Raw genomic sequence first — 71,637 nt, forward strand, 5'->3', positions numbered from 1 at the left:
CTAGAGATACACAATACTTCTGTCACGCTGGACAATTCCTTATAAACGCTTCCAAAACTCTGGATTATCCTATGAATTTTCCAAAATATTGTGTCATTGTTTGCAGAATAAGACACAAAATCCAGGTTGCCTTCAGTTAACTGGGGAGAAAGTACTGGGATCTCATGCTAATTATTATAAACTGAACAAATGATATCATGCGTGCACTTTTATAGGGAAATTCATAGGGAAATGCTTATGTAGTCAAAATATCTGTTCTAAATGTTTGGTGTATCTGGTTCACATCCAGCCTGTTTTAATTAATTAATTAAAGTTCACTGGGGCTCTCCTAAGTTCTTCCCAGGAGTGGCTCTCACACTCAGGGGGCTCTGGATGTCTGGGGCCTGGATCTCCTTCATGTCTGCTTCATGACCTGGGGGACGGGGCTATGGCTCCCCACACGCCCCCCAGCAGATCATTACATGGAGAAACCTTTTGAATACAAGCGCGCTTATCCACCCAGGTGTGCACACCGGTGTACACACACACAGGTGCTCACAGACACAAACTTCACCTTTCTTGGCTGCTACCTCAAAGCACATTGTGCGCTGTCGGTCTTGCGTGCTGCCCAACAACATTCAATATTTAGTATTTACTGTTATTTACACTTAGCTAGATTATTGCGATGGTGTTGTGTTTATTATGTTGCTCTCTTTCTTGCTTGTTTTCTCTTCTTTTTTTCTCAGCAGGTGATCCAGCTGATTTTTTTCTTCCCCTCCCCTCTTTTTATTCCTCCGCTTTCTTTCTTTCTTTCTTTCTTTCTTTCTTTCTTTCTTTCTTTCTTTCTTTCTTTCTTTCTTTCTTTCTTTCTTTCTTTCTTTCTTTCTTTCTTTCTTTCAGCCTCCTTCCCCAGTCATGTCTGTCCCATCTGTAACTACTGAAAATAAAATAAATAAATAATAATAACAAAGGTCAACCAATTGGACCAATATGGCAAGGCTGTGATGATCCACTTGGTAAAGTAAATCTGTTGGGCATCTTTCTTTGCCTTCAGATAATAATTCTGATGGCTAAAGAACAAAACGGGACAGGCACCAAAAAAAAAAAAAAAGATTAATACTTAATCTGTGCAATGCAGCAGAAGAGACATTCGATTTTTTTTAAAGTCACATTTTAAGCTATATTTTTGCCAAAAACAGTTTTTTGAACTGGGGAAACATTTGCAGATATTCTTTACAGTATGCCCCATCCTCTTCTTCTTCAGTTCATTAAAAAAAAAAAAACACACCCACACATATAAAGAGTGTTTTCTAGAGGGAACTGTAAAATACCTTTTAAGAAAATAGCTTTTGGCCATCAGGCTTTGCTTATCGAGCAGCACTTACCTGGAATATCAACAACTCTCAAATCATTTTCTAAATCCAAAACACTGGTTACTGAATAATCAAACATGTCATAATCTCAAGTTGTGTAAACTAGTGTTTTGGCTACTTGTGTACCCTTTTGTATTGGTGTGCATGTGACTTTGTGTCCCAGCCACGGGACTTGGGCACCTTGCACGCACCTTGAGTCGACCATAAACTCCTCTGTATGGCAAAGTGAGGCCATTCATCTGAGAGATAAAGCATGTTTCAAATGGGGTCATGCAACAGGACAACAATCCCAAGCACAGCAGCAAATTCACAACAGAATGACTGACAAAGAAAAGAATCAAGATGCTGCAATGCCCAGCTGATGTCCAGACCTAAGACTGACTGAAATGCTGTGGAACTTAAGAGAGCTACGCACAAACAAATGCCCACAAATGTCAGTGAACTGAAGCAACATTGTAAAGCAGAATGGGCCCAACTTCCTCCATAAAGATATGAGAGACTGATAAAGTCATAAAGAAAACAATTACTCTAAGTTATTACTGCTAAAGGTGATTCTATAAGCTGCTGTGTCATTGAGGAAACACAGTGAAAAACATGTCGTTTTCACATGACTCCATGAATGCGCTATTTATTAGTCATATACAAATGCCAGCCTGCCAGCAACATGCTCCTGAAAGTTAGCCTGTACTGCTAAATCTTGCACAGTTACATGATTTAACCAAGAGTTAATGTTAACTAATGTGCACCGTCTCCTTTAATGCAAAATGAACAGAAACATAAACCATGTTTAAAACACACTGCCATTGTAAAATTCACGACAATACTTCAGCATACCACTGTGAATGAACCTCAGTCTGCAGTGACCTCAGGTGTTCAGTGAACCATGTTTACCTCTTTCAAGGGTATGACCTGCAGCTTGACTTCAGAGACACAGCCAGAGATGTGCTCTGTGGGAAAATGAGCTGGGCTCTGGTCAGGTGCTCGTCTGAGTTAGCCAAGGTCATTTCCTGAAATGCATCCACTCGTCGATACAGAGTCAGCCAGGGGGTCGATATGTTCCCATTGCACAGCACCCCCGCCAGTACGGTGGATGAAAGAGATCTGCACCCGTACCTAGTGCGTCATCCCTAATCTTAGACATACAGTCAGCAAATGCAATAAAAACAGCAGCAATTCAACGTAATACAATCCAAGATCAATCCTACTTTAAACACAATCTTTGCTGAGTTTGTTATGGTCAGTTTTAAAATAAACCTGTGATCTTGTTTGTGGTTTATTATAACTTGCATATTAAATACAGGTAGTAGATTATATATTACACCTTGCAATGTATTACAAAACACCTAGTTACATACAAAAAGGAAGCACAGGTTTAACTATTAACTATTAGGGTGACCCAAGTACTTCTGATCATGAAAAAGATCTGTTGTGGTGGCTGCATTGTGCTGTTGCCTTCCTTTCAAGTTGTACACCTGCTGTAGCTCCATACATTTGTATCCCGATCGCTGCATGTTGTAATGATCACACAGTCCTGACTCTTCAAAACATGGCCATTTTTACTGGCAGACTTAAACAACCGGGCTTGGACTTGGGCCTCTTTCTTTTTCAAAAACTTTAAAGCCTTTTTTGGATCAAAAATAAGATTATTGTGAAAGCTCGCACACACAAGCACACATACCTATAGATCAGCTCAGCGCTGCAGGGTGAGTGAAGCTGCGCCATGACTGATATGATTTATTCATAGCTGGCAGCAGTAACTCAAAAAGCCATTAGGAGGCATTAAAACGGAGACACCTCACATTACTCTTGCATGAATAATAAATGCTTAATAGATGCAATGAGGTGTATGCAGATCAGTGTTTTAGCTTCATTAGAACACTATTTTGCCTACTAAGGAACTAAAAGTATGTTTTGATCAGAGGTGCTTGATTGCAAAAAGACAGTTGATTCATTCTTGAATCTTAAAGAAACTCAAATGAGACCTGCAAGTTAAACTCAGTTTGTTTTGGAATCTTTTTAAATCAGACTTATGTAACCTCAGGATAATTTGTTTGCGAACCTTTAATAGTAGAACTGCAGAAATATTTATGTTGAAATAGGTAAACATCCCCTTAGTTGGATACAGTGTGCATGCAAGTGTGTGTGTGGTTGTGTTAGACATGTTTACTGTTAGCAGGCTGATCTCATATCACCGATGGATTAATTTTCAGTTTCTCAATAATGATCACATAACATAAGGTGATGATAATGGCTGTTTGCATGACTGGGTTTCAAAACGTCGGCACCGCCAAGTCTGTCTGCCTGTGTGTCTTTTCAGTCAGTATATGATGTGTGTGTGTGTGTTTGCTGTAGTGCTTGTGTCATTGCTGGCTCCACACTGACGGCTGATGTCTTAGTGCGTGAGTCAGTCTTAGCCACATTACTCATGTCTGCAGACCTACCTGGCTCCAGTGTGCCGATGCTTTAAAGATGGACAGAGGTGGAGGGGGTGGAGAAGCAGAAGGTGGATGTGACTCTCTCAGACTAAATTCATGCTGTTGTGATTCTAAAAGAGGACAGCAGTTAAATCAGGAGACTGTTTGACCCAAGACTCTGAAACCAATTTGGGATTTTCAAAAAGAAAAAGCTGCACTTGCTGCACAGTTTTGCCTCCGGTACGTTAAACCCAGAGCGACTCGTCTTCAGAGGAGTCAAATCATGCTGTTTTAATGCAGTAAATTTTCCGTGACCACAGTGATGCAGCCCCCCTTCCCCCTTTCTGTTTCTAGCAAATCAGACATGAAGTCATTTTCAGCCAGAAGCAAGTCAACAGAAATAACTTGCATGTGGCTCTGAGGTCATGGGCAGAGAGAGGAGAAATGATAACAGAGCAGCAGCCACAAATACTAAGTGTCAGCAGCAAGCAGTCCACAGAGTGAGAGATTCCGTCTTTGTCTTGGCAACATACAAGTCATGGTGTCTCTGTGATTGTTAAAGCTGTCCTCCCCAAGCAACGGGTCTAATTACGTGCATCAGTGTTTACAGTCAAAATTTTGGGATTTTTGCTCTAAATTCCAAAGCTGTAATCAACAGAAAAGACTCACTACATGTGAAGTATTGTCATCACTGTGTTGTTTACTCTTAACCTAGCTCTAAAAAGTAGGTACATTTTTTTCTCTCAATAAAATAATGTAGTCAGAATGTAAATATTATTTACAAAACCAATAAAATTGTTCAGCCGCAATACCAAAAAAATGTGTTTTCTACCCAACCAAGAAAAGTCACTAAGTTCAAATTGAAAGTATTTGAAAGCAGCTCCCTTTTATCCACACGGCTGACCATAAAAGAGGTCCCATTCATTGTTGTGTGAAAAGACAAAGGCCTGCATTTTAAATCTGATGTAAAAGTCAGCAAAGTGTATACATGTTGAAGCTCAGATTTACCGATTCAGTCAGGATTGCATGAATAACGACAAAAAGGCTTAGGTTCGGTTAAAAACAGTAACTAAAGACTGTTTTAACACAAGCTAAACACAATACCTGCAGGCCACTGTGGGTACAGTATAGTAGAGTTAGTAAAGGCTCAGTTAGGATACTGAACCGGTCTTGCATACTGTGGTCTGTGCTCTGTGAAACTATTTTTGTTTATTTTTGGCTCTCACAGGGATGATGCAGTGTCTGAACTAAGTGGAACCACATCCACCTGAAGCACTGTCTTCTTCTGTGGTGGTCCAGGATGTTGTTTTTGGAGGTGCGGATGCTGAGATATGGGATACACGCTGTGTGCTGCTGACTAGCCTGTGTGTGTATGTGTTTGTGTGTGTGTGTGTTGACATGCTGATGGGGTTTGGAGCAGGGCAGAGTGCTGATGGGGCTGATGTGGTGAAAGAGAGAGAGAGTTGCAGTTTGTTCTACTGAAAGACAGAGACAGATGTCAGCAGCACCAGCTGCTTCAGTCAGCACATTGAGCATACATACACATGCTCATTTACGGTGATGAAGAGTTGCTTTGCTCACACACGTGGTATGTATGGAGAGGAAATGAAGTTAGACTTTCCCTCTCTCATTCTCGTTTCATTTCAGAAAGCAGAAACTGTGGGAAACCTGAGGCCCAACGGGCTGATGTAGATTCAATCTGCTGCTGGCTTCACTAGTGGAACAAAAATATTGATCGCCTCTCACCTTCCTGTCAGGGGACAAAAGTGGAGCTGCTGAGGTTGACTAGCAGCCAGCAGTAGGTGGCAGCAGTCAGTTACACAACACCTGAATGAGTAATCAAGGCCGAGTGTCTGCTTTCTGCTGCTGCTGTGTGCGCATATATGCAAGCCCCTCATCACTCAACCACACTCCAGCTCCACTGTAGATGCAAATTATATTGAACCTGTCTCTGTAGCCTATGAAAATCACCCAGGTGGATGCATGATTGTTACCATGACCCATTTCTGTAAGCACTTTTACTCTTATTCATATCAAAAGCTCCAGACAGCGCAGTGTGTCCTCACAGCCTTTCTTTTTCCAGTGATTTGCCTGTCTAGACACCCCCTCTTGTCTTGCTGTAACACTGCAGGCTGTAATACACAGGTGGCCATGACAACACTAACTGCATTAGGCTGGATTACCTGAGGCCTGCTGAGCCTCTGAGCCAACCAGGGATTCCTCCTCACCACAGGCCTCACACACAGACGCACACAGCCTGTTGCTCAAGAAACTAATGATCTCCCTGTGTTCATTTATTTAGCTCATTTCACTGTGGTGAGTTGTAACTCATGTAGAAATGAAGGCCCGCTCATGACTGCCCTCAAGACTGCATGAGGGGAACAGCAGAAAGGGACGCTGGACACATATGTTTGTACCAAGGCTGCTGCTGGCCTGGCATAGACCAGAGGGGAACTACCACAGTCTGCCTGGCCTCCCAGTCCAAAGAGCTCCACTTTTCGCCTGCTTGCGTGAGAGATGGATAGGGATGAGAGAGAGGTTAGGGAGAGGGAGTCAGACAGAGAGAAATAGTAGGACGAGCAGGCTGCCAGACTACAGGGTTATATAAGGACAAGAGTTTTCCATGGGAAAAAAAGGGGGGCAAGAAATGCTGTTTGGAGTCAGCCATCCTAAGTGACGCGTGGAAAAGTGCGGAATGCTTTGCTGACGTAACTTTCGAGCAGGGAAAGAGCCTAATGAGTATGTGGCGGAGATTAAAGTGTGCAAAAGAAAAAGCACATAAAAAAGAAGGAGAGGAAGAGAAAGCGGGCATGTTCTGTGAAAATATGTGCGTGCGTGAGTCCACTTTGGATGCGAACGAGTGGAAAAGCGGAAAAAAGAGTGGCGTAGATTGCTGACGTAATGCTTCCAAACTGTTTCCATATAGAAGGCCTGGACCAGGCGCCAGGCAGCCCCTCAGCATACGTCTGGTACCCATCAGCCACTGTGAGAGGGAGGACACACACGCTATCATTCACCCACACATGCATGCTAACACATATGCAGCACATGTTAATGCACATATTGTTCACAGATGTAATGTTTAACTGTCACTACTATTTGCTGTCTGCATAAAACATGTAAAAACGTATCTATGCACACATAGAGGGACAAGGAGCAGACATTAATAAAAGCACGCACAAAACAAAGTAGATCCTTCCATATGACCCACAAGAGGTCTGTGGACATGACTGATGATGATGTAGATTTGCATTAAAGAGTTCAAACTGTGCTCTCTATCCCATCATCATAAAACCAAAGATGGAAAAAGTTGTGGTGAGTTGCGAGAGACTTCAGGAATCCATTTCTACTGTATTACTTCACACTAATATCCTACTTTGAGTGGTTATTTAAACAAAAACAAAAAAAGCACCACTGTTTGTGCTTTACACATAAACTTCCTATCCTGAGATGCTAACCAGAGTGCTCTGATTGTTCTTTGCTATGTGGTTTGACTTTGGTCACAGAGAGTATAAACGGTCCTGGGTTGTCATGTACTGTTTAAACATGATAATCCTGCATATTATGAAAAACACAATTTGACTCACAACTATTTATATAATTGTGATGTAGACTAAAATCACTGGTGCTTACTGTGCAGTCATTATGTCTCTGTCATGACCAGGAGCTTCTGTGTCACCACACAAATCAACACAACTTACAAAACCGGTTGGGTTTGCCCTCATATAAATATATGTGTGTGTGTGTGTGTGTGTGTGTGTGTGTGTGTGTGTGTGTGTGTGTGTGTGTGTGTGTGTGTAAAAACATCTCATGCATGCATAGAGATATCGGTCTAACATCCAAAGAATGCGTACACTCATCAGACACTTTATTGGGTACACCTATTCAACTGTTTGTTACCTCTTGTCATGGCCTGGGTCTAGGGACCCAGGGCTCAGGCATTTTCAGTGTATGTTTATGTTTATGTTTTCCGTGTTGTATTGGTTTGCTCTCCATCTCTCCATGTGTCTCTGTGTGAGCTTCCGGAGGTGTGGGTTCGCTGAGGAGACTGCGAACCCGGAAGTGGTCTACTCGAGAGACGGCCGCACCTGCCGCTCGTCGTCCTCTGCCAGCTGCAGCAGATTACGCTCGTCTAGGAACGGCATTTAGGACTGCAGCTGAGCTGAGGCCGACGCTGGATCCTTGAGTCAGAACTCGTCAGTACTGCCGTGAGCTTTTACGTAACCTCCGAGGAAACCGATCCCCTGCTAACCCTCTGCCTTTTGTGTTACCAGGAATCGGGAGCGGAGTACGCCTCTAAAGTCACGGTGTGGGAATTGGAGTTTTTTGGAGTCGCCACCTTTCACTTCTCACGGACATCTGCACTGTGTGGGATTCAGGGAGAATCACCACGGGACCACAGTGCTGGGATTTTGTATATAGTTGTGTGTTTTTCACCTCCTGTAAATAAATCCACTGTCCTTCACTTAGAGTCTCGCGTTTGGGCCCTGCTTTCACTGTCACTCCACGGTCTGCCATCGCAGCCCGTGACAGAAGGATCCAGCCACTATGGACCCAGCGGACTCACCGCGGAAGCGCAGCTCCCGTTTTGACGGGACCCGACTAGTGCTTGGAGGGCCTCCGTGCTGCCGTTCCTCGCTGGCAGCCTACCCTTCGGCCCACTCGTCTGCTTCCTCTCCGCGGACGCCTCGGTCTCGCAGAGAACGCCCTAGCCGGTCCCGGGAGGATTACTATGAGCCTGACAGCAATCAGCTTACGCCCGCTCAGGCATTCTATAAAATGCTAGGGATTATTCTCGTGCCACCCGACACACCCAGCGCTCCCACATCACTGCAGGAGCAGCCACATCAAAATCCGCCCTCGTCACATTCCGCCAGCTTCATGAACACTACAGCTCGTGTTTCTCCGGTTTGGGAAAATAGAAGTTTTCGTTTTAAGAACGATTATTCTCCCATAGGTTCAGAAGACTGTGCGCCTGACGTTCTTTCAAATCCAGGAATCAAGACTGTTTCGTCTGGAACTCTTTATTCTGGGGCTATGTTTGTTCAGTCAGCTGATCAGCAGCCACCTTCAGTTCGGTTAGCTGATCAGCGGCCACCTTCAGCTCGGTTTACAGCGCCACGTCTGGACCCAGCGGTCTCTGAGGAGAGGCTCAGGGGGGAGGTTATGGACAAGGTTTACCGCATGTGTGAGTTGTGGTGGGAGAAGCCCACGGAGGGGTTACGTCGCGCCGTGGAGAGGCGGCTGCAGGGGATGCTGTTTGAATTCCCCTGGTTGGTGGACTCCCTTAATTCAGTTGTCCTGGACTTCCTGCTTTCCACCCTCCACCTCCACTCTCCTCCTCAGGCTGCTCACCGGCCCGGACAGCTGGTGGATTCACAGCCTGAGACGCCGGCCCCGACGTCTACATGGAAACGACGTTCGCGCCGCCGGCGTTCCTCACCGCAGCCGCCCTCCCGGACATCTCAAGAACCGGCTGTGGTGAGTAATAAGGACACTTTTTCATTTCTCACCCCATCTGCTTTTTTGTTTTCGGTGGATGGTGACGCCGCTGACGCTGCTGCAAGCCGGCCTACAGTACGACTAGCGTCGCCTCATTCAGCAGTCTCCATGCCGCTGGCGGCTTCACCTTCTGTGGATGTAGCGCCGTCGTCATCTCATCCGCATGTAGTCACCCCTCAGCCATCTTCTTCACCGGCTCTGCCTTCACCTTCCCCGCCTGCGTACACCGCATCACCATCTTCGCCTCCGGATCATCCATCTGTGACTGGAGCGCAGCCGGAGGTGCCCGCACGGCCAGCTGTGGGGCCCTTTTAACTTTAAAAAGTTAAAAGAGACCAATAAGACCAATAAAAATCACTTCAATAAAGCGATCTATTTAAAACACAATCCACTTAATCCCACCTTCGTTATTTTCCCTCCCTCCCTCCTCCGGGGCCCAGCGAGCGGGAGCCGGGGCCCAGCGAGCGGGAGCCGGAGCCCAGCGAGCGGGAGCCGGAGCCCGGCATGCCCGAGCAGGAGCTCAGCGAGCCGGAGGAGCCCGCGTCGCCAGCTGTGGAGCTCAGCGAGCCGGAGGAGCTCAGCGAGCGGAAGGAACAACCGGCGCTGCCAGCCGAGGAGGGGCTCTCGCTGCCAGCCGAGGAGGGGCTCTCGCTGCCAGCCGAGGAGGGGCTCTCGCTGCCAGCCGAGGAGGGGCTCTCGCTGCCAGCCGAGGAGGGGCTCTCGCTGCCAGCCGGAGGTCAGCGAACCGGAGGGACCTCCACGTCTAGCGCGGCCTCCACGCCATCCACGTCCAGTGCGTCCACGTCAGCGACCGGCGCGTCATAGACCATGTGCCACGCCTCGCTGTTGCTCACTGGAGCAGCGACGTTGCCATCGGACCCGTGGCAGGCCACCAGAACCGTTCCGCCACCACCGGACCCGTGGCAGGCCGCCGGAGGAGCAGCGCCGCCGCCACCGGACCCGTGGCAGGCCACCGGAACCGTTCCGCCGCGGCTGCCGGACCCGTGGCCGCCCGCCGGAGCTGCTGCGTTTCCATCAAGGGGTTAGAGGTAGGCCACCTGAACTGTTTTGCCGCCACTGTCTAACCCGCGGCGGGTCCCGCTTGTTTTGCCATCCTGCGGGTCGGCCGCCGGAACTGTGTTTGCTGCCACTGGACCGGGGGATTGGACTGTTGAACTGTGTTTTTCTGTTGTTGCTTTGTAGTGGCTGTTTAGCGGAGTGGTTTTGGGGCCCTCCGTCCTGGACCTCCCGCCGCCCGCCCTGGGTTGGTTGTACTGTTGTTTTTGGTTTGTGTTTTTGGGTCGTCGGGAGCCGACCCTTAGAGGGGGGGTACTGTCATGGCCTGGGTCTAGGGACCCAGGGCTCAGGCATTTTCAGTGTATGTTTATGTTTTCCGTGTTGTATTGGTTTGCTCTCCATCTCTCCATGTGTCTCTGTGTGAGCTTCCGGAGGTGTGGGTTCGCTGAGGAGACTGCGAACCCGGAAGTGGTCTACTCGAGAGACGGCCGCACCTGCCGCTCGTCGTCCTCTGCCAGCTGCAGCAGATTACGCTCGTCTAGGAACGGCATTTAGGGCTGCAGCTGAGCTGAGGCCGACGCTGGATCCTTGAGTCAGAACTCGTCAGTACTGCCGTGAGCTTTTACGTAAACTCCGAGGAAACCGATCCCCTGCTAACCCTCTGCCTTTTGTGTTACCAGGAATCGGGAGCGGAGTACGCCTCTAAAGTCACGGTGTGGGAATTGGAGTTTTTTGGAGTCGCCACCTTTCACTTCTCACGGACATCTGCACTGTGTGGGATTCAGGGAGAATCACCACGGGACCACAGTGCTGGGATTTTGTATATAGTTGTGTGTTTTTCACCTCCTGTAAATAAATCCACTGTCCTTCACTTAGAGTCTCGCGTTTGGGCCCTGCTTTCACTGTCACTCCACGGTCTGCCATCGCAGCCCGTGACACCTCTAATATCTATACTTTAAACTTGGTATGGTTGGTGCCAGGCGGCTGGTATACTTTAGTGGTATTTAACTACACAACAATAAGCTTTACAGAGACTGGTCAGAAAAGGAGAAAATATCCAGTGAGGAACAGTTCTCTCTCTCTCTGTGTCAGTCTCTGTGGCAACATTCGGATAGGGGGGTCAGGATTTGGTGTAAATATGAAAACACGGACCCACCCAGCTTTGTATCAACTGTTCAGGCTAGTAGTGGTGTTTGCTTGACCCGTTGACTAGTTTGGGCTCCTTAGTACCAACTGAGCGTCATTTAAACATCACAGCCTACCTGAATATTGTTACTGGCCCCTTTATGACCACAGTGCAGACACCTGCTGACGGCTCCTTCCTGCGTAACACACCATGTCACAAAAGCTCAAATCATCTCAAACCTTCTTCTTGAACATGTCAATGAGTTCACTGTATTCAACAGTGAACTCCTGCACCTTTGGGATGTGGTGGAATGGGATTTGCATTATGGATGTAGAGCCAACAAATCTGCATCAGCTGTGATGACAGTATGGACCGAAATCTCTAAGTACTGTTTCCAGCACCTTGTTGAGTCTGTGCCACGAAGAACTAAGAATTTCTGAGGGCAAACTAGTGCTACAAAGGCATACCTAATAAAGTTTCATATGCACACTTTTATCCGACACCTAGACACACACACACACGCTCACTTTCTATCCACATGCACATTATTTGCATTCTTTCCAGCTGCCTGTCTGGCCTTGACCCTCCCATATATTTGTTTTACTAAACAATCTGCAAAGTAAAGAAGCGCTCAGGGCTATTAAAATATAAATGAAAAATAAATAAATAAAGAAACAGCAGAGAAATTACCACGAAAAAAGGAATTGCTCTGAAAGCAATTTCAGGACATTGCACACTCTCAACAGGAAACCTGCAAAGAAGTGCAGACTACAGCAGAACAGAAAAGAGACTGTAGACAAGGCAGGTTACCCGAGATGCAGATCCGTATATAATACGAGCTGAGGGCACCTTGAAAAACAAACGCACACACATATACGCATCTAGAGGGCGCATATTGTAAAGGGATTATCTGTTGTGATCCAAGTAATAAATATGCACACCAGCGTGGCAAGTAGGATGAAAGTGAGTAAATGGGATTTTACTGTGTATTTCATAGCCACAGTGGTCTTGTCAGGGGGAATTCCCATGATGGCAATAAAAGAGAGACACACTCAGAGAAGAAAAGCAGAGGGACTCAGCTGGAGATGGTGGTAATGTCATTACCTCTGCCTGTCTCTTATTGGACACGCTCATTAAGGCAGCATTGTGCTGAAGGCTAAGGGCCATCTGGTTTTGCATGTTGTTTGTGTGTTTGGAAACGCTGAAAGGATTTGTTCCATCTTCTTCGCTCCTCCTCACCTCACTCATTTCCCCATTAGTTGTTTGGGCTAGACCAGATCAAATCCTGGGGCTTTAGGAGGGATGTCTTGTTTGCAGGAGAGATGTTGTTTGATTGCACAAGGTGGAATTCCACCATGACATCATGAAACCAAAACTGCTTTTGTAGTGAAACCCCCACCGATGGCGCTCGATGAATGCCCCCCATGGATTCGGATGTTTTTTGTAACATACGTGTACACTGTATTCTCTTGGGGCAAATGCCTCTCTTTGTCTTTTTCTTTCTCACACAAACACACCACTACCTCATCTCAGTGTCTCATCCCCTAGAGGTAAGCAATGTTCAAACACATCACATCATTGGTAAACACCGCACCCTTGCCAGTCAGCCTCCCTTACTCGTGTGCTCAAAGAAACAGAGGGATAAGGAAGAGGCTGAGGAGGAGACGAGCCGGAAAAGACCTGTGAACCTGTCGTGTGTGTGCTCTGAGTAAAAAAGAGGAAGCAAAGCCGTAACCAGACAGTGAGTCAATCAGGAAAACGGGGAAGAACAGGGTGATGTTTTTTAGAGGCATAACATGCCCCTTTCCTGTTCTCAGACACACATGTACACTCACCAAGCACTTTATATAGCACTTGTGCCATCCAACACAACAGCTGTTTCAAGGCTTCCACATTTACAGCAGTGACAAAATATTAGGGAATCTTTTTTTACAGCTCAGATTGCAGTTGTGCCACCACTTTTGTGTTTATTGTCAACTGAAGCTGAAAACAAGTTTCGTAAAAGTAGAATTTGTGGCGCAGCTGTTTTGTTTGGTTGCATTAGATTGCACAAGTGTTTCTAGTTAAGGCTCAGGGAGTGCATATAAGGTGTGCTTTAGGTCACCACGTGGTGAAAAAAATCTCTGATGGAGGCACCTAAACGTTACACCTTGGTGTGAATTCATCCGTTAACTACTGGTGAGAAAAACTAAAAAGACATTTATGCAATTAAACAATGTATATCTGTTAATTGTTTTGTACTTCAGTGTGAAATGTTTTACATTCATGCCTATTTCTTACTTGGACAACAAGACTGGCACTGCTCTCATGTCTTTTTAAACCCATAGCTAGCAACCTGCACCTTAGGAACTGGAAACAAAGAAACAGCGAGCTCTGTCCAGCTCTAATAAAATCCCTGTTTTTCCTTTATTTATCTATTACTCCTTATTCTTCAAATGAAACCATGGAATATGCTTAGCTGTGATTTTTTTAAGTGCTGAGGGTGGTTGAGGGTGTTGTCAGGCTATTTGGTTCCCTCTGTTTCCTGTCTGTAAGCTAAACTAAGCTAGCTGGATGTCCTTACAACAGATGACACTTAGCACACGTCCTCTCTTCTTGGCCAGAACAAAGCTTGTTGCTGGGCTGTGAGGGTGCATAAAGTATACTGTACAACCAGTGGCTAACAAATTTATTAGACCATCACCCAATGTTTGTGCTGCAGCTGCCCTAAATTAACAGCAGTGGGAATTACCAAATTCATGTTTTAAATGTTTCTGTAACTAATAATCCACCCATATGTGGATGCGCTTTAATCCAAGGGATATTTCTAAAAATATAATTACTGGCAGCACGGTACAGATATTTACTTTCAATCTAGAACATGACTTTTTTTTAAATGACAAGTGACATAATAAACTTGCTAAGAACTGTAAATATGACTATGTATTAAAAATCCAAAGTTATTTGGATTTGTCAACTTTTGTTTTACCTGGGACTGCTTTGATGTTTTGGTTGTTTTTTTGGATTGTTGTCCTACGTTTGAGCTTTACTATCTGTAAATCCATTACCCTTATTTGGACTCATTAAAAGAATGTGTTTTGTATATGAAAAGCTGTAAATAAAATAATATGTCCCCTCCGTGCAAAACTGCGATTAGTACAAGCTGCTAAATCTGCTGTCAGAGATCGGACATCCAAATACTTTAGGGACTTAAGACATCCTTCCTTCTAAGTTATCTTGAGCCACGTTGTGAGAGTCAACATTTATATAGCAACAGTACCAGATATTTACCCTAAAAAAAGTTGAAAGACCTAGCTCAAATAATTTTCTAGATAATTAAAAAAACGATGCCAAAAAGCCATCTGACACCCCTACTTTCATTCACTGTAATATACTCTTCTTTTTTGAAAGTAGGAACCTGAAATGTTGCTTAATTCTTATTAAGACATGTCTCTTTTCTCTTGTTCTCTTCAAATTAGTCTTTGCATTTAATAATTCACAACCCTACCAGCATATGCAACCATGTGCCACCGGCACTGACGGAGAACAAGAGGAAGAAAAAATCAATGAAACCCTGTTGTGTGGTCAGAGACGAGTTTGTTAAACAGAAAATCAATACTGAGCCTCTGCATCTCTGGATGTCGTAATGTGTTGTTAATCTGTTGGTGGAATTCCCTCCCCAGCCCTGATCGCACACAATGTAAACACACAAAGAAGAAGAAGAAGAAGAAGCAGAGAGGAGTTTGTATTTTGTCATTTCTGTATTTTTGTCTCATTTTCACAAAAACATGAACAGGGGAAGGAAAAGCCTTTCAGTAGAACCTGAGGTATTTTTGCATCAAGCAGCCTAAGGTATCAGGATTTTCTTTTAAAAACTCATCTAAATTCATCAGTGTTCTTAGATGCGTTGCTATTTACACAACAACATAGTAATAATAATAACAATAATAATAATAATTTTAGCAAATGGGACAGCCTGCATCATCCTTGTTACATGTCATAAATAATTCTAACAACAGTTTTTTAAAAAATATAAGGAGGGAGGTGAGGAAAAGAAAGGTTGCTTGAGCCCCGGGGGAAACATAGGAATCTATCTGAACTTACTGTAGTTGCAGCAGCATAAGGTCAAAAGTCAGAGATTGCCAAAGAGTAAAGCTAATCAAGGGTCAAAGGAAAAATAAACACATTTACATCATAAATAAATAACCATCTCGCACCAGGAGAGCATTCATGTCTTTCACCTCAGGATACGAAGATCCTCACTTTTTTCCTTTCCATTTTGTTACTGGTGTTTTTAATCAAAGCTTTGGAAAATAAGAAATAAGAAAACAAAAAACAGACAGAAAGAAAGAAAAGCTAAGGAGCTTTATGGACATGCATTGTGCTGATGTACCAGCAGCTGTGTACCCTGTGTCGGGCTTGGCTCACTGAAAGATCCCCTGAGAATGAACAAAAGGGTGTGTGTGTGTGTGTGTGTATGTAAGGGAGGGGAGCTAGGCTTTACATGTGTGAGTATAAGGGCATACAGTGTGAGGTGTGTATGCGTGTGTGTGTGTTGGTTTCAGCTTTGGTGGATTCACTGTGATGATGACTGATAAACATGTGCTGGCTCAGGGAGGACGCTCAGCCTTTAAATCTCAAACTTGTGAAAGATTGCGCCTGTTTGCATATAGCTGTTGTTATGCAAGCCCTCATGAAACTGGCAGAGGATGTTTCACTGTGTGTGAGTGATCAGAGATTGCATGGCTGCTCTGTCTCCCTCGTCACACAGACAAACAAAACAGTCTTTTTAGGTAACGCTTAAGCCCTCAATTGAAATCAACGAGGTCACGCTGCAGATGAGCGAGAACAGCAGTGCTGTCCTTAAAAGATATTAGAGGGGAGTGTGTGTCATCTTCTAAGTACAAAAAAAAAAAAAAAAGAGTCAAAACTTGGCTTTAGGAGTATCATGTTGCAAGGATGCGAAAGATAATTTGACTAATTGTTACCAGAAAAGCAGAAAAGTGCATCTCAGGATCATACATCACTCTCCCCAAAGAAGGAACATCACATATTGCTTTGCTTGAATTTGTTGAATGTGTGTATTCGTTTGAGTGTGTGTTCATAAATACCATACAGCAAATAATAATAATAATTATAATTCAACAAAAGAAAAAAGAAATAAATCCACAAAACATTATATTATTTCTCATTACCAGAATGAACCAATACAATAAATTAAAACTATAACTAAACAGAAGTCCATTAAAATTGCTATATATATTCATATTGTATATATAGTATTCGTCTGTCTGTAGTCAGCCTCTCAGGTGCATGCTCAGTGGCGACCATAGGTGGTGACTGGAAGGAGTGGGAGGAGGCTCAGAGGGGGTCTAATAGCGAGCTGAGGGGTTATTAACGCATACCCTCATCAGCATCCTGAAACCTCAGTCCCATCACGCTGTTAACACTGGAAACAAGGGAACAAAGTCAGGAAAGGCGCACTGTGCTTTAGGAGGGGGAAACACTGCCCATTCTTCAAATAGTTTTTCATCAACAAAATGCAGAGGATCCTTCATTGTCAGGGTGCAGTACCGCCTTAATATTAAGTCCTTTGGGTCTCTCTGCCTTGTGCTGTGGCGATGTGAGGATATGGTGCTGTTAAGGAGTCCTTTATTGTTTTCCCTGTAGTAGGCAGAGCCACTGGGAAGGGGGACAAACGTAGCCGTGCGAGCTTATGAGGCTTATCGAAACCGGGGTGAAGCGTTGGGAGAGAGAACATCAGGCTTGGCTCAAATCACAAGCTATACACCCACTGAAACACGCTACGTTTGACCACAGGCAAGCAGTTTGTGTCTCAACTCTGTCAAAATAAGGGAAGAATTCTATATATTAAGGATGCAACATTTGCCCTGGGCTGTTTCATTTTGTCTGGGACAGAGCTCATAAACATAAAGAGTTCAGTACCTAGATTTGTCCTCTTTACCTCCCTCCCCCCCCAAGATTTTTCTTCATTTTTGTACAAGAGTTCAGGATGGTTATGGTCTGCCAAGCACCACATCTGAGGCTCTGTCTGTCCAGGTGCGAATGCTAACCTTTTCACATTAACGCTCAGCTTGCATTTGTCCTTCTCTCAACTAGAGTCTTTAACACTGTCTGTAAGGGGAGCTTAAAAACCCCCAATAACAACTCCTCGGCTCCACCTTGAATGTCCTCTTCCTGTGCTCCCTCTAACTAGGTCCATTTTTGCCCCCAAGGGGCAGCTCTGATGATGTCATTATCTGTCAGGATACCTCTATGATCTCCATGCTCCCAGAGAAGCTTGACTGCTTCCCAATTTTCCCCAGTTCTTCCCTGGACCTTGTCTCGGAGATGCCCTCCTCAAACTCCATCTGACAGCTGCGCCGCTTGAACTGCTTTTCAGATGCAGCCCCACTGTGACTCGAGCTGGTGGACATTGTCACTGCTGAAGACGACGAAGAGTCTCGGAGGTCTCGCTGCGTCTGTGGTGCTGACGGCTTCTCCCTCTGGGATTTGTCTCGTAACCGCACACCTTCGCTACACCCAAATGCCACATACGCCGAGCTGCTACCGAACCTCACCGACGACTCCTGTCCCCCTACCTCTCCTGCTCCCAGCTCCATCTCTCCCTGACCACCTTCCTCTGCTCCAAAGTGCCAGGGAGCATCTGCAGTCGGGGTGACTGGAGTGACGGGGGTTGTGGCTTGGACAGTGTCTCTGTGTTTGGTCCACATAGCCCCAGAACCCACAGTGGGCAGGGAAGGTAATGAGAGGAGCAGGGAGCCCTTTAGGTTTTCTTCCAGGCTGGGGCTCTTGTGGTCCAGCAGCAAGTTGAGGGACTGCGGAGGCTGCCGTGGTTGGGAGTGGATCGGCGAACTGCTGCAGTTTTGTTTGGTTTTTCTTCTGGGTCTGGATGAGGAAGAACCAGAACGATGGACTCCTTCACTTCCACTGAATCCCAAGCCTCCTATGCTGCCCCCACTGCCCGGTGAGGGGAATGGTGAATCAGAGGAGCTGGGGCTGTCAAGGACGGGAGACTGAGAACAGACACCATTGGAGATGCCTGTTCCTGGGCTGTCAAGCTTGCACAGCTTGGGGACGTCTTCAGAGTGTGTGGGTGCCAGGTTGGGGCAGTGGGGACTGTTAGGGGAATAGACAGACTTAATGTCTAGGGAGAAGGAGCGTTTGAGTCGATTAGTGTCCATGATCCTCTCTGCAGAGAGGTGCAGGCCATTGAAGCCTTGCTGGAGAGAGGTGGGTGACGACAGCTTGGGTTCCGGTGGGATGCGTGGCTCTGTGGTGGATGAGTCACAGTTGCTATGATGACCATTCATCTCGAAACCTGTGATGACTCCGTTAACCTCTGAATTCTGCTTAGTGTTGTTTTCAGATTTCTTGTCATCGGAGGTTAAAGCTTGGAGTAATCGCAGGCCCTTCTCAAACTCCAGCAACTGACCCAGGAAGTTAAAGTTGGGGGATATGGACGGTCTTCTGTCCTTTACGAATCTGTCAGCAGAAAAAATAAAAAGTTTGAAAAAAATAGGACACAACTAAGCAATTGTATTCTGAAGTGCGGTAATGGTTTTATAATAAATCACATCTGAATTCCTAAGATTAAATAAATGACCTATATAAAGGGTGTGAGCCCTTTTACTGATTCACAATACATAATAGTGTGCCAGACTTGTCCTGACAGGGCAAAGCTAAGCCTTTTGTATAAACTACGCTTGCTGGCAGGGATCTAAGAATTAGATTCCACCTGACAACAATGGGATGTCTTTCTACTGGTACTGACACCTTAGCTCAGCTGTTAATGGGTGGGAAGTGCAGGTGTACCTGTAGGCATCATCTGATGATAGGCCCATTGTCTTCATGATGTATGCTATGGCGATGGTTGCTGAACGTGAGATTCCAGCCAGGCAGTGCACAATGACTCTGCAGTTTGATACCTTAGCTTTGTCTGTTGATAGGTGGAAACAAATAAGTATGAATATATAGAACTATATGAAAATACATGCAACACTGCATACCACTGACAGGTCTCCTTTTTAGTAGGAAGACTCGGGAGAAAATCAGTGTCTACTGAATAAAAACAGACATATCCTGAAAGAGTACAAGGGTTCATCTAAGCAGACAGTTTACCTATATTACATGTGCATGGTTACATAAAACACAGAACACGCCCTTACCTATGAATTCGTTCGTTTTGTCCAGCCATGGAAGTAATTTCTCACAGTAGTTGTCATTTACTGGGATGCGCATGAAATGGCTTTCGCTGATAAAGTCTGGCTTGGGGCAGGTGTTGCTGGCATTCAGCACATAGGTGATGCCATTCTGAGCCATCAGATCCTGCAGAGAGGGACATGTACGTGGTTTAGCATCATGCTTTATTGCGAGTAAGAGCAAGTCAGACATTCTTTACTGGCAAAATATCCAAAATAAATGATACCTTATTGAGGACGTCTTTTTGTGATCCCAAATAGAGGTGAGGCAGGATGCGAGTAGGCCCTACGTTAGCTACAGGCAAGCAGGGCTGGGACAAGCTCATAGGTAGAGCAGTGGCGGGCTTCCCTTCACACAGGCCGGGGAAACAGGAGGAAAAAGCTGCAAAGCCTCCTGCAGGGAAAGAAGAGATGGAGAGAAGCGGTTAGGCATATGAATGGTTTTCCATTTAGACACACACGAACACACACGCACTGGGAACTCTGCAAAGACTTCCATCACGAACACTGCACCATCATTAGCAGACGCTCAGTAGTCTTTAAAAGGTGAATCTGGGCTACAAAGTCTGGGTCCCTTTAGAGCAGCAGGAGCTGGAAAAAAAGGGGCTCTCTGTGCTTCTGTGAGTGAGTTAGGTTAACTGCTGGGTGGCCAGGAATGCGCGTCTGGCCCTTTAAGAGGCAGGCGGCTCCACTTTTGGCATATGTGTATGCGTGCGTGTGTGTGGCTCCGTTTCCTGCATGAGCTCATGTCCTGTAGCAGAGCATTGCGTCAGGCTGAGGGAATGAGAGAGGCCACAGGTGCAGGGCCAGGACAGAGGCCCAGTAACATCTCCACTGACAGCTGAAAAGCACACACACACTAATGCATGGTCAAACGCACACCCACACACACACGACAGAAGACGAAGAAGATATGATCTGAAGAAATGATCTCATACTGTTGCGGTCAATATATCCCAATATTCACTCTCACTGACATTAACACACTCTCCACTCAATTCACACACACACACACACACACACACACACACACACACACACACACACACACACACACACACACACCCCCATACTCATTAATAGTCTGTAGTACTGCAGTTGTACAACTACAGGGAGGGGGACAAGGAAAAGAGGTAGGAATCTTCTTTGGGTGCTGACCTCGCTGAGGAGTGTGGAGAGGAGAGGGAGTGCTTCAAGGAAACCTTGAGTCCCAGAAAGACGATTAGAGCCTAATCTAGGTTCAGCCTTCCCTGACCCAATCCTGGATGCAGTGCATGCACACACCTTAACACACACACATACATACACATTCACTTAGTGAGAGTGAGTGAGACATGACATCACTATCCCCAAGTAGCACACACAGCACAGTGCAAGCAGGACGCTGCCTTCCCCTGTAACACACACCCAGCTGCCCTACTCGAGTAACAATAACTGGCAAACAAACAGACGCACACATGTGGAGAACACAGTTTCATGTGCGTGCACCCAACAAACAGGAGAGCTGCGTAAAAAGGTTGTGCAAATCCACAGAAGATAGCAGCTTTTGGTATGTGGCGCTATTTCACAACAGCACAGCTTTTGAGCGGTGAGTAGGCTGGGTGCATCCCGATGACCTAGTGCTATTCTGGGTGCAATGTTCCTTTAAGAGCAAAGTGAAGAAGGCCTGCCTGTTTCCAGCTATTAATGGCAACCAGCGGAGCGATGACATCAACAGTCCACATGGGTGGTGGAGTGTAGAGAGGCATTTGATGCAGAAAGAGCAATCGGATAACTTTCAAGAGGAGGCTGAGGGATTGCTGCCATTACGGCAACAACTCTATGATCAAACCTTTTCTTGGCCTATATAGCGTAGACTAAACAGACAGAGTGTGGAGTTCACACTAGACTGTTTCTCAATAGCTTCTCCCCTTGCAGCAAGCCTACGGGCAGTGCTACAGCACTGATAATTGATAAAGCAGAGGGAGGAAGGGATCTCTGAAGAGTTTCTTTCCTGGTTTCCTACTTCCCAGGCTGCTGGTGAAAAAAATTGCACTACATATAGCATATACTGTATCTGTGTGAGGGAGTGGTATGTTCCTGGAGACAGTCGGATCAACAGGAATAGCTACATCACACAGCAAGCATTTCCTTTTGTATGTGCTTACATTGTTAGAGAGTTGTTAGAAGGACTGAAGACAGGACATTCCACACGGTCTGTGTGTTTATGTGTGTGTGTGAGTGTGCAGGGAAATGAACACACGAACAGAAATATTCTGAATTGACTGAACTGATAATTGTAGTCCCGACTAGTGTAGCACGCCTAATCTCGTGTTAAATAAACACAAAAAAAGCACAAAGTTGGGCCAGCTAGAGTTTGCCTATGAGTGAGTAAGGGGTTACTGGCATAAAGGGTGACTGAAGTCAGAGATAAGAAAGCAGGACTGCGTGTGCCTTCCGGCTTTTCGAGTGCTATTACAGCGACATTACATCAACACATTTACAAACACCTTCCTTGTAGTCAAAGCTTTACACGGTTGGTGCTAATGGACATTAGTCACACAGGAGATAGCGTGTTATTGCCACCTCGTCACCTGACCTTGCTCTACTTAGGGTTGCCAAGACAACAAAGAAAAGCAGTGTTGTTGATGACAATTTGCTTCCCCTCACCGACACCACCCTGCTCCAAATACTGGTAAGAAACAAGGGCATATGAGCACACTGATTTACGCACACATACACCAAAAAACCTAAAAGATGTGGCCTCACATTCTCCATTAGAAAAGGATGACACATCCGTTCATTCCTATCTAAGCACACATATAAACATACTGTACACTCACACTGAGGTCACTGAAAATACCCTGTGACACACACCAGCCCAACTGTCTGTGAAGATGACATCAGAAAGTCAAATGGGAGAGATGAGTTCACCTTCATGATAATCAGCAGAAACTGACACCCTGCATTAAACTCACGAGTTAAATTTCCCACAGACATACCAACCTAAACCTACAGTTTTGTTTTTGTGGAATAAAAACCAGAGCTTCTCACATTATTGTTCAAACACTGAAATCATGAAACCATACTCTGGCAGGATGTGACTAAATTCTGAACATACTCTTTAAAAGAAGAAAAGAAAAGAAAAAAGAAAAAAAAAAAGCAGTTTGGGGAGTAGGAAAACCCACAACCGGGAAAGAGGGCACTGTGTCGCCATCGGCAGCTCTCAGCAGTGGTGACTTCCTTTTTCCGTTTTTCTCTGCCCACTTCATCATTTAAGCAACTGCTTATTTTCCTCTCTCTTGCTCCGTCAGAGGCGAGCACTCAGGCCTTTCTTTGTTTGCCGGCAGCGAGCAGCAGTCCCTCTCCTCTCCCACATCTAAATTAATACCCAGCTTTCAGTATGAAGGCATGGGCTATTGTTTCGCTAACGTGAAAAGTGTGTATGTTAAGCAGATCAAATTCAGACTCTTCAGAGCTGTGCTGCTGCAGAAAACTAAAAGATGAATAGAGGGTGGAATAAGCGAATGAACAGAGGCACACAAAACACCTGCCTAGAAGTTATGGTTTAATGGGATCTCTGCTATTACATCACTGCTGTTCGTACAATTGACTTCCTTGCCAACACAAGCTCACCCCCTTTCTGTGTGTGTGTGTGTGTGCTTCAGCCTCCGTTTTACTCTTTTACTTGTCTGTTAATGGAGTAGGGGGGGCAATACACAAAGCAGCCGTGTTCATGCACACAGACAAGCTTTCAGGCCCAGGGGGGGTGGGGGGTGGGGTGGGGGCATTGAACGACTACCCCACTCCCCCTCCATCATTTTTCTCTTTGGCTGATATCAGGGGAGACATGACGCCATCCTCTGTGCCCCTCCAGCTGTCCCCTCCACTATGAGGGGACATTAGCATCTCAATGTACCCGCTCCCCTCCCCACCTCACCCTCCTCACATGACATCATTGCACACATGTCCCACTTCAGCTCCACAAAGGCTGTGCTGGGGCCTGACGATGCAATGAAAGTGTGTGCGCTTGTGTGGGTTTTTGTGACAGAAATGTGTAGACTGACAGAACATGGATGAGATAGTAGGATGAGGTCATCGCTTTCATGCACAGCATCGGCTTTATGATGGCTGCGAATGAGAGCACGATATTTACGTCATATTAGCTGACGGTTAAACTTCATTGCTCTTTATCTTCCTGGACAGATAGCAGGAATATTCCACTTTGATCAACTGCCGTTTCAGCAGCACCGTGTTACTGCAATAAAAGACCATAAACCACCATATAATTTAGCCTGCATTGACAAATCTATTTCCACAGAGATGTGTTAAAGTGCTCAGTACCTGTGACACATATAATTCTATTTTCATCTGCTGATGGCAAATGTGTGATCCCCCACCCATCCCAGCTTTCTCTGAGTACATGAATTTGACACTTACAGCAGCAGAATCTGGTTGTGTAGATATAACCCGTACATGCACATGTGCACATGTGAAGAGTGACAGGTGCAGATAACTGCTTTGAGCCGGTGCTCTAAAATGCCCTGTGTGTACCGTCTAAATAGACGTACATCTGTTATCCAAAAGGTTCAACTACAAAACGAGCAAATTAATTTGAGCAAATGACGAGATATTTTGTGCAACGTGCACGATGCCGTATTGTCGTATAAAAAGGATTTTTCCATTGCTCTGCATTGCTTCATTGCTCTGTGTGAAAAGGTGTTATGTTAAACACCTGCAGTGCACACTGCACACATATTGATAACATAATCTCCACAAGACACCATTCTGCAGAGAGAGCGAGTGAGCAGGAGCGAGAAAGAAAAGCCAAGAGCAGAGGAAAAGAAAGAGAGAAAGAAAGAGCCTTTGTGATAATTTTACATCTCAATGACCACAGGCTGAGAGAGCATGAGCACTATGTCATACCATGGGTCACAGCTCTCATCCGCTCCCCCACTAGCTCTTTTTCTCTCCTCTTTTCCCTCTTCATCGCTTCTCATCTTCATGATGTCATCTTCTTAATCCCCTTTCTTCCTATTCTATACCTCTAAACAAATTAAGTCCAAAAACAAAAGATGGGACAGCAACTCTCAGGTCTGGCTTGCTACGCCTAATAAATTCTTTTTTAGCCTGATGTAGAATCCCATCTCTCTAATAACTCTTAAAAATTCACTTCACTGCTATGTTTCGTTCGGATAAAGCTTGAAATGGTAAATACCTGACAGTCCACTGTGTGTACTCATCTGCAGCGCACAAACTATTATCAGTGGCTTTCCACCTTGTTCGCACCTTTTCTGCATGTATTCAGCAATCGTGCATTTCATAGCCATGCAACTCAATGCATATCATAAATCACATTCCATCTTCTGCATGTATGCCAAACGCACAGGACTTCAATCTAAACATGTTGCATCTTATCACCTTGCACCCACACAGACACACGTATCTCTTCTCCTCCAGGTGAATACACACCTCGAAGCTCTCTCCCCTCCTTCATCCGGCGGACCCTGATCTTCAGCCTCATGTCTGTGTCCTGCAGGTCCGGCCAAAAACAGTCCTCTGCTGGGGCAATCACCACATCCAGAGGCATCCCCCAGAACGCACTCTGTTCTCCTCAGAAGAGTGACAAAGGTGAGCCCACTGAAAACCCCAAGTCCACAAAACTCCACTCAAGTCAAGTTAGCTGTTCCAGCTGTCCAGCCGGTGACCCTCGGCAAATGGACCCAGCAGAACAAAAACTAGTCCAAAATGTCTGTGGACACGCTCCTCAAGTCAACAAATGGCCAAAATCCCATGCAATGACCACAAAATTCCTAAAATTCTCCTGCATCAATATTTGGTAATTCTGTGGTTTTGTGAAGAATGGTGACCACAGAGAGTGCCAGAGACAAAACAAAAGTGAGTAGCCTGTAACGCCTGTATGTAAACGCCAGTTGTAATCTGCCTGCAGCTGGTTTACAGAGCGTCTGTGTGTTCCTCTGAGCGCTCTCTCTGTCTCTGTGAGTCCACAGCCAGAAGAGCAGCCCACTATTGTTGTGCCGCTCCACTCTCCTTTCCTCTCATTCGCTCAGTCACTGGCTTACACTCCTCCCTCTCCCTCCCTCCCTCCTCTCTCTCTCTCTCTCTCTGCGAAGAGGATGACGGAGCTGCACTCTCTCCTCGAGCTCTGGGGGTGAATGAGCTCACTTGCCGTGAGCTCAGACTCTACCCAACCTCCCCTCCCTCCTTCTCTGCTACCTCCCTCTCTTGTGGAGCCAGTGCTCCGTCATAGCTAATGTCTAAGGCATGTAACCACATTCCTTACTCACCCAGCAAATATGCGGCCACCTCAGGGGCCTAGCTACAAAACAGGCCTCTATCAGGGTAGGATGGAAGCTAAACCACAGCTATCACGCTGTTAACAAACAGCTACGTTATAGATTTAACTGTCTTTGTTCTCAATGAAAGAGAGGAGAGAGATAATGCTTGGCTTTTGGAAGCCTTTCACTGACTGGCGTTACTTGTTTTTGTAAATGCCGTCATACATAACAAACAGAAATATGCTTTATTTTTATTTTTTTTTACATGAACCGTTTTCCTGTTTTCTCATTTAATTCATTTGAGACGTTAGGGATGATTACCTGATGATAATTATATCATATCTACAATAATTAGACTCCTACAGCTATGCAGTACTATCTATTACTGAGTAGAAACTAAATACCTACATTAGGTTGATTGCCTTAAATGTACTGCATCCTCTTAGCACATTACGCTTACTGCAGGAGAGGGAATTAAGGCTGTGCGGTGCGCTGACAGCTGATTTGTCTCTCAAGGTGAGGGAATGTATGTGACTTCACCACTTTTCCTGCACTGGTTCATGTCTAACATGTTTGTGTTTGGACACTGCGATTTTGTCTGGAGGATGTGAAGGTAGCCAGGCGAGAAGAAAGAAAGCAAAAGCAGAGCAGAAGTATGGAAAAAAGAAAGAAATGAAAGCAGACAAAAGAGGAAGGAAATACTAGAGGTGATGAAAAGACCAAACAAGCTCGTGGTCAGCCAGCCACCATCCATTTGACAGGCCACAGACTCTTGGTACTATGGAATGACAAACACGTGGGCCACAAGTCCAATTATGGAAACGAGGCAGTAAAAAACTTCACAAAACTACTGGAAGAGACTCAGTGTTAGCAAACTGCGATGCAGGTACAGCTGTTTGTCGAGTTATTAATATGAGGCTATTGTGTTTTGTGCGTTTCTGCAATAAGTCAGAGCATATACAGACTTGCTTTCTCGTCTTTTTAGCACACGTTTATGCCAATCAACCTTTGGCTGAAAATAATAGATGTATGGAAACAACTATGTTTAGGCCAGTTGACCGTCCTTTCTATCTCTTCTGTCCCGTGCTGAGACTTCACAGTGCACTGATTACATTCAAACTAGGTCAGATGGACTTCAATGACATTAAGTCACCGCACTGCTCCAAAAAAAAAGAGAGCGAGAGAAAAAAGGCAAATAAGCTTATACAAGATGTCCAGTTAGGGGGCCAGCTGCATGCTGACTGACCTCATCTCATCACTGCAGACCCCTGAATGATCACACATGGGTGAGAACAGCTTTACGTCATCCTCTGTTCAACTGCAAGAGAGGGCGCGAGAGGAAATGGGCCTAATGATGAGCTTTGTGAAAAATGCAGACACTGGTTTTGGGAGAGTGTCAAACTATGAATAAACACACGTCACCCCACAATCACCATTTTAACACACACTCATGCACTGTTCTCCCATTTGCATCTGAACAGGTGTGGCATGCCATGGTGGTCAGCCGGGGTCGCTACGCTTTAAACCCACAGATCATCACCTCAGTTTGAATCCATGCCTCGGCTTAGTTGTTCTGGCTGTGTGGCTCGAAGCCATAAAGTAGCTTTGAAACACACGAGGCTCTAACACCTGCAAACTCTGAGCAGTGGAAACCGACAGCAACAAAACAAAGTAGCTGCTGGGTGATACCATGCTGAAATACCATGCTGTCGCTCTCTTTATACTCCTCTCCTCCTCCTCTGGTCCTCAGCAGGGTAACAAGGCTGAGAATAGTAGATGTGTTAATTAGAGGATTACAGCCAAGATGCTATAAATGACAGCCGGGCCTTCTTTATTGACTGCACATGTGTGCCCTGCAGCTACAGAAATAGGTGGGATGGTCACTTTGCTCGCCCCCTCCGCTGAGATTCTCTCTTAGATTTAGAGCATACTTTTATGGTGCAGAGCTTGTTACTAAGGCGACGCATGTTTACACACACATACATACACAGAGCCCAGCCAAAACTGATAATGAGCAGTTGGTATGGGAAGGAAACGGAGAAGGTGGGTAAAGGACGAGGAGCCCTGGGATGTCCGAACTGACTGGGAATGCCTCAACAAGAGATGGTGGTGTTGGGTTGATTGAAAGGAGAAACACGACCTTTGCACCTGACAACTGTAGAGAGTTGTGAGGATTATAGAGCTTGTAGTTCTGTGCTTACATGTTGTAAATGTATCATAAATGCAAACATACTGCATAGTGCAGGGTTCAGTCTGAACTCTAAACCCCTTTAAATGTTAAATAAAAGTCTATGTTTATTGCCCTTAAGTTAAAAAAAAAGACTAACTTAACTTTTGCCATGAAATTGGTCGGTTTTGCACAATAAACCAAATCTTTATTACTAAATAAAAGGTAATTACTGCACGTACAAAGTTTTACTTTTCACCACATAGATAACAAAGACTAGATGGCCTATGTGGCCATAATAGGAACATAAAGATAAATTAGTTAATATTCTGAATCTTTCTTTCAATTATTTAATAAACTCTTTGAAATGTCTTTTAAAATATTGAACTTTTTGAAGTTAAGATAAAAGCACTAAAACACATTCTAGGCACTGAAAATGTATTAAGCTTAAATTATGAATAATTTGATATTAATAGTTAATGACTAATTATTTAATGGACTGAATGAGTCAACTCTACTCCAATATTGTTCTCTTTTATAACTCAGTATAAAGTTAATATATGGTTTTTTTTGCACCAGCACAAATTTTAACATTTATCACCAGCAGCTCATCAAAAACGTATGCCCGTAAACTCTGTTTGAACTGAGTTGCTGATACAAATATTTTCTTTAATATATTTTGTCAGAGCCCCCCCCCCCTCCTTTTCCACTGAGACAGGCAGCAACAGGAGCGTCACTCTACACCGTGGATCATCTGTCAGGATATCACAGGAAAGAGAGACGTCATCCTCTGGATACGGCAGGTTAGGCTGATGAAGACTGTCAGTTAATGCATGTGTGTGTGTGTCTGTGTGTGTGAGAGAGAGAGAGAGCGGGAGAGAAGGATGACTGGTGCAAAGGTGAGAGAAAGGAGAGAATAGTGCTCCAGGGATAGGAATAGAGTAAATAGTTATTTGTGTCTGTGTGGGTAAATACAAGTTTATGCACTCTTGCACAGGTGTATGATCACTGCACATGTGTGCATGTGCGTGTGTGTGTGTGTGTGTGTGTGTGTGTGTGTGAGCAAAAATGTGTTGATAGTGCTGGTTGTCAGGGGATCAGTAACAAGGATGCTCTTGCAGTGATGTAATGCCTACAGGAGAACACAGCTGCCATGCCTGGGGGGTGAGGTAGTCACCAGGGGAGAAAGAGGGGAGGATGGATCGAGGAATGGAGCAATTGAGGGAGGGGGAAGTGCTGAAGAAGAGAAGAGGAGGGGGAGATTAAGTCATGGGAGGATACTGGCGAGGAAGAGGGGCTGTTTGAATCAATAGGGAGATAGCTGAAATGATGCTGTCATATTGCCAGGGGACATTAGAAATGTCACCGGTATTGTGTGTGTGCTCATCTTGACTCTTTTTCAAACATCTATAATTGCACCACCATTAATCTGCACACACTACTGAAATTTTCTGTTCAGCTTTTTAGAACAGAAAAGTGTGTAAATATGTGAGTCTCTCAGACATATAGAGAAGCTTTATGTCTTCGTTACATATGATAACATCAAAAGGGTTGAGGAAGTGAAAACAGGGAATCGGAGGGAAGGGCAGGTGGTGGTTCTTAGATGCAATCGAGAGAAGGAAGCACAAGATTAGGGGTGCACTGATGCACCACCTGGTCATGTGTGAGGCTGGGCATGAGGCAGTCTGATCTCTATCTGCACAGCCTCGAGGGATGCTAGCTCGTAGCACTCATTCGGCAGACCCCCCTACCCTCCAAACAACTTAAGCCCCTGGAGAAGCTCAGAACCCGGGGGTTACTGCACCAGTAAATCTCTCTCACTGGCAAGAAATTAGTTTAGACTTACTTTTAGACACTCACTCAAGCATTTCCACAAAGTATAAACACACACAGACACACAAAACGGGGAGAAGCTAAAAAGGGTAAGCTATCAAGCACACCAAAGGGGGCTTTCAGGACCAGACGGGTTTTCATAAACCAGATGAACTACTTAAAAATACCAGTTTGAGGTTTTGAATGGTGTGTGTGTGTGTGTCTGTGTATGCATGTGGAGACAAAGGGGGACTGTTAAGTTTCAATATGAATCGCTGCTGGCCACTGCATGTGTATCTTGCGTGCATATAAAGCCTGTGCATTCACTTTGAGTGCATATAAAATAAATGTTAACTTTATCTTTATACAGCGAGACAGCTTACAGCTGTTTTCTGCGGTTTTATATGGATGAATAATGTATGTGTGTGTGCAAAACAGGCTGAATATGTGCAGAAACCATGTCCATGACAATACAGTAATGAAAACATGAAGAACGCGAATGTGTGCGTGCATTAAGAGCACACACTTCACCCTGCTCTGATTTCCCCAGAGGTGAGTTTGTCTACACAGGTTCTCTTGAGTAGAACGGATGGCTATTTCATTCTAAATGCAAATGGCCTGAGCTGGAATGCATAGAATAACACCCCTCATCTCTCTCATTGTCTCTCGCATGTGGTATCAGTCTTATAATGGCGATACTGTGAGAGAGAGGAGCCGACACCAGATCTGTTTGTTTTTAATGGGCTTGTTTCACTGCTACGTGCAGACAGACAGGCAGGTCTCAGATCAGTTTAGTGTTAATTAGCTCCTACCAGCACAGCAGGCAGATTGACAGATCCACTGTCCTCACAACAGAGCTGGAAGCCATGCCATCTGCTCCTCTGTTAGCTCAGCGTCATGTCTACCTGTCTTACAATTAACTCAGACAGTCTCAGGCTGTACCAGGGCATCTCTCTGCAAACGATATGCTGTGCCTGTCTGTGCCTGTCACTGAGTGGTGTTTTCAGATTAAGTGATATTCTTTAAGAGGAAAACTACTATTATCTCATCAATGTGTTAGTGACTCCCAGGGTTTCTTTGACCATACTGAGGCATATTAGAAATGGAAAAGTAACACAAATGAGCTTATAATTCAACAAAAAGACAAAAAAAAGAAAAGAAAACAAACAAAAAAAAGTATGTCATTCTTCCAGTCAATTCCCCTCCTGGACAGAGATCCGTCACAAGGCAGGGTGTAACCTGCAGACTGGATTTGGGTGTAGAGGACATGGTGACAGCGGCTACTGCAACACCCGAGGTCAAGGTTAGTTTTTCCGGCCATTACATGCCCTGGACACTGTGTGCATGTGTGAATGTGTCACATCCACAATGCGACAGTGACATCACTCCGTCAGCTACAGAAGAACAATAGGAAGGGAATGACGTAATGCCATGGAAGGAACTGGGCAAGCTGTTTCTGCGTGCACCACTGTGCCAACACCTACATCATGCCGTTTAATCATCTGTAAAGCTGGTGGGATTTCTGAGCTTCCCTTTTACTTTTTAGTCCAAATACAAAACAACAAAATATAGATATATAGAAGATTGGTGTGCATACATGTTCTCTAGACATCTTTTTCTTTTACCCTGGGGAACCCTGATGTCACTTTATCAGAAACAGGAAGTAGTTACACAACACAAGAGGAAGTGGCCTCTCAGTGCTGTCCAGCCTTCATCTCTGTATGTGTGTGTGTATAAGTGAGTTTTTTGTGTGTCCGCAGAGGGGGAGATATGAGGAGGACTGAGAATGATCACAAACTGCTGCATACCTCAATCTGAAGGTTTGGATTTGCCTGGAACTCCAAAATTAGCCTGTTGCTGTGGAGATAGAAAATCTCCCTCTTTTATCAGGAAACAGCAGCAGCCCTCGAGGTTGAACCCAAACATTTCAGTGTGTGATCAGCATGTATTTACGGTAAAACGACCTGTGTTACAAGTCTGTATACATACCAGGAAAAGTGTTAAACCACACAGGATTTAAAGTATCAGCACTTTAACAGGCAACTATCCTACTCCTCTGCTACTAGTCTGGAAAAGAAGAACCTTTCTCAACCCTTTTTGGAGAATAATTAGCAAACAGCATATTAAAGCAGATCATCTGGTGCTATAAGTTTAAAGGGAACAAAGTACAAGTCTGCAAAGACATGGACCTTGTCCACACAGTAAAAGTGGAGTCTTTTCAGTAGGTAAATAAGGAAGCAGCTCTGTGGCATGCCAGAGATAAAGTGCATCAAAGACAGCCCAGTGATAAACAGGAATCCACCATTGTTCCAAGGAATGACGTTATGACAGGAGCGGCAGTGGGCAGTCCGAGCATGAATGGAATCTGGTGGATGCAGTCCAGGCCTCGGTAGGATAAACTAGCATAATTGTTAGCTACTCCTTTCCCTTTTCTTCTGCCTTTGGAAATTTCCACTCCACATGTGTGTCAGAGACGTCAGGGTAAGCGCCTCAGCGGTAAGCTGACGGTGTAGCAACCAAACTAGCGAATACTTGGCCCAAACTCATGATGAGGTTTGAGTTATGAGGTGCTGATGGGGGTGAAGCAAGCTTTGGGTAGCACACTGTTCAGCTTCAGCTCCTGTTGACCCGATGTGTTGACACTGCCTAGGTAACAGTTTCAACAAACTATTTTTATCCCCTGCTGGATGAATGTATGACCGGGGGCAGGCTGGGACGTTCAAAAGGCCTCTAGATAGAGTCTAGAGTTCCAATGCAGCAGGACACAGAAGGTATGAACAGACTGTATACATAAACCAGCTTAAATACCTATACTATAAACAAGTATGTATTTAGGTCAACGTCACAGGATTTTCCAAAAAGTTTACCAAGAGTAAAACATCAAAAAAGTAAGCAAATATTAATTCTGCATGTGTAAACAAAACCCTAATTTAAACCCTTAATGTTTATTTTTTACAGTCATGTTTTGTCTTTGCCACACATGTTATTCTGAATCACTGTGAACTTTATGTTAATTTCTTCCCACGATTAAAGTTATTTTAATTCTTCTAAGCTTAAGTATCAGTACCAGAGTCTCATTCACAGACATATCCACACTACTTGAAATTTATGCACATCTCTCCCATACCGGGATCTGGGAGAAACCTTCACTCTTCTCCTTTGCATGTCAAAGTATATGCGTACAACAATGTGTTTCTCTTGTGCGTCTGTGTGCGTGTGTGTGTGTGTGCAAGGGACTCGGTGATGGAGGAGAAAAGGAAGAAGAGCAGAAGGCAAGCAGAGCAGTGAGATCACGTCATGGTGGAAACATTTGGCAGCAGCTCACATAAACACACGCACACACACACACATGCGCGTGCATCACACTGTGCACACACATAAACATGCACATATGCTGGCCTGTTTTTGTTCTCCCAAATTTAAGGGAAAGAAGGGGAAAATGACATCAAGCTCATCATGTGAGGCCAATGAGACGGACGGGGGAGGGGGCGAGAACACTGGCAGAAACAGAACATTGTTACATAAAATGCAACTTGGTACTGACCTCCTCTGGGCTTTGTTACCATATTTATGTGTGTGTGTAAGAGTGTCTGTCCACATGTGCACGTATTTGCAAGCTTTCTCAAGTGTGTGCACAAGTTAAGGGTTTGCCCAATATCTCATCAAGGTCATTACCTACAAAGCAGAAAACTGAGCATTATGTCACTGTCCAGTTAGAGGGCTTTTCAAACTATGTCACACTTTTCTGAGGCGGGAGGTGATGTCATAGATATTTTATAGCCTTTATTCTTTGACCTTTGTGCTCCCGCGGTGCTGGCTGGGGTGGGGCCGGTATGTGTTGTGTATCTACAGGCCAGGGTGAGAGCATCGAGGCCACTGGCGCCAGATGTGACGACCGCAGGAGTCTGGGCCTAAAAATAGAGCTCTGTTCTCAGCACCATGAAACAGAAGAGAGGAAGGAGGAAGAGGAGGAGGAGGAGAAGGGTATGGGTAAAGCGAAGTAGACGTAAGGGGGAAGGTAAAGGGGGTTGAAGGAGAGATGTAAAGAGGACTGCTGAGGAAGGCGAGGTCATTGAGAATACTGTGTCAGTTCTCCCTGGGGACGGTGAGCTCACCTCCTAATGGCACCACTGGCTCCTTCTCAATGAAATCATTGATCTGCTAGAACTCCCATTGGCGTAATTGAGAGGTAGGAGGGGGACGTGGAGGGGCAGAAAGGAGCAGAGAGGTGCAGAAGGGGCAGGTTAGGAGGTTAGTATACACAGGAAAGAAGGGGGTGACGGAGAAGCTGAAGAGAGAAAAGTTGTAGGTGGGGAGAAAAAAATGGACCTCAGACACACATCCACAATTAGTCTGCAACCTCTGACCAATGATAACACACCTGGAGGCATAAAGCAGTAGGCAAATGTCATTCAAACACTGTTTACACAACTTGATCGATCACGTCATTTTCCATCACACGTTTATCTTTAGAAGCCGACAGAACCCAGACCCCCAAGCAAAACTATAAAACTTTTACAGCAGATACATTTTTAGCAGTTTCCGATCACATAAAACTGGTGATCCGCATCTGTTGAAGCATCTCAAACACACATGCGCGCTGCAGGTGTCCGCGTAAATTGTGTGTGTGTGTAAGCAGTTTCTTCACCTCAGGCTTCAGCTTCAGAAAGGGAGACTTCATGCTGGGCTCCAGAAGGAAAGAAAGTCTTTCATTTCTGTGGAGGCTCACAAACACCGAGCAGTGCGACCTGTCTCTCTGAGCGAGCTCTGTGACCACACAGGCTCTGACACGCACACGCATACTCACGCACACATTCAGGATGAAATAAGGAGTATTACCTCATCTCCTCAATTGCTCTCATTTGTCTATTATGTCTTTTCTCACACAAATACTCCAAAACATTGCCTCATACTCATTCGTGCTCTGCTTTATATGCACATATTCATGCACGCACAAAAACATGCATGCTCACAAACAGACCTCCTTATGTAGCTCATTGGAATGTCTGAACGGCTGCATTGTAAGGTTGTGCCTCCCATGATTACCTCACCTCTTCAGCTTCTCTCTAATGTCTGCACACACACGCACACACACACGAAAAACACTCCCCACACTGTTGTATAACAGCACACGAGAATGAGCCGTAACTTACTTGACCTTTGTACCCCCGTGTCTGTGCAATAACACCCTAACCTGATGTCATCAAAGCCCAGAGGAACACAGCAGCTCCTGTATGTGTCTGCATTATTTACAATGTGCATGACAAAGAAAGTGCAAGTGAAAGAAAATGAGAGAGAGGCACCTTTCATCTCCTGATACCTCCCATCAGTATGTCACTGCCTTGTCTCTTGTGTGCTTTTGCGTGGGAGACAGAAAAAAAAATCAAAAACTGTGCCCCAGATCACATGCTACAGTATATAAATGAACTCTTTTCAATGCAGTTCATAGGACTCTGTATCAGGGACAACACTGTCCATCTACTGGACACTTAAAACTGTCGTGCAATACTAGAATAGCATAACTCATTTTGTCACATTTTATTGTGAAACAACGCAGTTTGATTGATGTGTGTGTCTTCAACGGAATGTGAAACAGCACAAACCTGACGAGGCCTGTTCATCTGTGAAATCACTCAAATATTCACTGACATCATCGCCCTGAACATGTCAGTGAATATTCTTAATTCACCTATGTAGCGAAATAGTACAATTTTTTTTAAAAGCTATATGAGAGTGAAAAGGCAGCAAACACTTCAAATTTAGGATTAATACACTGCAAAACTTTATTTTCCTTTGGCCACATAACTGTTTCAGGATTACCTCTGCACTATGAGTGCAGTCAAGTGCTGCCACTATAGACTATTTAGACATGTCCCTTGTCCCTTGTCACTACCTCATTTCAGTTGGTGTCCCCTTTCTCTCCTTTTTCCCTTTGACCTAACGGTGTGGTGTTTTAGTAATCCCACGAAAAACACTGGCAGATGGTGCAAGAGAAGATTAGAAGGAGTCTCACACATTAGAAAACTCTGTAGACTCACACATTACATGGATGACATATACATCTGCATGTTCCCGCACCTTCATTTCCTCTTTATGACCCAACTGCTGTGATGGTGCTTTTATAATGCTATTTTTGCATGTGTTTAATTTCCTAATTTCTAGCTGTCACCCCCTCAACTTAAAGTACTTGAAAAAAAAAAGGAAAAAAATGTGCTATGAATAAAACATATTGTTATTTTTATCTCCACCTCCCTTCCACTTGAAAACACTACCCAACTCTCTTTTCATCCACAGCTCATGAGTAGCCTTTTTGAAAGTTCTCTTTTTATTCTGTCTTGCATATTAGACTGCTGAAACTAGAACACGGCAGCAAAACATTTCATGCTGTCAGTTCTATAGCGGGGCTGCTGTGACGTATGACACAGCTGGCATCGGCTAACATACCACCTAGCCCCACACTAGCAGGGAGTGTTCAGCGTTGTCTCCAATTTGGCTGTGTGCTTGCAGATTGGTGGGAAATGCACAAACTTTAGAGCCACTGGGGAGGCAGCTGGCTCCAACCAAGTGATGATCTCTCCCTCTACACACACACACACACACACACACACACACACACACACACGCTATCAGAACTCTGAAAAAGGCAAGACGCATCAGCTTGAGCTCCAACTGAGTGAGATCACCACTGTGTTAAAAATACAGCTGTCCTGAGAGAGGCATGTTTCTCACAAACACTTTCACGCAATCAATGAAGTAGCATAACCTTAACCTTTGTGCTTGCATGGATTCACAAGGACACTCTCCAAGTACAACTACATCCAGCGTGAATGCATTCTTTAATACAGGGTGAGAATCTGCATTAGTAATTTCATTCACAAAAACAATTGCCCTTTTGGGACAATGCTACCAGTATGACGTTTTCCACATGTAACGACATGGTGTGCTTTCCAGTTGATCAATTACTGAATGGTGGAAACCTGAGAGGGGTCACAGATTGTTTTGGGATCAATATGTTCCCAGAGCATTCATTATGATTGTGTAACATTTCATTCAGGCAGCTTATCTGGCATCTCCTGTCTTCTCCTGTCTTATTTCCCCTAGTTGAAAGGAAATTTACGTCAATAAGCATTAGGTTTAAAAATGCAAAAAACATAAATCCCTTTCAGAAATGTTGCCTTAATCTCCCTTTGGCAAGCGTCTGCATAACTGACATTTAAGGTAGAAAAATCAACCTCCCCTCAGACAGGCAGCTTCATAATTATTCTCAAATTCACCCTGTTCATCCCATTTATGGATTCTTTTCATCTCGCAATCCATTTCTCCCTCCTTTACCCACCCACATTACCCCTCACTGGATTTGCACCAGTGCTACACTCTGCGTAGTGTGTACGTCTGGTGTGAGGCTGAAAATAAGTCCTCAGTCAGATATCCCGTCACCACGGGAATTATTAGTAGCATAAATCAGAGGTTCAGTAGAAGGGAGGTGTAAAAGCATAAGGTGGGCGGAGAGGGAGGTGTGAACTGGGATTATTTTTTTTAAATTTGGGAGACGGGAGTAATGCCAATTAAAGTCAAGAATGAGGAGGCAGAGACAGGACAAAAAAATAAAGGATGGACAAAAAGAAGCATACGTTTTTACTCATTATTTAATCCATTACTTTATTTTGGGTGGGTGTCATTTTTGACATCTTCGGCTTTTATTTAACAGTAAAGTACAGAGAGTGGATGGGAAAGCAGTGAGTGAGTGGGAGGAATGGCTGGGAAAGGCTAGTGCATGTGGTGGCCTTTGGTCATTCACAAAACCAGGTGAGCAACTTTTTACTGGTTTTTAGGAGGCAAGTGTGACATCTTCAAATGAGTAATTCTGTCAAACCAGTGGCCCATTTCGAAAAATAGTTTTCTTGCATGCTTGCTTTCACTGCTCTGTGAAGAGCTCGAGATCCAAGATGGCACATCGTGACCCCTGACCTTTGAACTTTCTCTGGGCTCAGTTTGTTCACAAATCACACATTGTGCCACTGTGGGGTTTTTTTGTAACAGAAAAGACAAGCGTCCTTTTAGACACCAGGCACTTTGTTGCTGCAAACTGTGCAGACGCAATGAACAAGAATGCCCGTCATCCCCAATTATAATATAAACATTGTCACATTAATAAAGGCAACTTAACAGCAACACTTAAAAATCCTGACAAGCATATCCTATTCTTATCTCTAACACCTTCACACTGATGCTTTTTTCCCCACATAAGCAGATCCCACAGCAATCGTTCACATAACGTCATAATGCATGCAGGCACATGCATGCAACACCACCCACCTGCATGCATGCACTGCAAATACAGACAAATATTATGTATACAACGCTGCTGCTAGCTCCACTGACCCCAATATTACAACCACCCAAACAAAAGCGGACGCCATTGGCTGAGTCCTACAGGAGAATATTCTCTGCCACTGTTGTCGTGGAAACAGCAGAAAAGCGGGGACAAAAATGGAAGAGGTGTGATTCCTCTTTTTCTTCCTCTGTTGAAGAAACACAACGAGAACGAGCCGAGATTGATAACGAGGAGGGAGCTGCTGACAGGGGGTCCTTCAGTATTAACAAAATCCCGGCTTTTCAGTAATCAGAGAGTGTGTGTTTGTGTTCGTGTGTGTGAGGCATCAAACGCGGTCGTGTGTATGCACTTTGTATGCACGGGTGTGTCCACCCAAAGCATGCGCTCAGTACACTTCTGTGACAAATTGTAGAGGCTGTGTGCTTTCAGGCAATCCTAGGCATCCGTGAATGACTCATGAAAAAAGCACTAATCTCCCAGCGGAGGGAAGAGGAGAAGAATGGGGATGCAGAGAGAAGAGCCGAGATTTGCAAGAGCAGCATGCCTCCGCTGCCTCGTTTCAAATCCTGACTGAGGCAGATTACACTCCCCATTCTGCACTGACATATTTGGGACAGATTCATAAGCCTCGGCGGGCGGATATGTGTGTGTGTAATATCATCCCTTAAAAAGCTGCAGCCACCACAATCAAGATGTTATTAACTCAACGACTATTAACAGTCTTGGTGGGGCTCAATTATAAATCTCAGTGTGCTTAGTGGACACTACGACAGGGTAATAACTGTGATAAATAAGGCCAGAGGATTGAAAGTTGAGCTTCACCGTTACTGCAGAGATGCTGGGTAAGGGGAAGAGTGCAGGGGAGTTTACTTCCCCTCTCCCTCCTGGGCTCACACATACCTGCAAACCTTACACCACGAAGTCAGAACACTAGTATAGTGTTAAGAAATGGGGAACTGACTAAGGGCTACATTGTTGTCCTGTTGTTCTCATGAGTGACATCTGCTGATCAAACTGTGCAACGACAACAGTGCACCTGTTCGGGCTACAATAAATAGCAGTGCATACACACACACACAAAGGAAAACAGGCTTTGAGATATACAAAGTCTGCTCTTTCCCCTTTTCTTTTGCACCACCACCAACACCACACATGTCTTACCGGTGAGAAGGGAGACTTTGTGGAAGGTGCCCTCCAACTTTCCCATGAGAATGTGCACAAAACCATCTTTGGACAGATGCCCTGCTTCTTTGGAACTCTGGTCGTAAACCACCACTTCCTGCTTCCTGCCCAGCTCAACCTGCACAGAAGATAAACAACAAGGAAGAGAAGAGAATTGATTATACAACAAAAATATCTTGTGTCAAAGCCAGCAAGGAAGTACGAGTTAGAAAAAACTGGAATTTCTATCTAATTGGCATCTTGGGTAATTTGGGACTTGGGACAACCCCAGCATTTGAATCTATGACATGTATTCAAACTTGTGGGTGCGGTTTGAGGAATATTTTCTTTCGCCTGAGTAAACCCAGGCATTGTAAGAGGGCATTCTGATGACGCAGTGATGGTAAATGAGCTGCGGCAGGGACCAAACCTGTTTCCTCAAACACCTGACCTCTGTGCTGCTTTCACATTTTCCAGGAAGAAGCAACAAAAATAAAAAAGAAATAAAAAGGAACTCACAAACACACTACTGGGTGTTTTGACAATAAACTTTTACTGGTGCCTGTGACTGCAACAGTAAACAGCAAGCACTGCGCGTGCTTATAGTTATAAGATAATGCACAGGACTATGAATATTGCATTAGGGTAGGGTATTGCACTGTTCAGTCATAATGTTTTGTTTTGGACAAATATGAGAAGGATGATTGCAGTAATAGAGGATAAAATCATGAAAGCTGGCTGCATAGCGAAGGGCGTGGACATCCAGTGGCTTCATAGTGATGCTGTTTATGTCAGATTGGGAGAAAGATGAGAGGATGTGAGCATGCGCTGATGCGACAAAGTATTTCTTTGCGTGTGTGTGTTTGCATGAGGGAGCATGTGCATGAGGCTGCACACAAACTAGCCAGACTGTGTTCATTCTCCATGTTGTCAGGCAGGCTTTGGTCACATGACCATCAGGCAGCGCCTACTGCAGCTATGAATCACTACCTCACTGAACCGCCACTGGACAGGAGACGGGAGAGGGAGCGGGAAGGAGGGCCAGCTACAGGGAGAAAAGGATGGAGGGGGATTGGGGTGAGGTGTGGGGGTAACTACACATTGGGTCAGTGAACAATAGAGACAAAAATTGAGAAAAAGAAAAAGGGGACAAAAAAGGAATTTAGGAGATGAAACAGAAGACGGAGAGCGGCGACAATGAAACGAGACGGGTCGTGAATTCTTTGTGTACCTCAGTAAACAACAAAAGCACATCATCCTCATGTGCAAAGTGTCGCTGAATATCTGCTAGCTTCCACTTCCTCAATGTCTCTTTGCTCTCTGTGCACATGAAGGCACAATGGCGATGACAACTCATGATATACACAGCTCCACAGTGCACCTGGAGCGCGTTTGCTAATGTTTCTGCTTACAGAGCAGCTGTAGCAGAGTGGCTTGGAAGACTGCCAGGCAGGTGATTTAGACAGGACAAGGTCAGTCTCTGAAGCATGCTAAAATCTCACTCTGGCTTAATAAAGGCTGACTTAGCTAAGCCTGCCTGCATCCAACACCAATACTGACCTAAAAGAATGAAAACCTGGGGTCTCGTTTATAAAACAGACTACCCATTATAAGCTCTCAAATGACTTATGACAGGGAACCATTTAGAAGTGGTTATTTACAGCAAAGCCTACACTTGATGTGTGTGAACATCAATATCTGCAAAAAAAAAAACCCCAACAACATACATGATGTGATATTCTATAAATAGTTCATCCAATGTGAAGGAAGTAACCAGACCTATATTATGGGATTGCAAAAAGACACTGACAATTAGTGCTGGTTAACATCTTATAGCGACAAGCAGCCTACTGTTAACAGCTTCATAAATAATCTGCAACACAGACCATCAGAAAATTGCAAACACCCTGGTTTCTTTTTATTCTATTTATTAGCATTGCGATATTTAGACTTCTTATCTATATCACCTAAAGTGGTTGCAATAAACAACTGTTGCTAAAATACACTGCAAAAATAATAAGATCATGGTTTGTGTGCAATGGAGCTATGAGGCCATCTGGCCCAGTATACACTCACGTACAAAATATCAACCAGATTAAGATCAAAAAAAGAAAGAGCCTGGAGGTGATTAGCATTAATTTAACCGTAATTAAAGTGCACCATTTCTATGATTTCCTGTTTTAGCATTAAACTGCCCACAATGCACAATTTGTTATTTGCCCTGCGTCTCTTTGTCTTTGTTTTAAATTCCCTGCATCCTTCATCCTAACTAACCCTGGATATTTTGGCTAATAATCCTAATGGGATCAGATCTAATTTGGGAGTCTGATCTCAGTGCCTGAGGATTACAGGCCTTTAACCGTACAAACGTGCGTTAACACAAATATAAACACACCGCTCAATGCACACTTTGGTGTTGTTTATCAGCTGCGCAGTCTAAAAGGTTTACTTTCTAATGTGAAAACATGGAATGAATCTCATAAAGGAAATACTGTCGCTCTCTGTGAAACTACTGTGTTCATACATTACATAGAAAACATCATAATTAAATACTTTTCTCAAACAACCACAGACACTGCAGTTGCATTTTTTTACATTTTATTTTCACAGGTTTGGTGGTACTACCACAATATAGAAAAAAATCTATAAATTTGCTGCAAATGATAAAATTAAGTGACAGTTAAATGCCATTTTGATGACTATTTTTTGATAAATTAGATCTCACCTTATTCCCTTATAAGACGAAAAGGAATGTCTAGATTTGTTAGAAAGTATAAATGGCATAACAGATAGAAGAATATTACACCAGATGCTAAAAACTACCCATCTGGCTAAGCATGTGAAACACATGGAGGTTGCTGCAGTGCTGGAGGTCAACGACCCAGGGCTGGGACTTGCTGTCAGACTGCAGCAGTAGTACAGATCCCTCATCCCTCTGCAGTGCTACAGCATCACTACTATTACAGTACTGGCCCAGGCTCTCTGACGCATGCACACTGCAGGTAAACAAGGAATGCCACTAGCAGAGAGGAAAAACAAGGGATGAAGGAACAGAAGAGGAAGCCAGGGAAAGGAATGCCAAGAAGGGGGATCAGACGGAAACTTGAGGGAGGATTAGATATAAAGCAAGAGAGAGATGGAGGGACAGAAGGTAGCACTAGCACACCAAATGCTACAATCCTGCTGCACCCAGGTCTCTCTAAAGGAGCTGGAGACCGGCGTCACAGCAGAGAATAAACAACAAACATGAGAGGCAAGATGCATAAAAGATGAAATTCTATTAAATGATATACACAGAGCTAGAAAAAGGATAACATTTGACCCTGAAAGAGAAAAAAAATGAAGGGATTGGGCAAGAGAGTCAGAAGTCCCTGTACACTTCTAACTGACCCTGTTATAAAATATGTAAGGAGTGGAAGAAAAACGAGGTTGGAGACAAGGCTGCAAGTTAGGGCATGGACTTTGTGTCAATGCTCCTCTGAAGGAACAGTTTGTATGTATACACACACACACACACACACACACATAATGAAAGATAACTGATGGGTAGCTTGGCAACAGAAGATATCTATGAAATAAGGGAAACGCTGTCCTGCTTTACGGTAACAGTTTGTGCAAAAAAGTGACATACAACTTCCCTCTGACCCCTGTCTTGCTGCTGACCAGTGACAAGGTCAGTGCTGAGTGGGAGTATGTGTGTGTGTACTGGTCTGTGACACAAATCTAAAAATGGACCCACATTCCTGAAGCACAGTCTGGGTCCCCTCACGGTGTCCACTCTGGGAGGACCCACACAAAACAAGAGGAGTGCGGTACGAGCCATCTTCAGTTAACAGTAAATTCTTCAGTAACGAGGAGCTGAAGAGATACAGGAAATGGCAATTACGAAATCTCTCTTTAAAAAGACAGCACAGTGAGCAGGAGTCAGAGTTTGTCATACTGATTCACCAGAAAAAAATTAAGTACGTACCACCCATACGCCTATCATTTCAGTTGGTTTCTGGGTACATTTCTAACATTATTTCTATGCCGATGTGGCACCAACTGGACCAAACTTTCAACAGTATACACGGTATATTGCATGTACTCTAGTGTCTCCTTTTAAGTATTCAATAAGTCTGTTTAAGACCCCGGCTCACAGGTGCAAACTACACCTCTCGCGACTGTCAAGCTACCACCCTGGGGATGATGATGTCATTGACTGAAACTGGCAGCTGCCACCTCCATGTATGCTTCAGTAGGTGTGATATGTGTGTGTGAGACACTAACAACTGTGCTCATAAGATGTGGAAAGAGGTATATAATATGGATCCCTGATGATTTCTGAGATGTGGTCACCTGATCTGGTGTGGTCACACCTACATGTTGGTGAATATCAGGGATCCTTTAGCACACAGACACACATAAGGCCCTGTTCAGGGTACACATTTATATACAAGTGAATTTTTATACTTTTACATAAAAGTTTGTCTGTCTCAGTACACAGACTTCATTTTTGTCTGTAAAGAAAGCATTCATTCTCTTTATGTGGTAACACCTCATCATCCTCCCAATTCTTTATATAATGAAGTCATGTTTTGTATCCCAAAATCCTCTCACATGAACTCACACTAGAGTAAAGAAATATACATATATTATATTTTCTGTAATTGTTAGTTTTACTTTGTGATTAGATCTGAAACTATATACAGATTATGACATGTGTGTCTATGTTAAACAGTGGGATCTTAAAAGCAAACAATGACTCAGTGCATGACCTCATCAAAGCAAACATATGACATTATCCATCTCTGTAGAAACACCACTGCTGGCTTTAGCATTTCTGTTTAAATTCAGATAAATGTGAATGAAACACACGGAAATTTCCCATTTTTCCCATCTGGGTCACCTGGGAAATAACCAACACAGAAATTCATCATCTATGTTCTCAGAGTCCACTCTTGCAATCATGGGAGATGACACATGAAACACGTGTGATGTCCTTGATGGTAAAACACAGTCTGTGTCAGACACTAGATGACAAACACTTTTTGATCATAACAAAGTAAATAACTATTTCCTCTTTAGATGCACATTTGATTTATTCATGAAAGTGTAACTTTTTTCATGCAACACTGAATTAAGCATGAATTAAAGTAAACATGCTGTAAGAGAAAAATGGGAAAGTCACCATTTTAATAAGAAAATCCTATAAGAGAAATACAAAAAGATGAATTCTTGCAACTGTAGCTAATGAGATTTATTTTTTAAATTGTCTTTCCATATGGGGTTCCCTATCATGCATCATTACAGCCGCCTCCTAACCCTTGACATGGAGGATAAACACAACATATGGTGTGTCATCAGTGGAATTGATGGAGATCTTCTACATTGCATAAATCCATTAGTCACATGTTATCTCTCTCTGTTTGGCAGGACACTCAGCCGATATCACCAATTAAGATCACAGACAAGATTACAGCCTTTCTTGGCTTTATTGCTGCATGCCCATTATACCAAACAAAAAGAATCAGCCTATTGTTCATTATCATGTCTAAAATGTTGGTATCACAACAGCTGGAGAATATTTTCAGGTGTAAAATGAATGTTTCCATAAAGGCATCACATTGGTACGGCTGCAGCTAACAATTATTCAGTTATTTATTGTTTTTTGATTATACAGTGAAATTGGAGAAATATGTTTAAATCTGTTTGCATAATTTCTTCAAATTGCCTGTTTAGTCTGACTAATAGTGCAGAAATCACAAAAGGAAATCAGCAGCATTTAGAAAGCTGAAAGTGACTGTTAAGGGTTTCACTTGTTGTCATTCGACTTCCCAAAACACTTTTTCCCCCTCTCTTGATCTTGATTAAATGTCTCAACCAATCAGTTAATACCCATTACAGAGTCCAGTACTGGGGAATGGCTCAATATATTTATCAATTTTCTTTTTTTGGTTATCTATTTGTGCTATATTGATTTCAGCATTATTCTATTTTGCAAGCAGAAATCCTAAATTTTACAAGTTCACCCCGTCACATCTGTCTTAAACTTGATGCACTACATCTTGGTCAGTGTGCTGATACAGCTGGTTTCTTCACTTTACATCAAAAATGCAAAAATCAGCTAAATTTTCATCTGGAAACCTACTTGTGGTTATAAATATTTAAGTTCTGCCACATTAACAGATTTGACAGCTCATAAGTGCAACGTATCTATATGCAGGCATGCTATTTCGTTTAACAAAAGCGTGGGGTCCATGTCTATATAGAAGAGGAAGGGTGCTTCCCCAGGCTGGTTACTGGTAGTGAAAACCTCTGGTCCATCTGTCAGGCCTGCCTGGCCGGCTGTCCCTGTCACAGCAGCAGGGATTAGCCAGGCTTAAGCCAAGAAACCAGCCGCCTGCCCTCTAGCCTGTCGGAAAAGGCATGAGGAAGCCCCATTTCCGACTAAGCCTGCGCTCTCCCAGCAGAGGTCGTCCATCATCTAGCCTACTGTGTCCAGTTCTCTACACCTACATTAATAGAGAGCATTAATAAAAGGAGCTATGAAGGGATGGAACGTGAAAGGCAGAAGAAAGAGGACACCATTTTGTTTGCTGCTGTTCTGTTCATTCAGCTCAGTTAACTGAAGCATTGGGAGCTTCGATGAAAGAGGGTGAGTGCAGCGCCTTGGGGGACGCAGGCTATTAGTTCTCAATGGGATGCGAGGCGAGAGGCAGCTGGGGAGGAGGCGGAGGCAACAGCCCATCCATGAATACTGTCAATACTGCTCTCCTGCTTCCTGCATTCACTTCCCATACAAAGAGCCACAATGGTGTCCTTTGGCGTTTTGGCTGGCTGAGACAGCTCCTGGAGATGCTCAGAGCCATGTGGGGGGTACAGACGATGGTGTGTGTGTGTGTGTGTGTGTATGGGGGGGTCAGTCGGGAGCTGGCTTAAACACCACACAGCCAATCTGCACGTGCCCAGCCCGCGGCCTGCCAGTGGCCACACAAAAGGGATGATGTCATGCTTAGCCAATAACAAAAGAGTCTGGGTCCGTCAGGCCCTCCTCTCTAACCCGGCTAGTTCCAGCTTTATCCAGCCTAGCATTAATCGCAAGCCTTATCCTCTTTACTGGGGGTGGGGAATGGATAATAACAAAGCAGGCATGGGACAACACTAGACAGTGAGAGGAGAACTGGAATAAACTAATAAGAATCGAGGTGGTTGCGAGCAGCTGCAGGCTATGGTTGCAAAACAGACAGACAGAGCTGTCACGAGAATGAAAGTGAGCGAAATCAGGAGGAAGCATGGCTCTGTGGGGTGCCACAGTGTGAGATCTGCCAAGCACAGAGCCCCACACAGAGATGAACCCAGAGACGGAGCACAGAAACACGCTCTAGCGCGCTGCACTCAGGGCAAGTAATGAAACTGAAACTCTGACAGTGATCCAAAGCCTCAAATAAACATTTCTCCAGCAGCAGCTAATTTAAATCCATCGCTTTCTCTTTGTTGTCTACATCTCTAGTGTTCAAAAGATTTTATTTTTGGGTGTGTAAGATCTCGGCTAAAATAAAACCATTATCGGAACAAAACTGGATCTTTTGGTCGGAATAATACAAGTATTCAGATACAGAATCTTCTGGCTGATAATGGTTCATGTTAGGTGAAAAGGAAGGCATGTGGGGTCGACTCGCATTAAAGCATTAGAGCCAGGGAAAAACAGCAGGTATATAGGGACTCGGTTAAATATCCCAGGTGCTATTAGTGGAACTGAAGTTCATTTTACCATGTAGACGCTGTCTGTCATCTACAAATGCAATAAAGTAATAAAGTCTAAATATTTGCCTTTTTTTTGGGAAGTGATGTTTTTAGTTATGAAAGATGTACCAAGCAGGTAAATACATGTCAGCCAGTTTGGGGCTGACACACAATGGCATAAAATGGAAGCTGGTCATAAATCACTCTTATAAATAGGCTCAACAGAATAAGATGAGTGGCAGGCCAGACAACCAGACCGCCTCCTGGCAACCAGGAAGTAGAACAACAAAAAAGAAGTGTGAACTGCCATTCTGAGTCACGCCTAAAAAAAAAAAATTCACTCACCTGGCAAGTGTCATGGGTTGCTGTGAATCATTGTTTTATTGCACTGGGTGTAACTAAAAAGTTGAATATCTAAAAATAACATTTGAAGCCAGGAGGCAGAAAATCATCTCCCATGTCCTCTACAGCTTTTTTGCTTTCTGTATTCAGTCAAGTAAAACTGTTAGCTGATGAATGCATGCGCAAACATGACAGCACAAAAAGCACATACCGCACACAAAACACACTGATGTCAACCCTCCTCCTCTCCCCTTGCTCCCCCCCCCCTCCCCCCTCAGAGATCCTTCAGTTTCACACAGAGACTAAAAATACAGGAGTCAGCATGCCGCGGCTGGACAAGCCATGGAAAGAAGGCTGTCATATTCAGAGGAGAAGTCATGGAAACCAGAAGGATCCGATTTCAGGGCCACTGATAAGCAACAAACATACAGTATGCGTGCCTGCCCACCAAATATAGCATCCACTGATGTGCTTGGCTAACACAGAGGAGGCTAGTTTGGAACTACAGTGAAACGCAGGTCAGACTGTTGGTAATAATCTCATACAGCTGGCGTAAAGTCAGCATCTTGCATGACGGCACTTCAACGGTGTGACAGCGTGCTGACAAGGGAACCTGAATCTGAGACCCCAGGCTCAAAGAAAGTCCTCCTATCAACCCACTGCACCTACTGCATAATGAAAACATGCTACAAGCAGAGCTGCTATACTACTAAACTCTAAATGTGAGCAGACGAACAAACAAAAATTTGTAAATCACCAAGGTGTGCTTGGGACAAGTCAATCAGTTGTTTAAAGGAGTTATTTCAGTCTGTGGGTTGAGGGAATTTATGAAGCACAGAAAGCACTAAATATAAAAACGCGAACCATTTTTTGAAACACTCAAATTTTTATTTTGATCAAGTTCAATAAGAATATGAATACCACTCATGTTCTTCAATACGAGATCAATATGAGTTTCGTAATTGTAAAACTACCAGTATCTTAAATTTGGCTTGGCACAAAGACTGCACACAGGGGAAACGGCTAGTTTGGCTCCGAGCAAAAGTGACAAACTCCACTTACTGGCACCTCTAAATCTCAGCAGTTAGCATGCTTTGTCTTATTTATTTGTGAGAAGTGTAAAAACATACAAATGACCATTTTAAGAGGTTTTAAGAGTAGATTATGAAGCAGGTAGGAATCAAGTGTCTCACCGTTATCAGCAAGGTAGGAGCTTGGCATAATGTCAGCTTGGCACTTAAGTGAATGGCTCTCTAATCACATTCTACCACCCAAAAAGCATCAGCTGTCAGGTAGCCTTAATTGAGCTTTAACTCACCTTCACTTTGCCATTGGGTTGAAGCAACTCAGTGACAGACACTTTGTCCTGCTGCAGCCGCCTCTTCACCAGCTTTGAGCAGCAAACGTTGACCGCGCCTTGTACGTGTGACGCATTGTACTCAGAAAACGTCCTGCTGTCAATCACCAGCAAGCGGCCTGTCCCTCTCTGGATGAGGCTCGCCAGGCGCTTGATGTCCATGGCGCTCTTCTTGTTGGGCCCTTTCTCCCCTGCCATGATGTAAGACGGGCTGAGTGGTAAGCTAGGGTCAAAGACGTGGGGGTGAGGGGTAGTGGGGTATGAAGAATGAGGGGTAGATGAGAGAGGTGGAGGAAGGAGGAGATAAGGGTCAGTGGAGAAGGGCTACCACTGGAGCAGACGCTGGGAGATCCATGGTGCCTAAAAGAAGAAGCGACAAAAAAAAAAAAAAGGAAAGAGAATTAAGTAAGCAAAGCATTCATGGAGAAATGTAAGAACGCGACAAACATGTGATCATAAAGGGCACATGTTGGTCTAAGCTTCACTCAATCACTCCATGGCAACAAATAAAGCCCTTCAAACTCAACTGCTGCAAAGTCACAACAACGGATCCATTTCACACACATTTCCAATCCTGACTCTAGCACAAGAATTCACACGTACTTTTGATCTTTTGCATTATCTTTTATTAGCAGATATTTAGCACCTGGCATTTTAAAATAACCACAGTGCTATAAAGATGAATACAAAAGTTATTTAAAGACTTAAAAGCTGACCGGATCATCCAACGAGATTTAGCAGTCCTGGGATCTGAAGGAATATCACACATCCGAAGACAAAGACTTAAATTCGACAAGTGTGAGTGCCTGTGTAACTGTGTGAAGGCTGGTGGTTGTTGACCGAGGGTCTCTTGTGCAGTAGCTCGTGAAACAGGAAACTGAGAGCGTGCGATAAATTAAGCCAGGGGAATTCAAAGAGCAGGTCTGGACACAGGCAGAAGGCCTGTGTGACATCCTGTGCGTGTGTGTTTGTATGTGTGTTTCAAATTAACCATCCACAAACTTGATGAACTGCCTCCGTCTATCCGTCACTTCTAATCACTCTGATCTCCTCCGTGCTCACATTCACCACAGCCCTTTTACCTTTAACATGGGACACACACACACACACACACGATCAGTCGTTTATTGGGGTTGTGAGAAACAGCATGTGTGCGCGTGCTAGACTGCACATTACAAAACCACTGTGCCATTTAATTAAGTCAACATGCAAATGAAAAAAAACCCAGCGTAGTTTGAGGTCCATTTCATTGGTCAACCAGGTGTCATGCGACAAGTAAAAGGTCAGAATGTGAATGCAGCCATGTTGTTTTATTCATCTACAGGCATGTGGTGTCATTAAAAATGAATGGGCCTCTTCTCGCTTACCCCAAAGCGTAAATGGAGGTTTAAACCTCAGCTGAAAAGGAAGAGTGTGAGTGACAGAGGTGCAGTAGCCAAAACAAAAACGATGATAAGGCTATGTTCCTCTTGAGAGGATGGGCAGAAAAGAAAAACAGTTAACAACACTGGTGAGAAAGTGAGAGAGGGGGTTAAACTGGGGAGGAAATGTATCTAATCACTTGTGTCCTGCAACTTTTCACCTGTGGTCTGGCAGCGCCACAGAGGGAGGGAGTAGAGCGAGAAAGGAGAGCTGTGTGGAGGTAACGAAGGATGTTATTCAGCCAGGATCTCTCCAGCCTAGCAACTTAGCCAGCTCAAGGTGAGGGAGAGGGGATGATTGTGGAGCAGGGAAGAAACAGATGAAGGAGAATGTGGGTGAAAAATCAAATCTCACATGCAGACGACCACATCAAACATATGACATGGAGGTTGAGTAGTGCTTCACTACAGCCTACAGCTCGTCTCCTATTGACTTGTAGTCTGCTGGATGAACTGAACATGCAGCCGATGTACACATGCTTTCGCTGCCTGGCAACACGCCTGATGCAAGAGGAGCAGCACAAGAACATGAAAGAGAGTCTAGAGAGACAGTAGCAACTGCTTGCACTGTTAAACAACAAACTGCTGCTGAATCAGAACGTAGATACCGGCAAGCATTGACATAGATAAAAATTTAGATAGTCAATGAAGGTTGAAGGCAAAACGCCCACTGGCTTGCACAACATATAAAACAGCACAAACAAATGAGCACAGTCCACCTAAGCTTAGCTGATCTTTTCTTTAACTGAAAAAGTGAATCCCAGTTTATGTGTAACTAGCATGCTGACATAACTTCACATTATAAGCATCCGGATATGCTTATAATATCCGGATGCTTATAATGTGCTTTCTACTCTGCAGAAAGCTTTGCTGCAATACCAGTTTGCCCCTGTACAAAAAACATCCGCTGCCAAATTACAACCTGCCCCATCACCTGTTATACCGTACCTTATCTGGCAGGAAGCCCTTCGGTCGTGCAGCTAACAACACAGCTTCGAGGGATGTGAATCTTTTGCTGTCTTTCTCTGTGTCCCTGCCGCTGCTGAGCACAGCATCTGATGCTGCATATGTCTAATGGCGACTGCTCTCCCACCCACCCAGTCTCACACTTTTTCCTCTCTGAATCTCTCCTTCCTTCTCTATCACTCTCTTTCTTGCTTTTGTGCAGTGAACAGAGATGGGGAGGGGATGAGTGTGCAGGTTTACATGTGTGGTAGTCAGAGACGGAGCGCTCTGCATCTTTATGTCGCTTGACAATTGTCCCATGGCAAACTCAAAAAAATCCCGCTTCTATGGACAGAAAGGGGGTTGGAATAAAAGGTTAATAAGAGAAAACAGCAAGAATATTGACAATAAAATATGAGAAAGGCAGAGAAATTAAAAGAAGCAACACAGCCATCCACGTGATTACTCAGCATAACAAACATCGCCCATCTCCTCATGCAGAAAAAATGCCCCTCCACATCACATCCAAGCAGGAAAAAAAAGGAAGAATCATTAAATAAATAAATAAATAAAATAAGCTCCTCACACTTAAGGAAGCAGCACTAGGCTGTGATGCTCCGACTGAACAGAAGAAAACAAGCAAAGAGAAGAGAAAGCAGAGAGACAGACACACTGTGTACAGGCCTGGAGCAGATTTGGTTGCCATGGAAACAGCCCAGGCTGGGGTGATAAGGGGGCACGAGAAGGGTGATTGTGATGGGATGCTCACTGATGCTGATACAAGATAAAGCTAAAACAGACAGTGGAGCTCAAGATAGATTCTCCAAACCTGAGCTGTATGTGCACCTTTTATTTTACTCACTTAAAAGAAAATGACCACAAATTAGCCTAAAAGCCACCGACCAAAATTATTTTAATATATTTCTATCTGATGTTTCCTCTAATGTAGCCCAAAAATCTCACTGCTTTCCCAAAAGCAAGTTCACACAGTCAGAAGATCCACACAGACCAGGTTATGCAGATCCAAGGAGTCAAAACAAAATAATTACACCACGACAACTTGCAGAGAAACTAGTCTGACTGGTCAACTTTGAGGAAATTTTTACTCCAGGTGGGATTTTTTTTTTATAAACCCTACACATCCTTCGGATTTCTGGAAATATTAGCTGTAAATGAATGGTACCCAGAAATTTGACGCCCAGCTGTATCTCTTCACCAACCAGTCAACTTGCTGTTCACATGCAAATTTGGCGAGACACACGTAAGTAATGACTTTAAAGCAATTCAATAGGTAAGCACAAAGATGAGTGTAAACACTTCAGCATGCAGCCAAATATGATGTCAACTCAAATCATCTTTCTTTCTGAGTTATGCTGTTGGATGATGGCCAAAAAGGTGTTTTTTAAGGACATTATGATGTCACTGTTAAGGATGGCTATTGAGAACCGGTTCCAAATACTTCATGATCATATGCCTTTGAGCTCCACCTATCAATGCTGGTGTGGTTTTCTACATTGCAGAACAATGACGCTAAAGCAGTGGATCTTTTCGTAATTCCGCCTATTCAACCATTTGTTTATACTATGAAAACTTTAGATAATAACACACTGCGTTGACGATAAAAATCCTGCGCTGACCGACATTTCTCCACAAGGAAAATTGATTAGACGTCAACAAGGAAAATGATAAAGAATCAGGGCAATATGCAGAATTGATAATGATGAAAATCTTATCAACATCCCTCCCTAGTCACAGTGGAACTGACCTATTGGATATAACTTGTCATCGCGTCATCATTTTATGCTAGTAGGATTTTGTTGTGTTTTCTAATAATTAAGGTGCTTTGTGAGGTCACAGTGACGTCTGAAATCTAATGAACTTCCTCCAGACAAAGACAATTAACAGACTCCCAATCAAACATCAAACAAATCAAACATTTTCCCCTCTTGTCATGCAAAACACAGCAACACAAATCATTGACAGACTCTACTGAAACGGTTCAATAAAAGACTGATAACAAAAAAGGTTGGTGCATATTAACATCAAGCTGAGGAAGTAACTTTATCTCAATAAAATGGGCAACACACGCAGGTGTATTCACAGCCTTTCACCATGGGGTGAACATGAAGGGCCAGCTCCATGATGACATTATCAGACATCAGGGACAGAGGCAAACACAAAGAGAGTAACTGGAGGGCAACCAGTGGTGATGTAATACCATCCAGGTTATTCATTAACTCCCTGCATAACGTCACCTGCGGCCACAGCCTTGAGTAGGCTGATATGAAGCGAGCAAGGTTCGCACAATGACAGGCACGACTGGTTTGTTTAGACCACAAACAATTACATCACCAGTGCATCTTGTGCCCTTTAGTCTGTGCAGCAGGCCCTCTCATGAACTCAAAGTTTGCATATATATGTGTATGTAAGCTGTCTGTCTGTCTCTCTCTCTCTGGAGTGTTTCACTTACACTTTAAAGGGTGACCACAACAAAGCACTGTTCAGCAGAAGTGGAGAAAAAAGACGAACCGATACAGCATAGCATCGTATTATTTTTATCAAGCCACGGACACTAATTCAAGCAACATTACATCATATTTGCTCAACTGAAAAAGGCATTCAAGAATGGACACACTTGGCTTAGCTAATAGCTCAGTTACACTAGTAGTAGTACAAAAGCTGGACAACAACCTTGTATCTGCCAGAAACAAAACAAACCTGTGGTTGCCTTGTGATTGTACTGGATTCTTTTCACATTCTGGGACCAATTGCAACATGCTGCTTTTTTCAATGAACATAACATGAGTGGACTCGACTCAGCTGGCTGCCAAACAGATGTATTCTGGTTTTATTCATATAGAACAGGAAGGTAGCTAAACACAAATGTGAATTTCTGCTAAATGTGTTTTTTTGTCTGTGTAGACAGTAACAGATTGATAGCACACTGACGCTGTCTAATAGCAACAATTATGGCAGATTTTAGTGACAGTGTCTGTGCTTTCCTGCTTTATCTTATTGGATTAACTTTGTGGACATAATTTGCAGTGAAATCACAATCTATGCTATTGAAATATTTACCCTTTCAAAATGCCAAAAACTGCAATAATATCAGAATATCAAGTATTCTGATATTATTGTATCATGGGATGTCTGGTGATTGCCACTTCTAATGAGCAGGTACAGGATCACCTGTTTATAGTGGAGAATTTTAGTAGAAGTTCTTGCAATTGTGTTAAAAGGCAAAATATTAGCATATCATGCAAAATCACGACAGAATGAATAAAAGTATTGTCAGTTAAAGATTAATCTCTTGGTCTGTACAAAGGCCCAAAACAGTTAGCATTATAAGCAGTGTTGTTTTGTCTCACAGTCCAAAACCAAAAGATATCTAGTTGACTTTCACCGGTGAGAACCTCCGACTTGATTAAGAAAATACTTTATCATTAATTTTCTGTCAGGTAAATAAATGAAAGCATGACTGTTGTGAGTTCAGTGGCATTCACTGCTTTTAGCTATACAATAAACGTAGTAAACAATTAATTTATAGCTGTAATCAATTATTATTGTGGAATTTAAAAAGAAACAGTTATTGGCACACCTTAAATCATCAAATTTTTAACAATGCTTACAATTAATGGTTAATAGTTGATGATTGTCTAACCCTGAGTGTTTACCACGACTAATAACCAGTGTAACATGCTGTTGCAGCGGTTCTGTCATTTTAAAAAATCGATTTCTTGGTGCAGCTGGACAGCGCTATCATATTGTAAACAACACATCCAAGCATGAAGCCTTCCGGCGTCCTCTCATCAATACTCCCTCAGTGCACTGACTGCTGTAAAATGCAGGGTCATACATAGCTGGGACTACCCCCAGACTCAACTACAACAGCCACATGATAGGTAATGTAAATGTAAATAATATCGAGAATCTCTGATACAAAAATACATCGTCAAATAAATATAATGTGTACATATAGAAATGCTCTGAAAAATCAAATCATCAGAGATGGGGGCGCACATACACATACACACACAACACAAAAACAAAAAACAGACAAGACGTTGTGTATCGTTTACCAGCGTTCAAAATGATGGAGGCTGAGCGGTCGCAGCGCACTACAATAAACCGACCTACATTAGAAATAAGAATAGACTCCAGTGCGGACAGCAGGCACTGCTTTTAAAAAACGCCGGATACAGTCAGCATCAACTATTGTTATACCCCACACTTACAGAGAGGTTGTTTTGAGTGGGAAACCTGGCCTGGGTTTGTTATGACGCGTGGATATGTCCGCATGCGAAAATGAGCCCTCTCCATTGATCGGGAAGGCTGTGATGACTTTAACCAGCGCGAACATTAAACAGAAAATTCGGGAAGAAACCTAATACACCTACCTTACAATAGGAAACCGGCACAGCGATTTTTTTGCATCCCAATAAAACGATCGATAACTTGAGCATGGACGAGGTTTATTCCCATTATGAGACGGGCACGCACTTAAAGAGGGGGGAGGAGTGCGAGCTGACGGGCTCGCCGCAGCAGCAGCGAGCTGGGCACGAGCACAGACAGCGAGCAGCCGATTCAAACAAACAAATGTCCTTTCTTGCTAATTGACAAACACACTCAAGCACTCACCTCGGGCTCCATGCGTCTGCGGGGTGTTATTCAACTGGCCTCCATGTGTGAGGGGACAGTGGCGGAGTCTTCATGGGGGCTGGCCGGTGTTTACTTGGCGGTGTTGCGGGGTGTACAGTAAAGACCTCAGCTGACAGAGGATGACAGCGCCAGGAGCAAACCAGGCATGAAAGCGCGCGGTGATAGGCTACAAACGGCCTCCTCAGCCGTTCAGCTGGCTCGTGGAGAGCAAGATTAGCTTTACTAGGCTAGGTGAAGGCTAAAACTGTTAGCTGTTATTGTGTGTGTGTGTGTGAGGAGGAGGGGGGTGGTTAGGTACGGAAGGTGCACTTTAGCACTTTCATGAACTAAAGCGATGAGGTCATGGTTCAGGAGGGAGACGGGAAAAAAGGAAACTGTGAGGTTGACGTCACTTCCAACCAATCAGCGGCGACGGTTTAGGACTAGGGTGACGTCAGTGATCTGATCTGCGAATTAAAGGGACAGTCCGGCTTTTTTTTCTTTTTTTAAAGGAGACGCACTCACGTTGAGTGTGTGTGTTTTTTAAAACTGCCTTACACACAGAAAAAACAGGGATAATATGAATCTTTATTTATTTCCTTATTTTATTATATTCAAATAATTATTATGAAATACAAATCACATAACACCTTTTAAATGTCTCATTTTGTTTTATTTTTATGTGCTCCTTTCTGTTTCTGTTTCTCTTTTATGCCTTATTGAGCAATATTGTCTCGTTATGTTGTAGGTGTGTTTCAGCTATTCTGCCTCATTTACGCTATGTTGCTGCAGGTTATCCTTATATGTTTTGGCTTCTGCGAAATAATCATTTCCCCCGTTTTGGGATTAATAACGTGTATTCACTTAGACTACACTGCAGTCTGATCTTAGAATTTAAATGCAAAACAATTGCAAGTCATTTTCTTAAGCATTAATACAGTTTTGCAGGGAACCACTATATCTTTTTTTATTTGTAAGTTTTTATTCTATTTTACTTTTCTGAATTTCTTTCGGTTCGTTTCCTGAGGTTAGGCCTACGGTAAAAATGTAGAGCTTTTAAAAAAAAAAAATACAAAAAATTGAAACTAAATCCGAGACAAACGATATGAGCATGCAGCTCAGACTCGTGTCTGTGTTACTTCATAACAAGTAAAAGCCAAATTTTGTAAAAGTAGATTTTCTAAAACAGGCTCACCCAGTGTTAGCAGCCCTGGATGGTTGACTATTACTATTATTAATATTTCAAAATCTATTTCGTATTTGCTCTTCGTCATGGACCAAACGATTTAAGCTGAATTGCACTTGCAAACTACTGAGCTGCCCGTTTCTCTTTGTGAAAGATACAGGCTACGCTGAAGTGTCATTTGGATGCCACTGATTTAATTTTGATTATGTTTTTCAAGATAGTGTTTTAAAAATAATGTGCAAGAAACGAAAACTGATCGATCTACAGTATCGCATTCTCACTCAGCCCGGTTTCTGCAATGAATGGATGATTGGTGTTTGAATTCACCGCCAAGTAAATTCACTGAATTCATTGAATTCATCAGCTCTCTATTGTTAGATTAAAGCCTTTGTTTTGTTGCTTTGAACAATCTGTCAGCGAGCAGTTGCCTGCAGGGAGGTTTGGCAATGTGTGTCATTAGATCGCATATACTGACCCCTAGCGGTGAACGTGTGCGATTGCAGCCTGTCAGCATGAAACCAAAAAAGACTGGGGGTGGAAAAAAGACTGATCAGATGATCAGGGCAGAGTAACTCTAAAAAAACAACAACACAAATTCATGAAAATCTATCTTTATTTGGATGCAAAAAGTCACAACTTAAAGCGATACTGTAGCAGAGGAGAGGAATACTGATTGCTGGTTGGTTGTACGTCTGACTGTTTGGCTATTAAGTTATCCCCATTTTGATCTTCAGAAGAAGTCCAAGTAAGCACGGACAACAAACACTCAAAATAGAAGCTTTTCAATCAAGTAGACTGGAGATTATCAGAGGATTATGTCACATGCCTGACAATACACTGTAGCCTTTCTTGTCTGTCTCAACCAGGTGCTGCTGTAAAAGGTCATTTTGGCAGTTATATTCTCCCGGCTGATGTCTTATTTATAAAGCGGTCCGAGCCCACTCTGGTAAGTTCATCCTCTGATAACGTCCAGGGCCACTGATCTGAAGCGTCATGATAGTCAAGATAGAAGTTGTTTGACTTTTTGTAGAAAACTGTCTTCACTGTTTTAGCTGCCTTACACATAGCGATTATTTCTCGTGTTGTCAACTGAGAGTGGCCTCGAGTCACAGATAGAATAGAGTGGGGACTGTGTGAAAACTCAGTCTGAGGTAAAATTCTCCAAGAAAACGATAAAAACGTACACAGAAAGCAAAGCATATTAAAGCAAAGCCTAAAGACCTAAAGTAATAATACTGAACATAATCTATTTATCTTCTGTACTGTAAGGTAACTTAGGTAGTTGTCACATTTTGTTCCGTTAAATCTTGCAATATAAACCGATGGTTTGATCCACAGTATGAGCTACATTCCATCATGGTGTAAACGGAAATATACACAAGGCATCTACTCGAAAGGATTGTATCAAAATGTTCTAAAAATATCTCTGGTTGGTTTCACAAAAGCAAACTGTATCAAAAGCATTGGCCGAGAGCAAGCAATAATAATAGGCTTAAACCCTTTTACACAACAAAAAGCAGGACAACCAATCACGTCGCTTTGATTGTGGACCTATGGAGTCCCATACAGCACATGCAATCCATTAAACTCAACACAATCAAAACACAATACAGAAAAAAGAACTTTTACAGCTGAACATCGGAGAGACAACCTTTGTTGGTCTATTGTGCTTCATACAGATTAGGCCTGGCCTGTCTATACAACAATCATGGGCTTCTTACTTCACAGATGTGTTCAAGCTACTGTTTAAAGCAGAGGCATTGCAGAACTTGAAACTCTGAGGGCAACAAGCTTCATGATAGAAAATTGGACATTTACAAGAATATCCTTATGTTTATGGTGTATTGTTTATGCAACTTTTTTTTTTTTTTGCTTTCCTCTTCATTACATCCTCCCGTGTGTGTCACTGGAAACGTCGATTGTGCACAATGGATTCTCCGGAGCTCCTGCATTGATTTTTCTAATGGTGTGATTCTATTTCTGGCCTCTGTCCCCTCAGTATCCCTGGCTCTGTGACGCCTCTGAGTTAACGTCTATGTGGCCTTAATGCAGAAGTTGTTTACTGTAAACATCATGGGCCATGAGGACTGCACAGGCAGCATGGTAAAACTGTAATACTGTAGATTGCACAGAAATCCTAATTAGTAGTGATGGGTCGTTCGCGAACGAAATGGCTCTTAGAGCCGGCTCTTTGACGTGAACGACGCGAGCCGGCTCCTTATCGCGAGCCGTCACGTGGGTTTTCTTTTTTTTTTTCTTTCTCTCAGCCTCTCTCTCGCACTTTTTTCCCGCTTCACTCTGCACGCGAGCCTTGTGCTTTATGCTGGGCAGAGGGGGGAGGGGCGGTAGTTACACTCAGTAGCACAGGAACAGAGCCAGAGAGAGAGAGAAAGAGAGGCAGGGACAACAACATTAGAAAGGTATAGTAATCATCCACAACTATTTTCAGTTGCAGATGATAAAGGATTGAGAAAGTTTATTCATGCAGGTCCATATGACAGAGAATATGCATGTTCTTTTAGTTTTCATATTATAATTTATATTTAATTGTGTTGTGGTTTGCAGTGTTTTGTGTTCTTTTCACTTTAAATTTGTGAAAGGAAAAAGCTGAAAATTTAAATAGTTAAAACTTGAAATGTGAATAGTTGATTTTTGTATTATATGATTTATTTATTACATTTTATGTGGAGTGAATAAATAAAAGTATATTTACGGTGGCCCCTAGAGACAAAGCACATACAAACTTCAAATCACGTACGAACTCTGAAGCATGTACAAACTCCAAAACACGTAAAAACACGTACAAACTCCAAAACACGTAAAAACTCCAAAACACGTAAAAACACGTACAAACTCCGAAGCACGTAAAAACTCAGAAGCACATAAAAACTCAAAACACGTACAAAAGACAACAGAAGTGCTCCAGGATGCTGGGCGCAGTGTTGAGCCTTTGTTATCTTGTGGCTACACAAGCCAGCAAGTACCAACGACCGGATTTGGTGTGTGGTAATAACAGGTAAATGAACTTTTTTTTAAATTATTTGAATATATATATGAGTGCCTGTGTATAAATACACAAACAATACACACATGCTTTCAATTGTGTAATTTAAGTGATCTAGTAGCTCTGCTTTGGAAGTTCAGTTCATGCTAGAAATGTGTTTTGGAGTTTGTACGTGTTTTGTCTCTAGGGGCCACCGCATATATTTATATATAAACATATATAAATAAAACCACTTGTTTTTATGTTAGTAATTCCTTTTGTGCATAATTTTATATTATTGTTAATAATACATTAATTAAAGCAACAAAACAACCTGAAGAGCCGGTTCGGAGCCGAAAGAGCCGGCTCTTTTTAGTGAGCCGAACCGAAAGAGCCGGATCTCTAAAAAGAGCCGGAAATCCCATCACTACTAATTAGTTAGTTAATAACCTAATCGTTATACATTCCTATGTTCCATAACATTGCACATGCCTTTAATGAACACTTAGCACCATGCAACCTGAAGATGAGGTGACTCTTGAATGCAGCAAAAGTTGAGACAGGCCTTCTGTAATGATTTTTTTTTTTTTTTTTTTTACATTGAAATTGAGAGAAAAGGCTAGACGTCATTTACTTTTACATTTCATATGAACTTTTATATCAGTATAGTTAAATATTAGGCTGGCATTTGATTATCTCTGTAGATTTAAACGATGCTGACACTTATACTGTAAAGGGCCCTTATTGTCAACACATACTTTCTTTCATTTCCTTACAGGTAAGTCACACCACTGCAGGCGATCTGATTATACTTCACTTCCAGTCTAACCTTTCGATAACTGTACAATCATTACACGAGGAAGCTGTTTTAGACCAAGTGCAAAACAAGGCCTCGATGACGGAGACTAATGTGCAGTGGTGTGATGGAAACCTTAGCAGTGCAAATGAAATGAAGGCGAGAGTGCTGGCTTGGATTATTTTAGGTGTGACTGCTTCAACTTATCAAGAACATGTGGATCGATGGGACTGCGTTACTACTATTTTCAGGTGAGTTATCTCAAATCACACCTCCTCTATATTTGTTCTACTCAACCACGCACAATTAGCACAGATTCAGTTCTGTTTGAGTGACCCTGCCTTGAGTGAAGAGAATAACATGGTTTGAACTTGTTAAAGGGTGAGATTGAGATGATGTTAGGTACAGTGGTGCATACCACCTGAGGCGGTTACGTGTACAGTGGTGTGTCTCGGTCTGGGTGTGGCTGTTGGGCTCCATCTACTCCTCAGCAGTTTGAGAAAGCTGCTTCTCATACAAGCTCAGGACGTGATGCACAAACTGGTACTGCTCACACGTCTGTATCATGCCACCCCTGAAAAACACACACACAAAGAGATACCATTAAATCTAACACTTCACATAGTAATTATATAACAAAATTAAATGGAAAAATTTCGTTTAAAGTCAACATTTGTTTATCAGCTCCAGCAAAAAATAAAATGTTTATCACATTTTTTCAAACAATGAATGAAATACATTAGCCATGACATCTTGACTTATTAAACTCAGATGTATCCAATAACACTAATAATGACTGCTTTCATTGTGGGTGTTCTAATGTGCTTGATGGCCGGCTGGGATTGTACCTCACATAAATAATATTACTAGTAGCACCCATGCTTGTTGTTTTCTGACTCAAAAGTGAGTAAAGGTAATCATTTCCTTTAACACTCACAGAACCATGCATGGTTTTTTGAAGTGTGTAATTAATGGACTATAATTTTAAGATCCCCGACCCGGTCCTGAATTGGATAAGCACAAGACGGATGGAGGGACAGATAATTTAGAAGAAGGTTTGGTGACCTTCTTTTTGGAACTAAATCAAACTACGTCAGCTGAGCTTTTATGCCAGAACTAAAGATAGGCACGAGCACAGATAAGAGCTCTAAGCATATCTCACCTGTCCAGACGGAGCTGGCAGGTGGTTCTCAGGATGTCAACTACACCCTCAGTCCTCAGCTGCTTGCACAGGATGGAGGTGGCAATGAAGCAGCCAGTTCGACCAATTCCAGCACTGTAAAGAAAAAGTTGGAGAAGTAATGTGTTGGATTTTTGTATTCACTGAAATTTCAATTTCAGCGAAGGCACCATAAATCGAGGAACTGAATTGATTTGTGCAGTGACAAAAACCAGCAAAACAAGATACTGTAATATAAAACTAAAGATGGCTTTATCTTCTAAATATGAAATCTTTCATGCGCCCAATATTACAAACAAGTTGCTTTAGCCCTGTACCTGCAGTGGACAATTATAGGGCCACTGGAGGGCAGGGCTTCCTCACGGGCCCTTTCCACTTCCTGCACCAGCTCCAGCAGGGGTGGAGCCTTGTCTGGGGTCTTCTGATCAGGCCAGGAAGTGTACCAGTACTGCCGCAGAGTGCGCTCCTCTTCCCCGCACTGGTGCATGCACACAGACAGTGACACAGATGTCATTATACCAAGCACACAGAGAACACCTGTTGCTCTTCATGCTTGACCAAACAGTTGCCTTGGTTTAGTAGTGAACGCAGAACAAACATTAAAAAAAGAGATTGTACAAAAACAGACTATTTGTCCTGGTCTGTACTGAGCATAAACAAATTTCTGAAAGTCAGTCCACCAATAATTATGAATCCTATAGATAAACAACATAACATGAGGAGATGAATAATCAACAAGCTTTTAACTCATTGCAGTTACATAATGATCCCCTGGTGCTTAGCAATCGGATGCAGGCTGCATTTACTGAATTATCTTGTTTTGTTTGCTAAGTGCCGATGCCACCATGACCTCAAATTACAAATAAAGCACCCATCATGAACACATGAATGGAGCGTTGAGCGAACCACCTTCCAACACCCATATCTGTTGTGATAAATTACTGGATAAAATATGACTGTTTGATACACATAATTTTAGAAACATGTTTTTGTTGAGTCGGGAACACAAAATAATAATCTTCTGCAGTGTTTTTGTGACATTAATCGAGGGATCATCATGTAAACAGTGCATTTAATCGTGCACATACGTATCAGCAGATGCAGGTAAAAGTAGCTAATTAAAACGCACGGATTTATGGCTGATATTGTAGCCATGCAGATAGTTCTGATCCACATCTAACATCTGAATTTAAATTGGCACCTAAGGGATGAAATTTAATTTAAGTGCCTTAGATTGAAAGAATAAAAACAAAAATGTAACATATCTTTAGAGAAATTTCCACTTTGAATATAACATAAAGCACACTTTTAAAATTTTTTAGGGTGTTACGTGGAAAGACGTCTGCTAACACAGATGACATATAAAGTAAAGGTGAGTAATCCTTTGGAATTAGCCACGTGCAGGATTGTCAACTTTGCCACGGCTTATCGCCTTTGGGCCAAGAGAGAGGAAAATGAATTCTAAAGTTTATCAAGGCATCATTCAGGACAATGATACAGAGGCTTTCTGATGTTACCTGCTCATGAAAGCCTTTACTGCTTTAAGCACATTAGCATACAGATGACAGGGTTTAACTTGCACACTTCTGTTCCTAATTACATGTTAAGAACCTGGCTGTGAACCCTTAGTTTTGTTTTAATTCATACTGTATATTTGACAGTATGAGCACCAGAAAAAAAATTAAAATAACTTGTAACTAGTTCTATATTTTTGTTTCGTTCACTTATTTCTTTGTGCATCCCTCTCAGTATGTATTCTGTCATCCCTTTAGGTCAACTTTCTTCTGATTTGCTGCCTCTTACAAACAGAACATGTGAACAGCAGATGGGTGGGGCTTATGTGCTCACAGCCAGACCTGTGCCTGAGACCGTATTAGGGATATCCACTCCATTTGACATCTGTCTCGAGCAGACTATTTGGAGCAGACCTGAGCTTTTGACTCACCGGGATTAGTTTTACATGTTGACCTAAATGAAACTTTGGCCACGCTTAACATGAGCATCCACCACTGTAACCCCATCCCCCCACCCATCCACCTCTGTATAAGGTTGTTTCCATTTTCATGTATGCATATCATTAGAGGCAAACAGCTTTTTGGCATTACTTGAAGCTAAAACATTAAAGTGGTGTTGTTGTGGTTCACCCTTTGTATTTCACATATTAATGCATTCTCTGTCGGTTACCTTCAGAGTAAACACCCTCAGACTGTAGTCATCCTCCTGGGTCACCTTGACCACAGTGATTTCGATGCCTTCGTGTGTCACAGTGTCCTCGGGCCAGTACTCAGCACATTTCTACAAGAAACAATAGACACAGCAGATAATATAGCTGGTTAATATTTAGGAACATTTATCAAAGAATCCTTTGAACAGTTACCTCATTCTTCTCCTCCAGGTTGGTGATCATCACTATGATTGGGGTCCTCTCTTGCCACACCATCCTCCATAAATCCCCCACTGTGTTCACAGTGGGACCCTGGGTAGCAATGTATGCACGCTCCTCGCCCCCATAACCCTGCACATGCACACACTCGTTGTTTTGCTACCATTACATATCAAAGCCATAACAAATCGCTGCATCAGAGTGCATTTGAACTTACTTTGAGATAATTAGCGTTGATATAGGTAAAAAGAAAATCATCTTCATCCTGTGACTTCAAGATCACTCTGCTGTGCGTGTCTGCAGGTGGACAATGTGACATTATCGTGAGAAAGGGAGCTGGTTACACATTCATTCATTCTGTATCTCATCCTACAGCTCAGTGATACAAAATGGTTGCACCCTTATGTGTGTCATTGTGAACATAAATACTGGAAATTTGATGTCTTGCAAACACATTTTAACATTAAAGTGAAAGAGGATGCAAAATTATTTAAGATAATCAGCATAAAAATAGTTTTAAAAATTGCTACCTCAATATTATGTTTATAGTAACTGATGTCACTAGCTTGTGTTACAGCTCTACTTACTGGGTAAAATTGTTTTGTAGCGATTCTTTCTCACCAGCCCTGGGTAATTGTACTCCTTAGGGTCCACAAAGTTCATGGGAGTTTCCTGCCAATGGACACAGAACAATGAAGGCAAATGAAAGTGAAGAAATGGGGAAGTCCAAAAGTCACCTTCTACATAACAACCAAACGGTGAGGAAATAATATTAAACACGTGAAGTCATTCACAGCCTCTCACACTCAACCATTGCTGTATTAGTGTGTGTGTGTGTGTGTGTGTGAACGCGCATCCTTCTTCCTAACAGACACAAGAATTTTCTGTGGGTTTTTGTATGCAAAAAGAAAAAAAATGCTTGCATCCCTCCATCTTCCGCCCACTAACAGAAAGTAGAAAAGCTTACGGGCGTGTGCAGAGCACCGATCGGTGTGTGTGGCTGCATCTGTGTGTGCGTGTACGTCTTTTCCGGCGAGTCTCTGTTCATTTCATATTAATCTCGAGAACGTAGGTGGCTGAGCTACTGTTGCTGCACTCACATAAAACTCAGCCTGCAGGCTCTGGTCGTCCATGGCCCTTGTGTGTAGCATGGCAGGGGTCAGGACGTGCGTTCCCTGTCGGAGATACTCCTGGGCCGACTGGTCTCTTGGAGAGAGTTGGGCTCCGTAGCCATAGGGCTCTGTGCAGCCTGGTGTGCACATGTCCAAGGTCAGGGAAACATTGGAGCCTCTCCTGTTTTATTCAGACAGTCAGACAAATGCATATATCTGCATTACAAATGAATGAATAAAGTGTGAGTCTCCCTGCTGGAAGAAAAACAAACATAAATGCAAACATTTCCACCTGCTGGATGCTCTTTTCTAACCTCTCCTGAAGCCCCACTGGTGTGACAGTAAGGGTGGCAGCATCTCCCTCCGTCCTGGTATCTGCACCTATATCAAATACTGGAGTCTGGGGCACCGGGTCCAGGTCTATCAGATCCTCCTGGGCATCTGTCCACTCTGACAAGGTGAAAGAGGGCTGACGGCTCACAGACTGACGTCGATCACCAATGTCCCTCGACACAGTTCCTGATGACCACAAGCCAGAGCCATAATTCCACTTGCACACCAGGTGGATGATCTAAGGATAGAAAAGAAGACAAAAAAGAAGCAGTCAATAAGTAAATCAATCAAACACACAACAACAGGTCGCTACGTTAAGAAACAACCGATTCAATCGATCTTGTTTCCTTTTAAGATTATTTTCCATCTTTATAGCAAATAACACCAATTCAGCATGCATCATGCATTAAATTCATGCTGAAATGACCAAAATTGTGAAATGTTTGCATAAAAATAGAGCTTAAAATAAAGGATCCAGCCAGTGTTTTACCATGACTACACAGATGGCCACGCCGATGCCTGCAGTGCCATGAACAATCCAATTGTGCTCTGTGGTGTTTACCACATCCCTCATCACCACTGACTGGCCAATAAAGGGAAACACAGAGAGAGAATGAGTTAGTCAGACATAGTTGAGTGCTTCACATCCTGTTAAACAGCTGTTTATTCTCCACCCAGACTTAAAAGCTGTCAGCCACATCTAGGATTGATACTTACATCCGTTCCAAAAATAGGGTGGCAGGGTAAGATGAACCCCAGGTAGAAGTCAATGACCTGCAGGGCTTTGTAGATGGAAGAGAGTGGCCCATTTCCATCCACCACAAAAAATATCCAGTACCCCTGGGGGGAGAGAAGAAGGAAGGCAGATTGTCACCACTCCAGTCATTCATGCACTGGAAATCGGACTGCAGCCATTCTCAGGTGAAAAGCGAAAAGGAAAGAAGATGGACCATTACACAGGCATAAAAAATATGTAAATTGTCCACATAGAGTCTAGTGTCGTAATCGTGGCTGCATTTACGAGGCTCTTTTATTTACTTATGGTAATGTTGCACCTGTCCTTTTTTCTGTTTAAATGAATCAAACATGAAGTCAACAATAGACGGAAACAGGAAGAGGGAATTAATGGTGAAGAGGTGTCAAATTTTAGCCTCATCTAGCCACCCCCAGAAAAAGTATTTTCCAAGCCTGAAGCACTTGAAGCAAATATGAAAATGCAATCATACATATGAAAAGATAAACCACTGTGGAAAATTAAAGGTCAAGCTGAAAGAAAACCTCAAGCTTAAGTGTTGACTTGTCATTTGCAAGGCGGATATTGCAGGTGAAACCCAAAGACGACCTAAAAACTTACTCTGATTAAAAGCAGATGATAGAGAGCCTGGAACACATACCAAGATTTGGGAAGTGATAAACAGTGCTGCCCAGCAGTGGAGTTCAATCACCAGTGTGTACACCTTGCGTAAAAACACTTCCTCTTGGGGGTTTTGGCCCTCAGCGGTTCCATCTTTACATTCTAGGAGCCCGTCTTTTTTAAGGGCTCCGTCGCCAATTTTTTCAGTCTTTGTGGGCTCGTCTAGCCAAACGGGATCCTCATCAGGCCTCAGGAAGATGGAGTCCTCGGTGTGGGAACGAGTGGAGCTACTCAGCCGACGGGTCATGATGCCCCTGTTGAACGAGGTTCCTTTGTGTTAAAAGGCCTTTCATATGTTATAAATCAGATTTTAAATGCATTTAGTTTACACGTGTTTATCATTAGGTGTTCGGTTTTATGTGTGCCATTATCTGAAAATCATCCCATCAAATACAAACTCCAGTTTTTAACCCTTTAAAAATGTAGACAAATGGCAACACATTTACTTATACTTTGGAGATCTTTGATAGGATCCTAGACTCTGAAACACCTACAGTACCTGGTGTTTGAAACATACAGATGTTAACATGCAGGTGTTCTTCTGTACTTACAACTTATTTGCGATTTTTCTGCTTTTGTGTACAATAAAATGTCGAGGCCATAATTTTCAGCCACACTGGGACTACATGCTGATTTTCATTTCAAGTATGTGCTATCTGTGTTTGTCACATTGCGTGTGTCTAATGTGTGGTTCTAAATGAGCGTGTATATGACAAAAAGGTTGCGTTTATTCTGCAGGTCTATTCAAATGTACAGCTAAGCAGCACAGAGTGGCTCTCATCTCCGGATCCTCTTGTCTCCCTTAGATTGGACTCCATCGTGTGTGTGTGTGTGTGTGTGTGTGTGTGTGCGTGTGTGTGTGAATTTGACAGAGAGAGAGAGAGAGAGGCTCCATTGTGGAGAAATGAGTCAGGGGTAGCGTGTTTACAGCCCTGTCCGTCACCTTGGCAACTGAGTGGCTCTCATCCCTCTCATCCGTCCTGAGCATTATCATCTACTGACAACACAGTCACACACACACAGTCAGCAGTGTATTCAGAGCTCTTTTCCGCTCAGCACTTTCAATATATATATATATATATATATATATATATATATATATATATATATATATATATATATATATATATATATATATATATATAGAGAGAGAGAGAGAGAGAGAGAGAGAGAGAGATAGATAGATATTGTCACATGTTTCAGATAATCAAAACAATGTTATTATCAGAGTCAAATATAAGCAGGGTAAATACAAAATGCAGTTTTTAAATGATGATTTCATTGATTAAGGGAGAAAAGTTATCCAAGCCTACCTGGTCCTGTGTAACACAGTGATTGCCCCTCCTGTTTAATCATGAATTAACTGTAATTAACCACATTGTTTTGAAAGCTAAGTTCAGTTTCACTAAACATACTCAGGCCTGATTACTGGCAGATCTGATGAATCAAGAAATCCCTTAAAGAGCCTGCTTCAGCAAGATAAAAGATCTCAAAAAGCAACACATTGTGCCACGATCTGAACACAAAGACAATGCGTTGTGTGTTTTCTAACATCAAAGGTCAATAAAGTCAAATGACTGACTGACCTATGAGAGATGGCAACGAACTGGCAGGGGAGTCACATCACATGATCAAGGTAAAACCTGTATCCTGGGGCATCCGGTCACAGTCAGCCATTGTGAGGCAGAGTCAATTCTAAAAGACACAAGACAGTAGCTCAGGGCTTACATTCAAAGGTTAGCAAAATGATAAAGCTGTTGCAGATGTACTAAACATGCAAATATCTCCAACCTCTGGAGCAGAAAAAAACAACAAACAAGTAAGAAAGTGTCTCTTCCTCAAATAGCCAGGGATAATACAAAATAATACAAAACTGGTGCAAAAAATACAGTTTTATGAGTCACCTGCATGGTTATACGTGGTTCACGGTGTGACCATTTTAAACGATCACTTGATAATATGATATTTTAACACTACCACTTAAGCAGTGAACCTTTCGGACTATTGTTAATACAATTAAATCGCAGAAGTTTGCGCCATTTATCCGAGTCTGTGTGGTGTGAGCCCTATATCTCCTAGATGCAAGTCTGGGCATCAAAATATCAGTTTACGAACCAATGAGCGATGACACGGTGGATACATCCATTAGTTTAAAGTCTATGATAGACAGTAGAGTGACAAATCCAACTGGTAACATTGATAGACACTGAGAGAAGGTTAATAATTCAGCTTTCTCTAATGATGGATCAGAGTAGCACCCTTGTAGACTCCCAGCTGTGCGCTCATGAGGGGAGGATAGTGATGTAAGGTGACACAGTAAACTGTCAATATTTCTTCCCCACTCTTTCTTTCCCTGCCTCTCTCTGCATCCCGAAGAGGCAGGGATGATTCAAGCCAGACTAAGCAGACACCCTCAGAAATACATTCAGATTGCTCCAGTCGAATCAGTATGCATGATGAAGTCGAGCCTTCTCTGCCCTCCTCTCCTCTCTACCATCTCCCCCTCTCTCCTTATGTGCCACTGGACCCTGTTGAACGAATGGGGTGTGCTCAGCGGAATATGAGACCACACCAGTAGCAGGAGCTTAGTGTGTGTGTGTGTGTTCACTTTGAGTCCGTTTCTTTCTCTTTGCTTGCTGTGAAGGTGGTTTTGAAGTGATGACGCCAGTTAGACTGGCTTGTAGCCATGGCAATGTGCATACATGCAACGTACACACGTATGTTAAGTACACACACACACACACACACACAGGCATGGATTGTGTTGTATAAGAGTGCTTCAATGTGTTCCATTTTTCAACAATAGGTGGACAGGTAGAAGAGTGGATGAAGGGATGAATGGAAGGAAGAGCAACTCTTTTTTTTGTGTGAAGGTTGTCTGAAGCAATGACGCAGTGAGGTTGGCGTTTTGGTAACTGTGGCAACCAGCATACTGTAGCGTGTGTGTGTGTGTGTGCGCGCACATATACACAGACTTTTGTCAGATACCCCGCATGAAAAATGAAAAACACAAACACACATCTGCACTGGGAGAGCAGTGACAACATTCACGTTTGCCCTAAGAAAAAAAAAAAAAATCGGCCTCTCTTTGCTTTTATTCTTTGAGGTAAATATTTCTGTTTTTCTGCTACTTGCTTTGTCTCAGCGCTTGTTTGGCAAACTGTCTGATATATTTAACCCAAGCAGTCGCTGGGATCTCAGAAATCCTGAGGTCACGAGTCCTCTTCTCCTACTCATTCATTACTCATTACTCCAACATTAGTGAATTGTACACGCTAAATACATCAGAAGTTTCTCATTACTTCCAGATTATTGTACAATTTCTGTTCCTTCCCTTTTTAATGTTTCTAACGTTGCAGAAAAAGACATGAATTTAAATATTGCTGTTTGCGTAGTCTGCAGATGAGAATTAAAATACTCGCTGCAACTCCGGATTCAGTTAAACTGATGAATAAATAATATATATCTGGTCAGCTATATTATATTGCATTCTGTTTCCAAACATGTTGCATGTACATGTAAAGGTATATTTAATTACAGTTCTGAAGATAGAATTTATTCATAATAGAATAAAAAAAATCTGAAAGTTTATGATAAGCTTTTCATTTACACTATAATCATTTAACACAAACAAAAACATCAACCCAGAGCAATTTACTGTTCCCATTCCAGCTGTTTTGTGCATGATTTTATCTGCATTTCACAGTCATATCTGGTATGTTTGCAAATTTCTCGAAAAGAAAGCTTTGTTTCAACTGATGCTTCTATAGAATATATTAACACAGATAGTTCAGGAGCTTACAATGAAAATTAAAGATTTTATTACAAATCCAAAAAGATCAGAATCATTTAGCTGAGGATTGAGCTCAGGCCGAGTGAATTTAAAGCAAATAGGTCAAACCTGATGACGGATTGAGCCTCATTCCTCATTGAAGGTGTACTGTCCTTGGGTCTTACAAACACCACCCCCTCAGTCTTCAAATAGAGTATGCGCATACTGTTTCCATTGATCTGCATCCATTCAAGAACCCAAGTGGGCCGTACAAAATGCCTATTGCCTCTGTCCCAGAAGGGCTCGAGGACCAGAAATGAGAAGGGGGCTGCCAGCTGTGTATAGCTTTTTCCTACTGTCGGGAACAGGGGGAATTAAAGTGGTGACAGCTGGCGTGCGCTTTAATGGATATTCCTGATGCTCCCAGCGTCTCTGTGTGGAAAAACAATAAGTCCAAATCTGCTTCTTTAGTCTGTTATTTAAAAAACAACCTGTTTCCAGGAGAATCAAAGTGAATAAAGGGCGAGTATCAAGTGTGTTGCTGAAGTGCTCATATGGCAGAGAGACGAGGTAAGAGGAAGCTCTTACTGAAAGTGATGATGAGATGGAAACATGAGATAAAGTCACGAGGGCCAAGACCAGCCTCATCAACCTTTATCTCCCATACACACACAGAAAATCTTGA

General features: G+C 43.2%; 3 protein-coding genes and 1 pseudogene across 9 annotated transcripts in view; 2 read left to right on the forward strand and 2 right to left on the reverse strand.

Moving 5' to 3' along the window:
* The first annotated feature begins 7,377 nt into the window (after nucleotides 1–7,377).
* LOC147324380 (uncharacterized) lies at nucleotides 7,378–9,731 on the forward strand. Its single transcript, XM_086298147.1, has 2 exons — nucleotides 7,378–7,962; nucleotides 8,041–9,731. The coding sequence occupies exon 2, from the start codon at nucleotides 8,315–8,317 to the stop codon at nucleotides 9,581–9,583; it is 1,269 nt and encodes a 422-aa protein (XP_086154273.1). The 5' UTR covers nucleotides 7,378–7,962; nucleotides 8,041–8,314; the 3' UTR covers nucleotides 9,584–9,731.
* On the forward strand, nucleotides 9,623–14,489 carry LOC147324381 (uncharacterized; annotated as a pseudogene).
* Nucleotides 14,490–17,014: 2,525 nt separating this feature from the next.
* dusp8a (dual specificity phosphatase 8a) lies at nucleotides 17,015–56,109 on the reverse strand. 4 transcript variants are annotated; one of them, XM_086298148.1, is made up of 7 exons: nucleotides 55,794–56,109; nucleotides 48,751–49,149; nucleotides 39,366–39,504; nucleotides 19,840–20,006; nucleotides 19,580–19,739; nucleotides 19,227–19,350; nucleotides 17,015–18,896 (listed from the first exon to the last, which is right to left on the reverse strand). In XM_086298148.1, the coding sequence occupies exons 2-7, from the start codon at nucleotides 48,985–48,987 to the stop codon at nucleotides 17,654–17,656; spliced, it is 2,070 nt and encodes a 689-aa protein (XP_086154274.1). In that variant the 5' UTR covers nucleotides 48,988–49,149; nucleotides 55,794–56,109; the 3' UTR covers nucleotides 17,015–17,653. The 4 variants fall into 4 exon arrangements, with proteins under 4 accessions (XP_086154274.1, XP_086154275.1, XP_086154276.1 ...); XM_086298149.1 differs by lacking the exon at nucleotides 55,794–56,109 and adding an exon at nucleotides 55,553–55,681; XM_086298150.1 differs by lacking the exon at nucleotides 55,794–56,109 and adding an exon at nucleotides 51,159–51,296.
* Nucleotides 56,110–57,550: 1,441 nt separating this feature from the next.
* LOC147324383 (tyrosine-protein phosphatase non-receptor type 5-like) overlaps nucleotides 57,551–71,637 on the reverse strand; it is a 15,329-nt gene continuing 1,242 nt past the window's right edge. For 2 of the 4 annotated variants that reach the window (XM_086298153.1, XM_086298155.1), the window contains exons 2-14: nucleotides 68,767–68,875; nucleotides 67,161–67,434; nucleotides 66,484–66,606; nucleotides 66,257–66,349; nucleotides 65,748–66,004; nucleotides 65,422–65,614; nucleotides 64,909–64,993; nucleotides 64,539–64,618; nucleotides 64,316–64,453; nucleotides 64,123–64,233; nucleotides 62,256–62,416; nucleotides 61,921–62,034; nucleotides 57,551–61,332 (exon numbers count right to left, since the gene is read on the reverse strand). In XM_086298153.1, the coding sequence (XP_086154279.1) occupies nucleotides 61,239–61,332; nucleotides 61,921–62,034; nucleotides 62,256–62,416; nucleotides 64,123–64,233; nucleotides 64,316–64,453; nucleotides 64,539–64,618; nucleotides 64,909–64,993; nucleotides 65,422–65,614; nucleotides 65,748–66,004; nucleotides 66,257–66,349; nucleotides 66,484–66,606; nucleotides 67,161–67,427 (1,716 nt within the window). In that variant the 5' untranslated portion in view covers nucleotides 67,428–67,434; nucleotides 68,767–68,875 and the 3' untranslated portion in view covers nucleotides 57,551–61,238. Of the gene's footprint in view, nucleotides 61,333–61,920; nucleotides 62,035–62,255; nucleotides 62,417–64,122; nucleotides 64,234–64,315; nucleotides 64,454–64,538; nucleotides 64,619–64,908; nucleotides 64,994–65,421; nucleotides 65,615–65,747; nucleotides 66,005–66,256; nucleotides 66,350–66,483; nucleotides 66,607–67,160; nucleotides 67,435–68,123; nucleotides 68,227–68,766; nucleotides 68,876–71,081 lie in introns of those variants that run through there. The other 2 variants (XM_086298154.1, XM_086298152.1) reach the window with 2 other exon arrangements.

This window comes from Aulonocara sp. 'chitande type north' Nkhata Bay, linkage group LG7 (assembly GCF_057382095.1).
Source record: "Aulonocara sp. 'chitande type north' Nkhata Bay isolate Kocher_YH1m ecotype deep benthic linkage group LG7, A_spYH_male_GT1.1, whole genome shotgun sequence".
Taxonomy (NCBI): domain Eukaryota; kingdom Metazoa; phylum Chordata; class Actinopteri; order Cichliformes; family Cichlidae; genus Aulonocara; species Aulonocara sp. 'chitande type north' Nkhata Bay.

What these genes read in the sequence shown, in the direction of transcription:
- LOC147324380 (XM_086298147.1), top strand. Translation starts at nt 8,315, where the DNA reads ATGGACCCAGCGGACTCACCGCGGAAGCGCAGCTCCCGTTTTGACGGG.
- dusp8a (XM_086298148.1), bottom strand. Translation starts at nt 48,987, where the DNA reads ATGGCAGGGGAGAAAGGGCCCAACAAGAAGAGCGCCATGGACATCAAG. An exon ending in AAAAAGACGTCCTCAATAAG is followed by an intron (nt 19,740 to 19,839) that starts GTATCATTTATT and finishes CCCTCTCTGCAG; the next exon opens with GATCTGATGGCTCAGAATGG. An exon ending in TCATCAGATGATGCCTACAG is followed by an intron (nt 18,897 to 19,226) that starts GTACACCTGCAC and finishes TTCTGCTGACAG; the next exon opens with ATTCGTAAAGGACAGAAGAC.